Source organism: Lactuca serriola, chromosome 9 (assembly GCF_051521515.1).
Source record: "Lactuca serriola cultivar US96UC23 chromosome 9, Lser_US96UC23_V15, whole genome shotgun sequence".
Lineage (NCBI taxonomy): Eukaryota > Viridiplantae > Streptophyta > Magnoliopsida > Asterales > Asteraceae > Lactuca > Lactuca serriola.
Genome location: NC_136416.1, coordinates 21,128,399 through 21,200,487, shown reverse-complemented (window position 1 = coordinate 21,200,487; position 72,089 = coordinate 21,128,399). Strand labels below are relative to the sequence as shown.

The window sequence follows — 72,089 nt, the reverse complement described above, 5'->3', positions numbered from 1 at the left end:
ACTCCAAAACCGCGAATTCCGGCTTCCAAACGTAAGGGTTTCTTCCCTATCTCATTCTAAACATAGTCTATTGCATTTAAAGGTCAAAAATCATAAGATTTAGTGGATTAAAGGGAGTTTACGGCCTAGAAAGCCTCTTAGGCCGTAAACACCCAAAACTTGGCCAAATGTCCCATTTTCCCTTCCTTTAAGCACAAGTTTTTAGGACCTAAAAGGGAGTTTACGGCCCAAGCTTGTGCTTAGGCCGTAAACACCAAAATTCCATGCTAATGTGCCTCAAAAACTCATCTAAGGCATGTGGGAATTTAGTTATGACCCTAGGAAATGCTTAAGGCCATTAAACAACACATTCTAGACCCTAAAAGAGGAGTTTACGGCCAAGACTATGCTTGGGCCGTAAACACCCAATTTCCTTGGTAAAAATCCCAAAAACCCACCTAAGGCCTTCTAGAATTTAACTAAGATTTAAGGGAGTGGTTTGGACCATTTAACAATCCATTTTGAGGGACAAAATGGAGTTTACGGCCCAAGCACAAGCCTGGACCGTAAAATCCCCCAAGTGACACCAAATGAAGGTTTTAACCCTCCAAATTGGTCCTAGGCATTTACTAGAAATATATGGAGTTGATATAAGGCCTTAAATTGCACTCTTGGAGGAAAACAAGAGTTTACGGCCAAGCCTAGGGGCTTACAGCCGTAAACTCCCAAGGAGTGGCCTTTGGGCCGTAAACTCCAAGGGAGTAAACTCTTGGACTCCCCCGTAAACCCCTCTTGGCCTTGTACTACTCCCGGGAACCCCTTCTAAGCCCTAAGACCCCGAATCAATGCTAGAATGCCTAAATACTTTAATGAAAAGCATAAAATGATTAATATCTTGTAAAATACATATTTCATATGACATTAGGGTCTTAAAAGGTGCACAAGTCTTTATTTGGTACAAAACGCTCAACCGACACTTTCACCCGATTTACCCGATTCACCCGATTTACGCGATTTCAGGTGAGTTCATACCCCTTAAATGAACCTTTTAAATGTTTTATATGTTTTAGGGGGGGGGGGGATACAAGTCAATTATACATGTTTATGGAAATTTATACAAGTCAATTATTCATGTTACGGTAATTAAATCACATGTGATTCACTATCCGTAGTTCAAATCACATGTGATTTACCACTATTTTTTATAAAAAGGATTTTCGTTTTCAAAACTATTTTGGATAAAAGATCAATTTTCTAAATGTTCCCTTTTGACAAGATTTTTATTAAATGAATTCCTTATAAAATGTAACCACACCAATATATTTATATAAGTAAGACTTGAAGGACTTAGGACCGATAGCTCGCCTTATTTCCTGTTCTTGTTTGATTGTGGGCTTAGGGTAGTTGTTATCCGTTCGACTGTCGTTGATTTTTTAGTTATATATCATATATATTAGTGTTGGATATGAGTATTTTCAGTTCATTCGATGTTGAAACCACTAAACTGACAAGAATCATACGCACTAAGTTAACTATAATAGGTATAGTTAAGGCCACTATTACTCGCTATAGCTACTACTCTACACACTATGATACACTCTATTACGATACTATGCACTAACAAGAGAACGCACTCCGAGTTATACAAAAGACTACTACACTATAATACAAAAGAAAGCACTAATCAAGAGATAACACACTAACCCATTATGAGATACTCTATTCGCTACGCACTATGCCCAGAGTCTCCTGACAGGAATACGACGTTATATGTATAGATCTATACGGGGCAGATGCTATTACATCCCGACTGTTAACATCAGTCCGAGCTGCGCAGGCCTAGGGATGCCGCTACTTCACTACACTGTGCACGACCGGGAAGGTCATGGGGTCCGCTAATATACACGCTATTGGTGTCATACAAGGAATACACTATAACCACACTAAAACACTAAACTAAAGACGAAGTTAATATCCCGAAGTAAACAAGTATTTAATACTAAAGAAAGTTTGCACCACTATTAAGGACTTCAGGCATAATCTACTGTATTGCATTACTCATTGGAAATTCACTATCATACTTTTATAATAAATGGTTTTCAAAGATGAAAATGATATGTTTCTTAAAGGTTTTCACTTACAATGTATTTCTAGAAAATATAGGATTTTCTAGGATTTTCTACTACTTATGATTGTAAAGTTGCAGCTTTTCATACTATCGGTTCTAATGCTTTTATACAAAAACTCACACTAAACTCTTATGAACTCACCAGCTTTATGATGATATTCGTTTTCAAAATAACTTGTATCCTCAGGTCAAAGATAGACAGGTACATGTGCAACATTTTGGAGAAGGTGGAGCATACAAGATCCATCTCTTATTTTTGTACTACTTTTGGTGTTTGCTAAACATTAAAAAACACACTTGTAATTAAACTCACTATGTAATTCAATGGTTGTATGTTTCTTGTTTTTACTATTATGCAATTGTGATGATACTGTACATGACGTCCTCCACCCCGAAACGTATTCCGCGTTATCGGTTTTGGGGTGTGACAGTGCGGCCACACACACTATGTATGGCCGCACACACCCTTTTTAGGTCCCAAAATGGTAATAAACTTCCTCTAAGGCTAAAGCACGAACCAAGAACCCTTCCTAGATGTTGCTTAAGGCCTTGAAAACACTTTTGGCACATTTCATTATGAGTGTGCGGCCGCACACCCACTTGGGCCGCACATACGCCTTGACCGCACACCTAGCCACACACCCGTTCTGGCCGCACTCCTGACCACACACCCCTTTGTGTGGCCTTACACCTCCCTTCATACAATCATATGTGATCGTAACACTTGTCCCAAGTGTTTACTAGTCCTGTAGGGTGTCACTTATCATGATTAGTTGTATTATACACTAATTATGTCCATATATGTATCGTTATATGTTAAATAGGGTCCTTTTGTGCTCGAGGTTGCACTTGACACTCAACATCCCTAACGATCTTGCATTCGAATCACACGTCAACGGTGAGTTCATACCCCTACGCTTTTTCCGAGTTTTTCATGTTTTCAGGGGGGAATACAAGCAAAAGTACAAGGAAACTTGTGCTCAAATATATTATTTTGTTTAAGATAATTATATTTTCAATATGTTTTTAAACACGGAAAACAATTTTACCAAACGATTAAGAAATCAACACGTAGAAACAGTTTTCAAAACTAGAACAATGAACTTGTGAATCATGTAGTAAAATGTATTATTTTATAAAGGATTCATGCAAATCATAAACAGGATTTTCTGTATTATTACTTGTAAATTTGTTAGGCTAAGTTTGAGACACGTCCTTGGTAACACTCCTACAGAATCAGAGTGTAGGACTAGCACTTGTGACCAGAGTCTCTTGTAGGGAGAGCATGACTGTTGTGTATAGATCTATACGGGACTGAAAATCCCGCACCTCACTGCTAGCTACAGTCGGACCGGCAGGTTTGCGGGTGACAAAGTCATTAAGGATACAGGCCGTTGCGGGCTATATCCAGTCAGTTTTGGTTATAAAACTCAAAACCTAGATAACAGGAATTTACTTTTGTAATAATGAATCAAGTGAACTAAGCTCAAAGTAATGACCGGTAGATTACTGGAGGGTATTAATAATAATATCTTCAGGACTTAGTTCATCACGGTTTTCTTTTATTTAGTTTTTAAGACTAATATACCTCTCTGGGTGTAACCAGGGTTTTTAAAAGAAAACTGTATGGTAGATACTTTCAAACCTCAATTTAAAACGGATAATCAACCAACCACCTTTAGGGAAAATATAGGATTTTCCCGGGATAGACCGGCTATTCAAAACGGATTGGTTTACAACCTACGGATATTCATATTCATTCCACGACTCATTGGATCGTACATATCTTGTATGAATCTGGAAGTCATGGAAGGAATGGGTTTTCAAACACGCTTTTCATAAGAAAATATAGGATTTTCTTGAGGAACACTTTTCAAAAGGATCAAAGAAACATTTTTCCACCAAAAACCAAATGCTTATGAACTCACCAGCTTTATGCTAATATTCTTTCAAAACTGCTTGTATTCTCAGGGATTTAGTAGACAGGTACTTCCAGGCTTTTGGAGAAGTTGGCGCGTTAGAGTCACGTCTTTAGATTTTACTTTTGTTATGAACAAAACTATCTACTAAAACAATGTAAACCTTTTTCATATATGAATTCAATGTTTGGTTGTGTTTACTATGTTTGCTATGATACAACTTTTGTGATACTACGCATGACGACCTCCGCACCCGAACGTTTCCGCCATTCCGGTTTGGGGGTGTGACAACCTTGTCCAGAACTGCGAATTAGCACAAGAGATGATGGAGATGCTGACTATTGCATATGAAGGAACAACAGAAGTTCAAGCTACAACCATCAACAATCTCAATCGTCGATATGAGCACTTCTTTGCTCAACAAGGTGAATCTCTGACTCAAACCTTTAACCGATTTAAATGTCTAGTCAATGACTTGCTCAGGCTGGGCATCGTCAATCACTCTTCTCAACTGGTCTTGAAGTTCCTTGACTCTCTTGGGAAAAACTAGGAACGTCACGCTGATGTTCCTGAAGAACAACGAGAAGATCAACTTCATGGATCTAAACTCCCTGTTTGGAAATTTGTGAAATTACGAAGAGACCAAAGCCCTTCATTAGGACATAATGAAAGACTCATGCAAAGAGAAATCTGTCGCACTGGTTTCTCGCAAAGAACCACTATCTTCTATCAACGTCTCAGACGTCTCGGATCAGGGTGAGGAGAACGGAGAAGATCTCACTGATGAGCTTGTCGCCAACGCTGCTCTCATCGTCAGGCGCTATGAAGAAAACAAGGCAAACAGGTTTCCTAGACCCCTTCCGAAGAATGGAAACTCAACTAGAAGATTCTCTTCAGAAAAGAAAGGCTCAGATAAATGCTTTAATTATGGTAGTCCTGACCAATTTTCCAGGGACTTCAAGGAAAAGAAAGAAGCCCAGAGCCCAGAGAACTATGAGGAACTGTATAAGAAGTTGATAGCCCACTTGAAGAAGGAAAATATTTCATTTCCAAAAGCCTTCATTGCCAAACAAGAGATCAGAGAGACGTGGGATGAAGATGAGGATACATCTGAGGATAAGAAGATAATTGTCAAAGATCTTATGGCTCTCGTCAATGATAACTCTTATATCACTCAAGCTGATGGGTCTCAAGCTGACATTGATGTCTATCACGATCAAGAACTCAATGTTGATCACATGCGTACTTGGGTTCTGGACAACGAGTGCTCTTGTCATCTTACTGGATTCAAATCTCTACTGTTAGATTTCATGGAAAAAGATGGTCCTATGGTGATCCTTGGCCACAACAACAAAAGAAAAATCTCTGGACTTGGAGTTTTTGAGTGCAAAGAGTTCACACTGAAGGATGTGTTCTACATCAAAAATCTAAAAAGAAATCTTATCTCCATCAATCAGCTTTGTGATGCCGGTTTCAAGGTTCTCCTTGATCGTGATGGAGGAATAATTCTTGACTCTAAAAACAAATTCATGACTACTGCATCCAGGAAAAACAACGTCTTCTTACTCTTGAAGTGATGCCTTTTGATTAATTTCTTCTGAACATATTTTTGTCTTGTATCTTAACCTTTTATTTTGATTACTTTTTACCGAAGGAGTATACATTTTAGCTTTTGTTCTATTCATTGCTACTAAATTTTCAATGTTCTCTCCTATCTCTTCTCTTTATGTGCTTCGATCAACTTATGACATATTGAATGTTACATCTTTCTGATATCAATTAGTTGTTGTTGACTTTGCATCTTCTCATCAACAATGTTCTGCTTCAACCTGAAGTTGATGACCATGTTGATCGTCATAAAGCCTCGTGCTGATGAGACCGGATAAAGGATAATTGTTCCTAATTGATGTTCTATTGGGCACATATCTCTTCTACATTGATTTGCCTTCTTTCCTTGCAACGAGATGAACCAAAGCCAAATAACATAGCACATCTAATTTCCATCGACTATGTTACTTCAGCTTCATCCCATCTGAAATCCAGAGGCATCTTCAGCAGGACAGTGATCCCTCCTTCTCTTCCTTCATGGATCTGTAACACTCATAAAAATCATGCCAAATTTGAACTTTTTCAAAACATTTCAAAACCAATCATCATTACAAAACTTGTTTTCCAAATAGTATTATATCACTTCAAAGCCTTTAGAGGACACAATCATATAGTTCATGAATTCACTTTAGCTGATCTACCTTTTCTGAACCCTTATGATTGGATGTATCTTTTAAACATCGTTGCAAAGAATGTGAAGAAATACGAGTCGATATATGCTCATATGAAAAGATTGATTAAGTGTTACATTTTGTGTAACATCCAGAAATTTACAACCAATTTAAACTTTTTCAAAAACAACCCATATTCATTAAGTTATTACAAAAAGGTTTTCAATTCATTTATTATCAGAGTATCCCAGAACATCAACATAAAACTGAGGAGCGGTACGATCACGCCTTCGCCTTGCCACGATCTCCTGAAGTACCTGAAACAATACACTGAAACTGTAAGCCCGAAAGCTTAGTAAGTTACCCCCAAAATACCAACCACAATACCGTACACATATCATATCATATCATAAACAAAACAACCATTCATATCGAGTCTACAATGTGACTGGTCCGCCTGCACCAGGCCTTCAGTCCACCCGGTCCACTCTCTCTCCGAGTATGCAGTATGACTGGTCCGCCCGCACCGGGCCTTCAGTTCACCTGGTCCACTCTCTGAGTCTACAGTATGACTGGTCCGCCCGCACCGGGCCTTCAGTCTGTCTGGTCCACTCTCCGAGCCTCGGCACGTCTGGTCCGCCCTCTTGGGGCCTTCAGCCTATCCGGACCGCTCGTCGGGCCTTCGGCCTAACCGGTCTGCCCTGGGTATGTTGGCCTACAACACAAAGCAGGACCCGCCTCAACCCAACCCTAGTCCAACAACCATGTGCACATAAACATATAATCATATAACATCTTACAACTAATCAAACCGATCCAGCATATCACATAACATAGCAACATCCTAACCAAGATACCGACCTAACCGGTCACTAGCATATCACATAACATAGCAACATCCTAACCAGGATACCGACCTAACCGGTCACTTAGCATATCATCATCCTACATACCAGGATACCGACCTTAACCATGTCTCTAACGCATACCATCCTAACTACCCGGATGCAAACATAGAAAAGCAATAACATAACAAACAATACCCGAATTTCCCTCCGATAAAGGGCCGACCTTGGTGTCGTAGACCCTGTTAGTATAGTGAGGATAACTCACCAGCAACTGTCGACTAAAGAAATAAGATCACGCTGCTCCAACCACCGACACGAACTCCACCACTGATCAAAACCAGATAACTGAACTCAATAATTACCAAAATACCCCTAGAAGACAAACTGGTCAACTCTTGGTCAAAGTCAAAGTCCTCAGTCAAATTCAACCTCCCTGACTGACTCTACTCGCCGAGTTGACCCGTCGACTCGTCAAGTCCCTATACTCAGAAACTCCCATAACACGACTCAACTCACCGAGTCACCCCCCGACTCACTGCTTCAAGGTTTGACCAGAAAATATTGGGGGTTCTGCGACCAGACTCGCCGAGTCCAAGGCAATCTTCAACAGACTCGCCGAGTTGTTCTTTAACTCGTCGAGTTCATGCACATATTCATACAACTCGTCGAGTGCACCCATGTGACTCGCCGAGTCTCTTCAGTTCTCATTCCAAACAGAGGCTTTTCAAGCCATGCAGGGACTCCAATCCATAGATCCATTCCTCTACAACCTAACCCTCATATAAAGTTGCAAACTTTACGTGAAAGCAAGGAGATATAAGCCCAAAACACTTATAGGGCTAGGGTTCAAGACAAAGGGCTTCACCAATGACTCTTAGACAGGAACTTTAGGACCTTTTGGGCCATCACAAGTCTAGATCTGAAGTAGCAACTTCAGATCTAAGCCTCAAACTCGAGATAGCTCCCAAACAAGCTAATGAATCCCAAATCAACCACCATTCATGAATCAATAATGAAATAGCTTAAGGAGGAGGTTCCTTACCCCTGGAATGTGTTTAAACAGAAGTAGATTCCAGATCTACCCAAGCCCCTTGATGATGGTCTCCAAATCCCCAAGCTTCTTACACCAATTTTCTCTTCCAAGCTCTAATTCTTCATCAATGGAGTCACACACACGAGATGAGTGTTTCTGGATCTCAAATGGGTAGCCAAGAGGCTGAAGGTGGGTTATAATGTGCTTATATAGGGTACAATCCCCAGATTAGGGTTTTTCTCCCTTCAGCACCAACTCCCTTAGTCCACTGCCAACTCGCCGAGTTGGTCACTTAACACGTGACCAGACCCGGGACTCGACTCGCCGAGTTCATCCATCGACTCGCCGAGTCGACCTTCCTTATTTACACAAAGAACCCTGAACTTGCACTTCTGAACTCGGGGTGTTACATTTTGGAGTTCACAAAGAGGGATGTTGAAGTTGCTTCCGTTCTGAAAAGAAAACCAACTTTCAATCCTTTTGATCAACCTGACAAAATTAAGAATCTGAAGGTTGGATCAATTGATAAGGAGTGTTGGAGTATCGTGTACAAGGCGAAGGAAAATGATGTGATTAAGAATTGCATGTTCTTTTTGAGAGACAAACACTTGTATTCTACAACAGCTCTGAATCAGATTTTGGCTAGAGCAGAAGTGAACAAGACAAATTCTGATGCAAATACAAAGTGTGTTTCTGATATGATTCGATGGTATATCTCTATCAGAATGTCTATATTTAATATTATTTCGAAGATTTTTGAAGTTCAAGACAAGAAGCAGTGAACACTACTACATTCTGATTTGACGCAAAGGGGGAGATTGTTAAGTCCGAGTTTATGTTGTGTCAATGTAGTGGTTTTCGAAGTTTGTTATATAATAATTCCGAAATGGGCATGTCTGTTTTCGGAATTGTCATCTCATTTTGTGTCTATAAATAGCATACTAGTTTACCTTTTTCAACACTTCTTTCGTGCATATACAGAATAGTTCCGACTTGTAACGAATTGTTCTAAATGTTATTGAATGAAGATCAAACCCTTTTCAATCACTATTGCTCAAATCATTGATTCATTTCTCATTATGTCTCTTTCAATATAGAATATATCGTTCCAATTATTCTAACAATAGAGAGGCATAGTATGCATGTTTATAACATGGCATGATTGATGTTATTTAATTCAAATGGTTAGTTGATTATACAAAACAATCTATAATGAATAAATTTGTAATTAATATGGTGATTAAATAATGGGGATATATTCAATGAGTTTGAAACCATAGTTAATTATTTTATTTTTGTGTTTCACCTTGCATGTGTTTACTTCCAGTATATTAAGATATTCGAAATACCACAGTCAGTCATACTTTGGGAGTAGCTATTGATTTAAGACTGTCATGAATCGTTTGTAGATTGTCCATATGATTGGACATTGCATATGGATTGCTGCAAAATTCACGAGTACTTAGAAAATGGAGATTTTGAGTATTAGTTAAATTTGCGCTTAGAGATTACTTTATGGATTTAATCACAAGTAATTCTAAGACAATAATATCTTCTATTCTTAAAACATAGATATATAAGTCATGTTTTACGAATCAGTTGTACATTGGTTCACTCCAACACATCTTATAACTAGATGCTATAAAGTGTAATTCCATGTATGATTCGATAAGTAAATTTGTATGATTATATAGTCAAAGTTTATTCGTTTCTTTTGACTTAACAGGAAAAGTGATATCTTTGGGCCCCTTGGTGATTTGATGTTGACATTCATGTGCAGGACCTTGCCCATACTAAATTGATGTGTTCAATTAGTAGTATGATTCCATTCATCATAAATATGAAATCGGGAAATGTAATCTTGGACAATAAGATTGATTTGTATCCATGTCTCGTGTTCATATGATATCTTAAAGAACGAAGGAATAGATGATCACTTATCTTAGTGCCAACATCTAATCAGAGTTTGGCAGTGTCTTTGAAAACACTCTTTATTGGTTATTCGAAGTTGTACTTGCAATTGTAGTTAGCGACTTATCCAAATGGGAGACTGTTGGATTAAGGTGTCTAAGGTCATAACTAAATTAGTATAATATTGATGAATAAAAGTAAAGTCCTTTTTGGGTTGCCCTCATAACCAAGAAATTACTTTGGATTGATTGTAGGAGAGAGATAAATGATTTATTAATATATTATATGATTAATATATTGATTAGAAATAGTAATAATTAATTTAGAATTAATTTTGGAATTAATTATGGGTTAATTAGAATTAATTAAAGGTTGAAGGACTATATTTGTAATTGTTCAAAAGTTGAGCAAAGGAGAGGTTCTAGAACCTTCCTCGTGTGGACGGTTTTAGGAGACCCTCTTAGGGTTTCTGGAAGCCTCCACTTGATTAATTAAGGGACTAGATAACTGCCTTATTTGAAATAATATTATTTTATGTTCAAATTAGGGTTTCTAGAGTTTCCTAATTAGCTATAAATAAGGCCTTATACTTGATAATTTTTGGCCACTTGTTCCTCATACCAGATCCGAAATTCTGCTCCATTCTCCCCTCTCTCCTAATCCTTCTAGGATTCTTGCGTTGTGGGTGTGAACCATTAGAGGCTCACACACAATTGGAGCTTGTTTTCAGAGAGACTTCAGATTTGATCTAGTTGGAATTAAAGGATTTGTTTGCAATAACAAATCAGAGGTATGTAACCCTTTATTATGAATTTTGATTTCTTGTAGGGTTTATTAGTTTTGTTGTTCAATAGTATGTTGTTTCAATAGTGTTATGAAATAGATCTAATAGATGACATGTACCCTTAAGAGTATAAGAATTATTCTGCATTATTACATGCAAAACCCATCAAACCTTTGGTCATGTTACGACTTTCCTATCGATACATAATTAGAATTAATAAAGCAACTAACAAACAAAACAAAGATATTGCAGGATTATTCTAGAAGGACCACAGGGGCCATTCGGGAAAATGGTATGGTATGAGAGAGAGAGAGAGAGAGTCTCGAACAAAAACTATGATGAAGAAGTTCATTACAAATCCAAGGTTGCAAATGGATTTCATAACTTACTCTCGCCCAACAAGAATGTTGTGCTAAAGAGTTAGTCGGTGAGGTAAAGCTAGGTTAGTTTATTATACATTTTGATCTTATAGTATTCAGAAAAGCCCATACCGTTTGTAGTTGTGTGTTGAGTTTGTTTGTGCCGATGGGTCGGGGACGTGCCAGTTCGGACTAGGGATAGGCTTAATTTCCAAATAGGAGGGGATTTGGTTCCCAATACCCACCCGGCCGGCGGGACGTGGCCGGAGATGGTATGAGGTAAGAAACACGGGAACGGTGACACAGATGGACAAGTCTGGCCTCTCTCCACCCCTAATCATAATTAGCGTCACCATTTAATATTCTTATATAATATAAAACTTAATAAAAACCTGCATCATGTGTTACGATTGTTTGTGTGTATTTTCGTTTATAAAACACACAATATTTTTTATAAAGTTCGTTCATTTATTCTGAAAAATTAACATAAACAAACTTTCTACCAGAAGAGTTGTTTAAATGTTCGGTTTGATTTATATACGAAATAAGCTAAATACGAAAAAAAATCATTTTTTTTTGTTTTTTACGTAACCTCTAAACACATGGTTTCATTTATATTTATATATAAAAATATGTCAACCTAAAAATTATTCTTCAATTGTTGTATAACTGAAAAGATTCATTGTGACTTGATTAATAGCAAGTTTCTTAAATTTCCTACCTTTTTTTTTGTCATTTAATTATTCTAGCCTATCTTCGATTTTAAAAAATTTCTACATCTTTTATATTATATACATTTGCATGTCTTTTTTTGCAATTTCATAGCGACAAAAATCTGATATATTGTTTAATAAGTATTTTTTTTCAAACATAAAAATATTTTCCACCAAATGCATGTTGCAAAGGTTAAAGTCAATGTTCTATGGTTGATACCACATGTGATGTTAATACTACTAGTGAATAGCCAAATGATTGTTGCAAAAACAAAAAGCAAAAAACAAAAAACAGAAAATTAACCTAATTTGAAATTAGTCCCTATGTCCTTAACATCAATAATCAATGCACCAGGGTTATTCTCTTCAAAGTCGTAATGAATCCCTTTGTCGTCGAGCATTTTCATAAACTGTAACACAAAACCACATTATAAATTGTAAATACACAAATACTTTAATTAAAATATAATTTCACTTATATTATATGTACCATTGGGTTCAAGACACACTCTCCTGTTGTTTTCCCATAACCTGGTATCAACTTAAGCTTTTGTATACCTTCATCATATCATAAAAATGAATATATTAGGAAAAAAATAAAAATAAAAAAAGCTGAAACAGGCAACAAACTTACTTCTGATTTGAGAAGCAATCCAAAGATGTATGACAAGCATATTGTATGCATCAGGTTGGTGCTGATCATGACAATTAAGTTCAAATACAGTCATACATTCTTTCTGTCTACAATCTCAAACAAAACCAAATAACAGTTTTAATTATTTGTTACCAAAAAAATAAAAATAAACTATGCCTTGAGAATATGGAAACATAGCGTTTATCAAATAAACGTATGCTGTCTTTCTTTTGTTGATTTTGTGCTCCAATTCTAAGTTTCTTTGCAAACTCCGAATATTTGTTATACTCACTCATTCGGTGTTGTGCTTTGGCCTTTCCTCCAGCCAGGTCGTCATATAATTCGGCATTCTCCCACATTTCCTTTGTTTCAGCCCTCACAAGAGTATATTCAAGCTTTTCAGCGTCTATAAAATCTATATCACCAAACAAATTTCCACACCAAGCTAGTGCTTCACACAGTTTTATCCATCCTCCAACCTCTCCTAAGTCTACATTAAAGCTCTTCGTTGGATGATCTGGAGGTCCATTCTGCCCAGCTCCTGGAAATAAAAAAGGTTAAATGTTTATAGGAAAAGCATTTATGATGCTAACATCTTACCTGTTGCTACTGCTTCCAGCACCAGCCATTTCTTCGCTTGAAATGAAAAACCTAATAGAAGAAAAATGAAGAAATAACAATTTAAATTATTTGTTAACAAAAAGCTCAATCTCAGATTAACAGATTAACACCAACTACTAGTACTTACAATTAGTGGCAAAAATATGAACAAGTAAACTTACATTATAAGATTGAAAGCTTTTAGGGCAAACAAGACCTACTTTTAATCATTTGGGCTTATCTATGTTTTTAGCCTACCTAAGTTTTAGGCTTATATTAGTGTTGGGTATGTCTAAGTGTTTGATTTATCTAAGTATCTTCACCAGTTTCAACCTAAACCAACCTTAACTATGTTTCAAACTACTTAACAGATTATGGTTCCTTTGAAATATTATATAGTTACTTCAGAAACATTAGACTAAATTACCATTTTACCCTTACATTCAAAACACAAATTTCACAATATTCATCAAGGTTAACAACAAGTTATAGCAAAAGAAGTTTCTATTATATCACAGAAATAAGGTAATGTGTGCTTGAACAAAATTAATAGAGCCTTCAAGCTCAAATTCACAAATGATAGTTAAGGGAACTAAAAAACAGAAAACACTGGAGCAAATTGCCAATGCAATCTTACTTACCAAAACAACTCTAGGAAAAGCATAAAAAAATTGTTCAACCACAACATGGCATATGTATCTATTAATATTATCCATAACCTTGTTCCCAATTATTAGAATATGGATCCTTATGTATACTTCTAACTTATGTGCTTATTAGAATATGTGCTCACCAATACTAAGGATAATTTGTGTGCTCAAGATTATAATAAGTACATCTACTACTGCTTCATATGAATAGAAGATTAACCTGAAATTAACAGAAGCTAAGGACAGATTAACACTCAGATTTCATCTTGAACACTAAATACTTACTATTTACTAACACCAAACACATAGCAACTACACACATTCGGAAGCTGGGAATGGAGCACCGTTTTAATCTAATGCCAAGCAGAAGGCAAACGAAGAGAGGGAAATCGAACTGTACCTGAGAGAGTGAGAGTTCAACTGCTTATTTCGTGAAAACGAAAAAGCAAGAAGTCGAGAAATATCACGGATCGATCGAATTTCATGGGCGTTTGAGTTGTAGCTCCAGAAAACTTAACATAAACAAAATGAAAAGAAAAGGGCTCTCTTCCTTTCGATTTAGGGGACTGTTAATTAAGTAGGAGTGTTCATTTGGATGGATCGGTTTAATCCGATCCGATCAAGTGAATCCAAATTAATTTCGGTTTTCAAAACGTAGATCCAAATAGTCCAAACTAAATTCAAATCCGATCCGATCCAACCAAATTATAATTCGGTTGGATCGGTTTTTTACAATTCGGTTTTCAAGAATCAAGACATTTCAACTAATATATAACTTTAGTATTAACTTACTCTATAATATAAACTAAAAAATATTGTTTAATTAGTTGTGAACTAAAACTTATAAATAACTATCAAGAAAAATATATTATAGTTTACTACTTTATAGACAAATTTTTTTTGATAAGAAGTACATATTAAAGTATTATAATAGATGAAAAATTTTAATATATTAAAAAAATAATTTAGTAAGTTTATAATTTATTAAAGATATATATTAAAAAGAACAAAATAATAAATTGTAATTCGGTTTTTTTGGACTATTCGGTTTTATTTTATAAACCAAAACCAATCCGAAATCCAAAATAATAATTCGGTTTTGCTAAAAACCAATCCAAAAATCCGAATATCCGAACCAAATAGTCCGATCCAAATTGTCCAATTGGACAATTCGGTTTTATCCAAATAGTGAACAGTCCTATAATTAAGGGATGGCGTGCGACGTCGTTTGGATATGTTTTGTTTCAGCTTGTTCTTTTATCTTTGACAAAACTTCCCTGTAGTTTGCTTAAAATTGTCACTTTGGTTCAAAAAGTTTGGACCGATCGGATATTCAAAAATTTCATTTTGTTGCGAGTTTAGTCCAATTTGGTTTAAACATTTTTATAATGACGTTTTTACCCTTGATATTTTCTTTTTCAGATTTTTTATTAATTTTATTAATTTTTTGATTGAAATAAATAAAACAAAAATAAGAGAAAATAACCCCCCTCCCTCTTTGTCTGTATTGTTTTGTTAGAACTCCAACACTTAACACTACCGTCAACATCACAACCACCACCACCATAGTCGCCGCCGGTTTTAGCGGCTACCGGTTACAGCGGCGGTGTTACTATTTTCACCGCCGGAAGAAGGGAGACGAAGAGAGACATAGAGGAAAAATTAAGCCACCTCCTTAACCACCTGCTGAAAAATTGATTCACCCCAGACACCACCCCTCTTTCTTTCCCTTCTGCTGCTACGAACTTCTCATTCGATCGCAGATCTACGTCGCCAGACGCCACCTAATCGAGTTACATCGCCGCTGGAGCAAAAGAACTGGGCTACGAAGGACAAATCCATCGCGCCGCCGCTTCTTAGGGTTTTAAGATATGTTTCTCTGCTACTAGGGTTTTCAGATCTGGAACAAGCGGTTTCAAATCTGGAACGAGGGTTTACGTCTTCGTCTGTGATAAGAGGTGCTGTCCCCGACATCGTTTAAATATTCGCAAATGGTGTCTGAACATTGTCGTCAGTAAACCTAGCTTCGTCATCTTCATCAACAGCGAGATAGAGAGAGGGGGAGAACGTGAACGTTGTGAAGTGGTGGTTTACATCTTCGTCTGTGATGAGAAGGGCGGAGTTTCGGCAAGAAGGGAGAGTTCTAACGAGAACGTCGGTTTCTTCAGATTAGTGGTGGTCCTCGATGACGTCTAAACTTCGCCTAGTAGTGCTATACGTCGATGACAATGGTGTTTTCCGGTGATAATGGTGGTTTCTGGCGATAACGGTGGTGGTTTCCGATGATAGTAGTGGTGGTTTCCGACGATTGTCGGCGAACCAGTAGAGAGATATTGTGACTCGTATAAAGGATTTGGTGGGGTAGTTTTATTAGGATAGGTTTATATTTTGTTTTGTTTTATTTTAATTAGATAAATAAAAAGAAAAGGAAAAACCAAATAGAGAGGGCAAAAAGGTCATTTTACACACTTCCAATTATGAAACGTACCAAAATCGCAACAAAATGAAAAAATTGGACCTATGGTGTTAGTCCAAACCTTTTTTGACCAAAGTGACAATTTTGACCAAACCACAGGGACTATTTGTGCACTTTAGTCTTTATCTTAAAAAAAAAAGACAAAATTGCAAATTTGGTCCTATGGTATTTCACAAATTGAGACTTTGGTCCAAAATGTTTTGAAGTTGCACCACAGGTCCGAAAAGTTTCATTTGTTGTGACTTTGGTCTAATTTGTTTTAAATTTTTTCAAAATGAAAATTATGCCCTTACCTTTTTCTTTTTTCTTTTTCTTTTTATTTACTTAACTATTTTTTAATTAAAATATAACAAAAAAACAAAATATAAACCCCACCTACCCACATTCCTCTTCCTAGACTATCTCTCACTCTCTCACTCTCTCTCTCTCTTAATATTGTTTGACAGGAAATCACCATGTCGGAAACCACCACATCCACTGCAGGAAACTGCCCGGAAACCACCATTGATGGACACCTCAGTCGCCGGAATGTATCGGCTCACCACGAACAACTCCAGATCTCCTCTGTCACTTTGCTTTACGTCGTCAGATCTGAAAAAAACCCTAAACTTCCTCGTCGCCGTAGATTTAAACCAACGTCGCCGTAGATCTGAACCAACTTCCTCTTTAGGTCGGAAACGTCACCGAATCTACAACCACCCAACCGCCGAATCTCGCTCTCACTTTCACCGATGTAGGGTTTGCAAACCCTAGACCGGAGTTCTCGGTTCAAATATGTTAGCCGCCCTTCTCTGTTTAGATTTGTTCCTCACGCAGAGATATTTGTTCGTTGTCGGAGACATCTGTTCATGGCAGCGTTTGGCTGGTGTTCGTCGGGAGATGGAGCTTTGGAGAAGGTGGCTTAAAACGCCATTCAGATCTTGGAGAAAACCTTAGTTCTAATCTCGTCTAGATCTTGGAGGCGCCGACATCGCCGAAGAAGGAAAAAGAGAGCGGACCAGCAGATCTGTAAACGTGTGCAAACCCTTGCTTTGATATGAGGTAACGACGTCTTCATCTGCTTCGATATGAGGTGGCGACGTAGATCTGATAAACGGGGTGATCGTCTGATACCACCATGAAACCACCACCGCCGTCGGCTAGAAATCGAGTTGGAGAAGGATGAGGGTTTTTAGAAAAATCTTTTGTTCATTTTTGAGCTTGCAGATTGAAAAAATGAGTGTTTTGTGGTGTCCAGCGGCAGTGGTGGTGTCCGGAGACGATGTTCCCATATCTGATTAAGCGGAAGAGGGTATAAGATGTTATATAAGGAGTGAGCAGGTGGTTAGGGGTGGGGTGTTTCTTTTTGTCTTTTTTTTTAATTAGAAAAATGGTAAAATAATTTTAAAAAAGGGTTAATGCCCTAAAAGCCATTATTATATACTCTTGTTTTGATTTAACCCCGATATTCTTTTTTGTTACTTATTTTCCACCGTTACAGAGAAGACTTTTCATTTATTAACCATTACCCGGTTACCAACCGGTAATCAAGTCCTTTCCGGTTGCCAAATTCTCACTTGATTACTAATTCTTGGGAAGGTGTGAAGTAGCCACCACCTTGATCAAAACGACTGTTATCCTTATACCATCATCGTCAAAAGAGGGTTTTGGAAGAGGGTTTCGAAGGATTTATAGGGTTTGAAGTAGCAGTGTACAAGTTAGGGTTGGTATGATGGTAGAATCATTACGGAGAAGAAAGAGTAAGGCAGCAAAGACGACAAAGAAGACAAGCAAGTCTAAGATCAGATACGTACGTGACAAAGACTCTGATGATGATCTTCTTGATTTAGGAATGTTGGATGTTATTAACTTCAACCCAACAAGTAACTTGTGTGCTGACCCTTTTCTAAACATTTTATTTGGTGATAAAATGTTGAAGAACAGTCATTTTAAAGGGAATGATGAAGCTGATGTTGAAGATATCCACCAGATAGAGTATGAGCATGAACATGTTGAAGAATATGACCTGGAAGTGGGTGTCGAGTTCAGGGTGCACGATCCTACCGTCAAGTGGAACAAAATGAAGCCTATTGTTGGTGAGTTATACGAGTCTCCTACTCAGTTAAGGTTTGCACTAATTAACTACATTGTAGCTAATGGATACCAACTTTGGTTCATGAAGAGTGATAAAAGCAGGGTAATTGTTAGGTGTGGGAAAAAAGATGCAAAAAAACCATGCCCTTTTAGGATCCATGCTTCATGGAAGTACAACGAACATACTTTTCGGATAAAATATATGGTTGAAACACGTCTTTGTGCAAGGAATTATTGTAACGCCCGGGTTTCAGGGCTAAGCATTTTTGTCAATGTAATAGTCTAGGTCAACTCTTGTAACTCTTTTTGAAGTAATAAAGATGAAATATTTGAGTATTATGTGAATTATATGTGTTTATTATTTAATTATAAATGTATAATTAATAAAGAATAAAAAATGAGCGTCAAAAATTAAAGTGTGAGATAATCCCGATATCTCTACATAAAGTTGTAGAATATGTCTCAAGGTTTCCGTGCATATAAGGAACGCCGAAATCCGAGTTATAACGAAGAAGTTATGACCCGTCGAAGTTTCACAACAGAACCGGCACGATACCGGGAAGCGTGAATAGTGAATTTACGATAGAGCGAGATTTAGCCTTAGTGATCTAAACGAAAGTCGTAGAATATGTTAAACTAAGAACATCGATAAAAAGAACGCCCAAATCTGGCTTCGTATGAAGAAGTTATGAGATTTTAAACAGACCAATCATGTCCCGGCTTGTTAAAAATATAACTTTAAAAATAAAGTCAAAATTAGCCGACGGAGTCTAAACGAAAGTTGTAGAGTACGTCTTCACCTACGCGTGGATATAAAGAACGTCAAAAACGGAGTTCGTATGAACGAGTTACAAATTATAATAGCATATTTACGTATTAAAATAAAGTATAAATCATGTATACGTACACATATATATACATATGTATATATCATTAGAAAGGTATCGACGATGCGGTCATTATAAGACTAATGTTGAGTTCTTTCAACATTAGTTTAGTACAAATATCTTGGTTTAACATATACTAAAACTTTGGTTCAGATCACTAAGGCTAAAAAGTACTCCATCGTAAATTCACTATTTACGTCTCTCGGTGCCGTGCCGGTTTTACCATAAAACTTCGACGGGCCATAACTTCTTCGTTATAACTCAGATTTCGGCGTTCTTTATATCCCCGGAATCCTTGTTTCGACCACTAAAAATTTATGTAAAAATATCGGGCTTATCTCACACTTTAATTTTGACGCTTATTTTTATCTTTTATTTATTAAATATTTATGAATACATAATAAGCATAAAAATTCACATAATTCACATAATACTCAAATATTTCATCTTTATTACTTCAAAAAGAGTTACAATAGTTGACCTAGACTATTAAATTGTCTAAAAATGCTTAGCCCAGAAACCCGGGCGTTACAATTCTCTCCCCCTTAGGATGATTCCGTCCCGGAATCATGCATCAGCAAACAGATGTGGATAGCGACTCATCATGTCATCCTCTATTTCCCAAGTGAGGTTCATCCCATTCGAATGTTTCCTTCGGACTAGCACTAAGTCGACCATCTTGCGTCGTAACTTCTTAGTCTTACGGTCAACAATTGCCTCAAGCTCTTCGATCAGCCTTTTATTCTCATCCATCCTTAACTCTGAGATTGGAATTATGTCAGGAACTTCTCCCGTGAATTTCCTCAAATAACACACATGGAAGGTGTTATATATACCATCGAGTTCTTCGGGAAATTCCAGCTTGTAAGCTTGGTTCCCAATCTTCTGAAGAACTTTGAACGGTCCAATAAACCTTGGACTCAACTTCCCTCGTTTCCCGAATCTTATAAGTCCCTTCCACGGTGAGACTTTAAGCAAAACGGAATCCCCAACTTCAAAAGTCATTGGTCGTCTTTTCTTGTCAGTGTAGCTCTTTTGACAATCCTGAGTTGCTAACATCCTTTCCCTAATCACTTTCAACTTCTCAGCAGTCTCGTGGACTATCTCGGGGCCCATCAACTGCTTTTCTCCGGCTTCAAGCCAACAAGACGGCGTACGACACTTCTGTCCATACAAGGCTTGATAAGGTGTCATCTTGATACTCGAGTGGAAACTGTTGTTGTAGGAAAATTCTACCAGAGGTAAGTGCTCGTCCCAATTCCCTTGGAACTCGAGGATACATGCTCTCAGCATATCTTCCAGTGTTTGAATCGTTCTTTCGCTCTGACCATCAGTCTGTGGATGGTAAGCCGTACTCAAACATAATTTCATACCCAATTCCTCTTGTAGACTCCTCCAAAACCTCGACGTGAAACGACTATCACGATCTGATACAATCGTAAGAGGAACACCGTGAAGTCTTACAATTTCCTTCACGTAAGCATTTGCGAGCTTATCCATTGACCACTTCTCGTTGGCTGCTATGAAGTGTGCACTCTTGGTGAAACGATCCATGACTACCCAAATCATGTCGTGTCTGTTCTTCGTCCTGGGTAGTTTAGTCATAAAATCCATGGTGATGTCTTCCCATTTATCCATAGGTACAGGTAAAGGTTCTAAACTCCCATACAGTTTCTGATGTTGTGCCTTAACTCTCGCACATGTTACACACTCGGCCACATACTTCGCAACATCGATCTTCATCGTTGGCCACCAGTAGTAGGGTTTTAGGTCCCTATACATCTTAGTGCTACCGGGATGAATCGAGTACATGGTCTTGTGTGCTTCTTCCATCAGAAGATCTCTTATTACTCCCGTCTTAGGTACCCAAATCCGATCTTGGAATACCTTCAGTCCTTGACTGTTTGTACCGAACACTAATGTTTTCTCCAAACGTTCTTCTTTTCGGTCATTCTTCTCTAAAGCTTCTTCTTGAGCTTTCCTGATACTTTCCACAATCATCGAGACGACTTCAATTCTTAACGCCCTTGGCCTTTTCCTTTCAAGATTGACTTTCCGACTGAGAGCATCTGCGACAACACTGGCTTTACCTGGGTGGTAAAGTATCTCACAATCGTAGTCCTTGAGTAGTTCTAGCCAGCGTCGTTGCCACATGTTCAACTCCTTCTGATTAAAGAGATATTGGAGACTCTTATGATCAGTGAACAACCTGCACTTCGTGCTGTAGAGATAATGCCTCCATATCTTTAGAGCAAATACTACCGCCGCCAACTCTAAATCATGAGTGGGGTAGTTCTTTTCGTGCTCTTTCAATTGTCGATATGCGTATACTATCACCTTTTCTCTTTGGGTCAGAACACAACCCAACCCGACTCCAGATGCGTCACTGTAAACCGCAAAGTCTTCAACTCCATCGGGTAGAGAAAGTATTGGTGCTTCACATAACTTCTTCTTTAGCTTCTCGAATGCCTCATCGTGTTTCTCACTCCACGTATACGTAGCTCTTTTGTGAGTCAAAGCTGTCAATGGAGCAGCTATCGAAGAAAAGCCTTGGATAAATCGCCGGTAATATCCGGCTAATCCTAGAAAGCTTCGAATTTCCGTGGGACTCTTTGGACGTTCCCACTTCATTACAGCTTCGATTTTTGTTGGGTCAACTGTAACGCCCGGGTTCCAGGGCTAAGCATTTTTGTCAATGTAATAGTCTAGGTCAACTCTTGTAACTCTTTTTGAAGTAATAAAGATGAAATATTTGAGTATTATGTGAATTATATGTGTTTATTATTTAATTATAAATGTATAATTAATAAAGAATAAAAATGAGCGTCAAAATTAAAGTGTGAGATTATCTTGATATCTCTACATAAAGTTGTAGAATATGTCTCAAGGTTTCCGTGCATATAAGAAACGCCGAAATCCGAGTTATAACGAAAAAGTTATGACCCGTCGAAGTTTCACGACAGAACCGGCACGATACCGGGAAGCGTGAATAATGAATTTACGATAGAGCGAGATTTAGCCTTAGTGATCTAAACGAAAGTCGTAGAATATGTTAAACTAAGAACATCGATAAAAAGAACGCCCAAATCTGACTTCGTATGAAGAAGTTATGAGATTTGAAACAGACCAATCCTGTCCCGGCTTGTTAAAAATATAACTTTAAAAATAAAGTCAAAATTAGCCGACAGAGTCTAAACGAAAGTTGTAGAGTACGTCTTCACCTACGCGTGGATATAAAGAACGTCAAAAACGGAGTTCGTATGAACGAGTTACAAATTATAATAGCATATTTACGTATTAAAATAAAGTATAAATCATGTATACGTACACATATATATACATATGTATATATCATTAGAAAGGTATCGACGATGCGGTCATTATAAGACTAATGTTGAGTTCTTTCGACATTAGTTTAGTACAAATATCATTAAATCCATTTATAATAGTATTATAGAGGGGTGTTTAGTTGTTTATATAACTAAAAGGTCATTAAATAATTATGGAGGGTAGTTTTTGAAAATTCAATTAGTATAAATAAGAGCCTTGGGCTCTCATATTTCTTGCACCATTCTCTTGATTCAAGAGTCTTTCTCTCCTTATCCCCCGAGCATTTCGGTCCCTCGTGATTCGACTTCTCTTTCTGTAGCTTAGTATAGTAAGGTGAGCGCTGAAGCGCTGCACGAATCTTTCTTAGAAAGATTCAGCGACGAAGTTCTGCCCCTGCAGAGCCCGACTCCTAGCTAAACCCCCTTGTAAGTAAGTTATGCTTACCTTATTTTAATATAGCTTATATTTAAAATTAGTATTGTTATTATGAACTTATAATAAATATTTGAGTTATTATTATAACTTATATAAGTGTCGTTATAATATTTTTTTTAACTACTCGCGGTACGGGGAATCTGGTTTAAAGGGCCGCATAGGGTTGTTGGATTTCAGAAGTGCTATATGCCAAAATGGTCCCGCCCTCCGGTGTTTTATGTCTGGCCCCTGTCTGTACATAGTGGTTGGAAAATATTTTTTAACGCTTATATAATAATAATAATAATAATAATAATACTAAGACTAATAGTTGGTCACGGTAAATATTAGACTAAAATTTAGCGATAATAATGCTAGGTTTCGTCGAAGGAAAATAGAATCGTTAGAAGCAAGCGCTGCCCGATTTTGGAATCATCACCTTAACAAATGAGTGCATAGTTACTTTCAACTTACACATAGATATGAAGTATTTTATATAAATTACGTGCTATGTGTGCATATTATCTGAATACTTGCTATCTATGCTAGATGAACGTTGTTATACATGTTTTCAATTATTTAAACTGTATATGTATTTTATATCTACGAAAATGTTGGGGTAAAACATGGGTAGATGCAATAGGTGATGTGTGATAAAATGATGAGAGGCCTCGATGTTGATGTTGTTGATTCTGTCATCTAGTGGAGTATGGATGACGACCACGGACTCTTCTAGACAGTCCAGTGGAACACTAGCAGGCTCGCAACCTGTAGGTGTTTGTGAACGATATGTTCACCGGTGTACTCCATCCCCCACATGGTTGCCTTTAAGACATTTATTGCTGAGGAATCCCCTTAGCAGTAGTGTCCGTCCCGATGATGATCCTTAGGCTAGGTCCCTTATGATAGGTGTTTAGGGACGTAAAGTGAGGATAACGGGAACGGGTAATCGGGTTATTGTTGATCGATGAAATTAATAAACTTATTTATTGTGGGTTGAAAACCCTATGTGCTCACCAGGCTCCCAAGCCTGACCCACTCAGTTTTATGTATTACAGGTAGTGGCGCATGAGCATAGGTGTGATGTTTTGGACGAGGGATTACAGATATAGGCCTGTAGATATGAAATAATGTAGTAAGGCTTATATTGTACTGTTTATGCTTTTGATCTGTACGAACATGACATCCCGAGTCTTTTAATGAAATACATTTCTATGGAAATGCTTTTGATAAATCTTTATCATATTTTTGTTTTGGGACAAATTCCGCAACACTTTCATTTAAAATGTAACTCTGATTTTTAAACAAAGCATAAACAAACCGGTCTTTTCTGGCCGTGATTTTGGGGATGTCACAATTATAATTTTGGACATTTGGTTAGTTGTAATAGGTTAGAAAAACGCTACAATAAGGACATAATTAGGAAGCCCAAAATGACATTGCCTGAGATGATGGATGATGTCCTTACAAAATACTTTGTTAAAGTGTCAAAGGGGCAATGTCATAGAGTTGGGGTAAGGGCAAGGGAAATGATAGAAGGTAAGCTAGAGGAACTATGCTAAGGTATGGGATTATGCCAATGAAATCCTTAGATCTAACCCTATAAGCACATGCAAAGCAGGAGTGACAGTAAATCCAGATGGCAAGAACTATTTTCAATGTTTTTATGTATGTTTTAAGGTATTGAAAGATGGATAGAATAGTGGGTGCAGACGTGTGATTGGATTAGATGGATGTTTCCTAAAGGGACAAATCAAAGGGAAGATTTTGACTGCTATTGGAAGAGATGCTAACAATCACGTCTATCCAATTGCATGGGTTGTAGTAAGCGTAGAGAACAAATACAATTAGACTTGGTTTTTACAGCTTTTGGCTGATGACTTGGGTGTTGATACTGGAAGGGTTCTAGTTGTCATTTCAGATCAACACAAGGTAAACGTGAATACATTACAAAATTTTTAATGTATTCATTTATATTGAGTAAACTATATTAATGCTTAATGTTATCTTTATTGTTTCAAGGACTTCTAGAATCTTTGAAAGTTATCCTTCCACATGTTGAACATAGGCAGTGTGCACGACACATTTATGCCAACTTTAGGAAAAGGCATACATGTTTAGAGTTAAAGAACTTGTTCCGGGCTGCTGCAAGTAGTTCACATGAAGGGGATTTTATGGCTAACATGGAAGAAATTAAGAAGATCACCACGAATGGATATGATTGGTTGATGGCTAAAAATCCACCATCATGGTGTAGATCATTTTTGTACAAGGGTATGCATGTAAGGCTGTGGAGAATAGCATTTCTGAGACCTTCAACTCCATGATCATAGATATTAGTAAAAACCCACTACTAACAATGTTAGACGACATCAGAATCTATGTCATGGCTAGGTTTTACTTTTTGGATGATAAAGCTTCTACATGGAGAACTGAATCTTGTCCAAGTATCATAGAGAAAATGAAGGAGTTTGGAAAAGAAATGAGGTAAATACCATGTTGTAAATACCATTAAGTTATGCTTTATAGTTAACTATATAATGTGCTTTGTACTAAACTTTAAATTGTTATTTTAAAATTTTATTTCTAGGAACTGGAATGTAACACCCGTTCCTCGAGGTATTATTTAAATTATATATGTTAATAATCGTTTTGGACTAACACTTGGACAATGGACCCATTTGGAATGGACTTAGAAAATGGGCCAAGAAGATGGGTTGCCCATGAGTCGTATGCCGGGTGTAACCTGGCGTATTGCGGGGCGTAGTGCTCATTAGATTCGAAGGACTCGGGGATGTATGCCTAACGTACCAAGAGGTACACCCAGCATACGCGGACAGATGCCAAACCCTAATTTTAGGGTTTAGGACCTATAAATACCCCATTATAGCCTCCCCTTTGGCCTCCTCACCTGTCCATCACCCTCAGAGAAACCCTAATTCGTTTATACTCCTTTTCTTGTGTGTGTTCGACATTTGGAGCTTATTTTAGTAAAGAAGGACTTGGAAGAAGAAAGGAAAGGTTGGAGAAGAAGCACTTGAGTATCTTGAGCTCAAGGATCTGGAACAAGTTCTTCATTTGGAACTCAAAGGATGTATAAACCTGAAGGGTTATGGGCATTCTAACACTCCTAAGTGTACATGCAACCCTAGAAAAACCTTGGATCTATGTTTGTCTAAAATACATGCAAAATACTTTTTCCAAGGTTTATAATCCTATCTAGCATACATGGGGAACTTTAATCATAAAAGATGGCTAGAATTGCATACCTTGTTGTTGATTTGATTCCTTGAAAACCTTGAGAGCCTAGCACCCCAAGTGTGATGCCTCAGATGTTTCACACAACACCAAATGCTATTGGAATAAACTTTGAGAGAATGTAGAACACTTCTAATTCGGTTTGCCCTCTTGTCTCACTAGTGTCGCCGATTTTAGTGGATGTCATGTTCTTTTTATAGTGTGTTGCATTAGGGTTACACCATATAAACCCTAATGTAACATGGCTCTTCATTTCCATGACCCATGGGTTTGTAATTCCCATGGAGCATCCTATGGACCCTAGCCCAACTTGATAATCCATGGAGCATCTAGCCCACTATACAAGTATGGATGATTTACACAATCAAGCCATATATTTAATTAGTCTCCTTTTGATCACTTAATTAATATTAGATTAATTCTTGATCAATACTAATTAAATAATACTATTCTTATATTAGAACTTATAATATATTAATAAACCACAAATGTTATTTCTCTCATTTAGTCTATCCAAATGCATGGTGCCATGCAACCCAAATGGACCATGTTGGGTCGGGTCAAGTACATACCAGAAATAGTTATGGACTTAGACACCTTATCCAACAAAAGCTCCAATATTTCCTTCTAGAATCATAGATCTAGGGTTTTGAAGATTTGGACCTTTTAGGTACAAAGTTTGGATCTTGGCCATGCAACTTTGATTTTGAGCTTAGGGTTGCAACCCTTGAAGCTCAATGGGTTCCTTTAGCTGTAAAGTTGCAAACTTTGAGGCTTTTATGAAGCCATGCAAGATATCTAGCCATTTCCATGGAAGTTCATTGTCATTTTTAGTGTTGGGCTCATTTGGTGGGTTGCAAGCCACCAAGTGATTAGCTTTAAGGGTTAGGACGAAGCATGGGACTCAGATCTGTAGTTTAGACGTAATGTCTTAAGGGATTAAGCAGTTTTGGAGAAAAGTGCTTAACAAGAGAGTACATTGGGCGTACGCACATCGTACAAGCCTTTTCAGCAGTACGCATAGCGTACAGAGAGGTACGCTCACCGTACGCTCAGTCAGTGGACTTTTGTTATTGGGCCTTGGTTTGGGCCAAGTCTTGGACATAGTAGTAATAGGCCGTGAAGGGCCTTCAGTAGTCACTTAAGGGCCCAAGGATTTGTGGGATTGAAAGGAAAGCCCATTTGAAGAGTTGGGCCCAATTTAGAAAATTGGGCCATTTGGGGACTTAATGGGCCTTAGTGAGGACAAGAAAGGATTGGACTTAGGTCATGGCCCAATTTAGATCAAAGGGGTAAAATAGTCATTTTACCCATAGAAGAATATTCAGTTTTTGACTAAGTGTTTATTTGGTCATTATAGCCAGGGAGTAGTTGGAGCAGCAGACAGTGTCACCTTTGCACGAGTTTTCAGTAGCTAGATTGAGAGGTGAATTTTCCTCCAGTAGGAACAGGTCTATGACTACAATGCCGACCCGTTTAGCTGATAGTAGTTTCGGGCTTCGGTCCAATGTCGGGGTTAGCCCGATGCAGTTTATATGCTCCGGACTTCGGTCCGATGTCGGGGCGGTCCCGAGAAGTAGGTATGTATGCTTGATGTCTTTGTGATTCATGCATGTTTATGATATGTGTTATATGTTCTGGACTTCGGTCCGATGTTGGGCAAATCTGATGCAGTATATGTGATTATGTTATATGTTTATGTTTAGTTTGTACCGGACTTCGGTCCGATGTCGGGCGGGGCCCGATGTAGTGGGAGGGGCCCAAGTTATTATGGACTTCGGTCCAATGCTGGGCGGGGCCCAATTTATGCCGGACTTCGGTCCGATGCCCGGCGGGGCCCAGTATGTTTTATTGTATGGTATGTGGTAGTTTGGGGGAGATCACTAAGCTTCGTGCTTACAGTTTTAGTTTTAGTTTTAGGTACTTCTTTCGGTAGCAAGGGGAAGAGCTCGGGGTGATCGTATGGCACACACCACAGTATTTTAGCCTAGGATTGTTTGAGACTCTGATATTTTATCATTTGTTTTTGATATAGTATTTGATATGAGATTTTGAGATACATGACACTTGGTTTTCTTATTGATTATGGATGATTATAGTTTTTATAATATTCTCAAAACGAAATTTTTGGCTTGTATTTTTGGGATGTTTCAAGTTGGTATCAGAGCCTTGGTTTGAGGGATTCGGGCACGCTTTTGGGTGTGTCTGAACTCAAACTAAGGAAGTGGTATAAAATTTTCAAAAGAAAATCATTTTACAAAAAGGATTTGGAAGATAGAAAAGAATTTTGAAAAGAGAAAAAGGGTGTGGTTCATGCAATCAGCCGAGCTCAAGTAAGTAGTCCCAAATTACCCATACAAGTTTATGTTATGATATGTTTATCCGCTTTATGAGAACAACATGCTAGATTAGGACTAAGGATCTAGGAAGGATGCCTTATGTGCCTGTTATATGTGTACCATCTTTATGAACTGCACGCTAGTACAGATTAGTCAGTATGATAGCCAGAGTAGTATATACTTGATTATGTGTACTCAATGCCCGCATGTTGCTTTCTCTTATGCTTACAACAATTAAATTAACTAAAATTTTAATTTTGTGAAGGCCACGACGTCGAGAAGGATGCTCCACGACGTGGCCATTTCCGGAGAAACACGCATCATTTTTGTTCATCATGACGTGGTGGAGACTTGGCCACGATGTGGCGACCTCCAGGTTATAAACCCTAATTTTTCGGGTTTTGAGCCTTATTTAAGGGATATGATGGCTAGGGTTTGCACACCCTCAGCCTCCATCACCTCCCTTTCAACCTCAAACGAACCCTAGCCTCCGTAATTGATTAGCTTTTGTGGTGTTTTGGTGCCTTGAAGAAGAAGAAGGTGTCCTTGGTGCTTTGTCCTTGCAAGCAAGTCTCCCCTCATAATTTTGTGCTATTTCTAAACTTTATAAATCATCAAGATCTTACCTTTCTCATAATATATTGCTAGATCTAGGTTTCTATCCACTTTTCTCCATGTTTGGGTTGAGTTGAGTGCATGGATTCCATAAAGTTAGCAACTTTATGGATCATTGAGGTCCATTGATGGACATATGTTTCAGATCTGAAGTTTGTTGGTATATTGAGCTCCATGCATGAGATCATGGTGTTATTTCTCCATTTTTTACGTTGTTTGAGTGCTTGACTTGCATTAGACATGCATGACTGAAAAGCATCGATTTTTATGTTATTTTAGACGATAGGAGGCTTTATGGAGTGTATAAATGGGTGGCTTAATGGATTAAAATCTTAATCCATTAGGCTGTGAAAGCCCAGTTCCCACGGTGTGGCAGTATGCTCTCCACGACGTGGCGACTGGTGGTTGCCTAATTATTTTGTCGAGAAGCTGCCACGGTGTGGCATATGGATGGCTACGACATGGAGGTCTGCTGAAGTTGACTTTGACCGTTGACTTTTTGACAATTGTTAACTTTTGGTCAACTTGAGGATTTTTAGGGTGTAGACTAAGATGGTACTTCTATATTGTTATTTATGTGTCTTGTAGTACCGATCCTCACTGTGTGAGAGTTGTTGTGCTTAGCTACTACCTGCGAGGTGAGTCTTCTCACTGTATTATAGATACCATAGTTGTTATGCATGCTAGACTAGCCGAGTCTTATGTATTGATTGTTGTTATATGTGTATTGAGTCATCATGGACTCTGAATCGATACAAACTCGGGGTTGATGCAAAATAGGGGTTGTTACTGACCCGTTACTATTATGTACTGATATATATGATGTATGTGATATTTTGGGGAAACTTACTAAGCTTTGCACTTACACTTGTTGATTTAAATGTGCTTCAGGAACTATTGAGGACCGTGGGAAGGCAAAGGCATGACTGTACATACCCTTTGGCAGTTTCTGAGATTCTGCAACATGATACTCTGATTTTTGGGATGATTGTATTGGTACATATGTTTTGATTGACTTGCGTTTTTATGGAATATGACACTTTTTTATCGAAACTAAAAATGAAAAGTTTTGTTGTGAAAATGGGACGTTACAAGTTGGTATCAGAGCCCTGGTTTAAGAGAACTGGATGAACATTCATGTGATTCTAGACTCAAACTAAGGATCAGAAAAAATTTATAAAAACTTTTTATAAAGAAAAATCAAATGGTAAAGGAAGGAAGAGAAGGTGCAACGTGTACAGTCAGTCGGAGCTCGAGAAGTGATCTTCCAAAATATTATTACTTGTTTTATATGTTGTATTTGAGTTTTTGTTATATGACTTGGTAATGATGCATGCTAGTAATAGGATAAGGATCCCTCAGGAATTGCATGATAGAGTTGCCTGATTTTGTGATGCATTATAGCCTAGGAGATTGCTTGTGTTGCCTTTCTTGATTTGAACTTGAAACTGTTAATTGCAATGTGTATACTATGTAGTTGTACATAATTAGGGTTTTATACCCTTGAAATACATGGTTTAATCTTACCTCATGTTCCTTTTTTGGTTGTGGACTTGGGGTAGAATCATGTATTCGACCATCTATCGGATCATGGCTTATGTATGATTGGCATATGCAGAGAAATTAGCGATTTTAGTGGAGGCTTATAGCAGTATAGGTTGGGGATGAGAAAAACCCTAGGACAAGGACGTAGGAGTTTAGTTACAGTTCTGTGGTGCATATATGTGTAACACCCTGTTTCGGATCATGCAGTAATTCGGGGCTCGTGGACCGTAATTTGATTATGTGAAGGGTTTGGGCCTTTGAGGAAGATAAGTATGGCCTTATTGAAGGATGATATTTTTGTTTATGTAAATTAAACCTGAGGACTGTGTGTCAGAACCAAGGGTGAATTATGGAAGGATTGGTGCCAGACTGCTTGCAAGGATCATGCTTCTAATTGTGACATATGTTGAGCCAAAAGTAGCAAGATAAAAGTGTAGAGCGCTTCAATACCTTTCTATGGATATAAAGATCACCGAAAACGAAGTTGAAACGAAGAAATTATGGTCGTTTTAAGCTAGAAAGGATTTAGATAAAAAGTCGTGGCCACGGCGTGGGGATCAGAGCCCACAGTGTGTGGATCAGTCAGGACCAAGCCCATGATTTTTAGGGTTTTCAACGTATATAAGCATAAGGTTCTACTTTTTGAGCATTCTATCAGCCTCCATCACCTCTAAAAACCCTTGGGAGAAACCCTAGCCTCCATATTGATAGTTTGAGCTTCTCCCCTATCCCCTCTTTTCATTTTGAGTGTTTTTAGTGGCTTTAGAAGGATACATTCGTACAAGATTGACCCTTGAAGCTTGGAAATTGAAGATCTCAACTTTCATCTCCCTTTTGGACCTTTGTAAGTGTCCAAGTTTCTTGCTTTATGCTTCTATGATGTTAGATCTAAAGTTTTGTCCCTTATTCTTCATGTTGTGAAAGATAGAATGGATGGATTCCATAAATTTGGCAACTTTATGGATCCTTGAGGTCATATTAGCGACATATGTTTCAGATCTAGTATTCCTTGGTGTATTTGAACTTATGCACAAGTTTGAGCTCTTTTCTTCCATGGTTTTTACCCATTTTGGGATGAGACATGCATTAGACATGCATGTCCATAAATCACTGATTTTTATGATGCATTTGGAGTATAAAGGCCTTCTATAATGTTTGGTAGGGTGACTTGGTGATTAAGAGCTTAATGGGTGAGCTCATGTATTTTGATGACATTAAGGACTTAGGGTTAGAGGTTTTATCTTGGTGGGATGTCTTAATGGATAAAGTTGGAAACTTTATCCATCAAGACCTTGGGAAGAACCATATTTGAGCTTTGGGGATCTTGGCTTTAGGAAAAGATCGTTTTAGCCCATTGTGGGATGTTTTGACTAGTCACCACGGCATGGAAAGGAAGGTCATGACGTGGCGACTAGGAAAATCGCTACTGACCTGTTTCTGGATGCCCACGATGTGGCCAAGGAAGGCCACAACGTGGCGAGCTCCTGTTGGTAATTTTTGGACTTTGACTATGACCATTGACTTTTGGCATGGGTTGACTTTTGGGACCAATTGATTGGGTCCTAGGCTTAGACTAAGGTTGGACCTTGTATGATTTGATAGGTGAGTTGTAGCATCGGTGCGGGGCTGTGAGTTGTGGTTTAGTTGACTTCGTGAATCAGGTGAGTTCTTTCTCACTGTACTTGTGAGTCAAATGCACCATTGCCAACCCACTAGATTATGTATCATGGTTTATAGGATGTTGTTATGATGTAGAGATCTGTTAGATCTAGGGATGAGCATATGGACCGGGGAACCGGCACCGGAACCGGAACCCGATGGAACCGGTCGGGCCGGGACCGGGACGTTATTTTTGTTGATTTTTGGAACCGGGAACCGGTAGGAACCGGAACCGATATAACCGGAACCGGTAGAACCGGCAAAAATCGGTAGAATCGGTAAAAACCGGAACCGTATGATGCTATTTTTCGAGTGCCGGTTCCAACATTTGAAGACACGACAAGAACCGGTAGGAACCGGGAACCGGTAGAACCGCCGGGCCGGTTCAGTTCTTGATTTTGGTCGAAGCCGGTTCCTGGTTCCGGCCGGTTCAGTCCTTTTGCTCATCCCTAGTTAGAAGTATGATATCCATGGGACATCATCTTCATTAGGAAAGCTTGTTTCAAGAGATTTGGGAAGATCATAAATGTCTAAACCAGACATCCTTTGGGAGATATTCAAGATAGTTGATCTTAAGTCCTTAATATGACACCCAATATGAAATATTAAGGCTAGGACTCAACAAACTATTTTATAACTTAGAAGAGGGATGACGTAATCCAAGCTATAAAATATTTGAAGGTAGGTGAATGACGATTCACCAATTTCCACCATGAAAAACGAAATAATAATTAGGTTTTTTTAATTGGTTTTGAAACTCCTAGATCTTTGAGATTCATTGAACTGTTCAATGGCATGTTTCAATCTCGAGTGTGCCCTTCAGGTTTTGTGACTGGGATGCCGAGGATCACAAAACAAGGTGTGAAGTAACCATGCAAATTACTTGGTACCCTTAAGTGTTTACTCCTCAATCGATGTGCCGGTTAACCACACACGCTCCATCGATACTATGATAAACATCAAGTTACCCTTTGCCTACCTTGTTAAATATGAGTTAGTGTGCCGGTTAACCACACACGCTCCACTAACCGACTTAAACAAAGTGCAAAGTGTAATTTCATGGATTAGCACCTTATTCACATTTTCCTAAGTAACTAAGATTGGGCATTATTAAGATTTTAGTTACTTAGTATTTATCATTAATACTTTTAATGAAGGGAGAATTCTAGTCCTGTCAAACCCGTTCGGCTAACGACCCTCCACCAGTCAAGCAAGCGGTGGGTGAGAGTGGACACCCATTAAGTTACCATTTTATAGGCAACAACCTTATACCCACCTTATAGACCGGCTTCGTGAATGAGGCGTACTAGCGGTAAGACTGACTTTACTCTTATACATATATATATTATTAACTTATAATATTATAAAGTATAAGGGTTGAATTTTAACTTTTAAAATTCTAAGGGCTAACTTGGAATTAAAGTATTCATAAGAGAAAACTTTACAAATTCCAAAACTTGAGGGCATGTTTTGAAACTATTCAAAACTAATTAATTCCATAACTTATGTGTTTAAAGTAGTTTTAATCCAAAAACTCTTCAAGTTTCATAACTTGAGGACAAGTTATGGAAGACTTTAAACTAATAAAAGAATTAATTTTTCTTTATTTTATAACTTATGGAATTAATTAAGGTTACACTTTTTTTAATTTATTATTTAATGAAGAGACTCTTGGTCCTACATAACTTGAGGACAAATTATGGAGTCATAACACCATTTAATTAGAACTAGACTCTTCATTTTTTGTAACCTTTGCCAACTTTTATGAGTTTTATGAAACTTAAATGTGACTTTTCATATAACTTGAGGACAAGTTACAAAAACACATTTTAGAATCAACTCTTAGATTAATTTGGATTCAAAACAACTATTTCACTCAACTTTTCTATTAATCTAAGCAACTCATAAGAACAAGATAATTCAAATCAAACTTTTTCATGTAATTAGTCTAAACCTTAAACTAATACAAAACATGAATCTATTGACAATTATCTTTGAAATTGGATTAGCATGAACATTACCACATCAAAAACAAGTTTATAAGTTCAAAAACAACTTAGGGTAATGTTCATAGTCCATTTCTAGCCAAAAACCCCGAAAATATGTTGTTTGGGGCCCCTACTCGGCGAGTAGGATGATTTTACTCGTGGACTCGGCGAGTTCATCAGTAGACTCGGCGAGTCCAGTGCCCAGAAAGCCAAAAAATCGAGTTTTTCAGCATTTTTCAGCAATTTGCATCAAGTATAATTGAAAACAAGCCTAGGCTCTGATACCACTGTTGGGTTTTGAGCATTCAAACACTCCTAAGTGTACATGCAACCCTAAATACCTTGGATCTATGTTTTCTCTATTATACATACAAATATGAACATCCAAGGTATTATCCTAATCTATTATATAAAATAATGAATATAACAAGATAGAATACATACCTCTTTCATGTAGAAAGCCTTCATGAAGCTTGAGTGCCTAGTGCCCCAAGTGTGACACCTCAAATGGTTCACACAACACCAAATACACTTGGAATAACTTGAGAGAAAATTACACTTCATGAAAATCGGCTAGCCTTTCATTACTCACACTAGTGGCCGATTTTTGTCAAGAATAAGATCTTTATATAGTGTTACAATTAGGGTAAACCCTAATTGTCATGACTTTCCATTTCCTTGGATCCATGGTTCAAATACACCATGGAGCATCCATGGACCATCCTATGGGTTTTAGCCCAACTTGATTATCCATGGAGCATTAGCCCACTATACAAGTATGGATGATTTACACAATCAACCCATATATTTAATTAGTCTTCTTTTGATCACTTAATTAATCCTAGATTAATTCTTGATCAATACTAATGAAATAATCTTATTATTCTTATTATTAATATACTAGAACTTATAATATATTAATAACCATAAGTGTCTTATTTCTCTCATTATAGTCTATCCAAGTGCATGATGCCATGCAACCCAAATGGACCATGCCGGGTCGGGTCAAGTCTTACCAATTATAGTTATGGACTTAGACATTAATCCAACAATTAATACCTTTAGGAACAAATGGTTGATCGGTTTGGTTGAATTAAAAATGAAATTTTTATCCATGGTTTTTGGGACGTTAAAATATGTGTGTGTAGATGCACCTAGGATATTTTAGCTAAAGTGACTTAGGACCTGGGAGGAATTCTGAATCAACTACGGATAGGTGTGTAAGGTAGTATGAGCTCGTACTACTGAAAGTACAAGATATGTATGAGGTTCGGGAGGAACAAGAGGCTATTAAGGAACTTGTAGGGGTGTGTATAGTGTACGTGTACACTTTAGTCTGGTTTTGACATTTTCCTTATATGTTTCAGTATGGTGGTGGTTACCCGAGGTTCATGCTATAGTGATCCGGAGAGATCGAGTACCAGTAATGATGAGATCCGTATGATCATTGCCACAAAGGTGGCTGCAATGATCAAGGAGGTATCCTAGAGATTTTTGGGTCTAATAAGACCATGCCGATTGAGTTATTTGACGAGCGTTATGTTGCCGTCACTGAGGCTGCCACTGTTGCAACTACCGCAGTCATCGCAACTGCGAAACCACATGAAGGAGATTCAATGTAGTATTTGAAGTTCAACAACATGAAGCCCCCGGAGTTCGACGGGGTCAAGGATTACACCTTATTTGTTTAGGAGCAAAAGATTAGTGGAAGTTTGCTACTCAGTCTTATTCTCCTGCAGAGCGGGCCACCTTGACTTGGGAACAATTTTTTAAGATGTTCCGTGATGAGTATGTACCGTTGGTGGAGAGGGAGCGACTAGCTCAGGAGTACCTGTCACTCAAGTAGACGACATAGTCAGTTACCGAGATCACTAGGATGTTCCATGAGAGAGCGTTGTTTTGTCCAAAGTACGCATCATCGGTGTTACGTCCCGATTTCTATAACAAAAATTTTCATTTCTTATTTATCTAAAATATTTATTTACATTAGATAATAATTACATTATATGGAAACATGATTGCGAATATGTATGTGTACAGTCGAGCCTCGTCCTTCTTACTATTGCTGAGGTTCTTGAAAAATATTTAACAACTCGGTAAGTACTAGGCTTAGTGAGTTCCCCCAATATACCATATCCTACAATACATATACAATATATACACATAATATCCTTCAACATAAAGCTGGTTCTCCCCTTGGCCTTCAACATAAAGTTGGTTCTCCCCTTGGCCTTCAACATAAAGTTGGTCCGCCCCTTTTGCCTTTAGCATATAGCTAGCCCTCAACTTGGCCTTTAGCATAAAGCTAGTTCGCCTGAGTCTATTGGCCTTCAGCATGAAGCCGGTCCATCCTCAACTCCCCACATAATATATTAACAAATATAGCAAACTACATTCCATAACTACATGCAACTAACTAATTTAGTCTAATTACCTAAGTGTTTACTACATGGAAACTATATCCTAACATCTAGATGATACATACTAGAGTATACAGTATAGTGAGATAAACTCACCTGGACAATTACTCAGAAGATTGACAATAATCTGGGCGATCCAACTGACGATAACGCACTCCACAAGTATTAACCTATAATATTTTAACCTATTAATCCTTAGGGAAAACTGGTGTGGAAATCTAGATCCTTCACTAATCCCATTGAATACCGAGAGTTTTATCAAATAAGGATCAGCCATGCAGGACAGTTGGGAGGCAGGATCATTCAGCATATAGCTTTTCTGAAATCCAACAACCAAGCCAACATAACCATTCTAGACACCTCTCCCGTAAGTAGATTAGTCAATATTATAACCAGAATTACTTATAAATATTATTTATAGGTCCATAATAACAATTATGACTATAAATATAAGTTACACTTGAATTACGATAAATGCAACTTAACATATAGAGATTTTGACGAAAATCGGGAATTGTGCCGGCAGAATTCTAACTCGAGAGCGGGCTGGAAGGATTCTACTGCATTTGGGTCGATCCATTTTGTCATGGGCTTCTGTGGTGACATCCTTATTGAGATTGCTATCAGTTTAGTTGAGCTCCAACACCAGAGGTTTCAAGCGTACATCGATTTGTGTTCACCGCCGTCTTCTATCGATTTGAGTTCACCGCTCCAACGATCATCCCCATTATATTCTATTGCACAATAGAAATCCTAATCACTATTATGTATCAATTCACCGCCATCTTCTATCGATTTGTTTTCACCGCTCCAACGGCCATCACCATTTTATTCTATTGCACAATAGAAATCCTAATCGCTATTATGTATCAATTTTGAGAGTATTTATTGCTTCTATGGTCGCCGCTACCGCTTACCACATATGAGTCCCTCCACCGCCATTACCTCTCATGGTTACACGGTTCCTTATTGATACGAACCCATGAAGTGATACCCACGATCTGATGATACATTGGACTAATTCTCATGTTTGCTTTTTCCATTATGCATATTTTCCACATTTCCCTTTTCCTAGGAATATCATGCTAGCTCTTTCCTTCCAGTTACTCTGTACGATTACAATTCATAGTTAGTTGCAATCCTTTCTCTTCTCCACCATCTCGATCTATCACCGTCTCTCTCACCTAATTACAGGTCTCAAATTGACATACTATCCATGTTCATTATAACATCGTCGATAGTTTCTCTCTCTCAAATACGTCTCCGAATCAACGAGGAAGTCAGTCGGGCCACGGAGACATGGTGGAAAAACTGGAGGATCGTTGAAGGCGATGGTGCAGCCTCATCCAGAGATAGGAATGATGAGTAAGACTTAGCTTTTCACAGCCAAAAGTCCTTTTTGGAAAAAAAAGAAGCAAAAAATGTTTGACAAAACTAGTTTTAAAAGCTATTTTTGGAGTTTTGATACAAAAAAAATGAACTTTTTGGAAAATCAGAAAACATGAGTTTTCGTAACTTTTACAAAAAATGTGCTGAGAAAAGTAAGCCAAAAACGCTAATACCTGCATCGACTTGGTAAACCCTTTCATCTTTCTGTACAATCGGCCCACATAAACTAAAATTTCTTAGAAAATCTTCTTGCTCTTAAACTTTGGTTATGATTTATTTCATGAACGTGAGAGAATTCAGGGGATGCTTCGTGATGGTGGTCTAAAGAAACATCAGGGGATGCAAACCTGATTATAATGGTACTGCCTCCATCTCTATAATTATCGATACCACCAGTTTTCTCATCGTTCTTTCGTAATTCAATCGAAAATTTTGAATTCATTCGCCTAAACCAAGGATTTGGGAGGAATTTATGGATAGCGGACTCCATTCTATAGGGAGGGCTTGCCAACGACGATATCTAAAGTGGAAAAACAACGTTGGAGATAATCATCAAAAAATTCTTCGTTTAGACCTTCAATTCTATTTGGTTTCTTCTATTGTCTCACTTGGCTTCACATCGCCGGAAGGTATCCACTCTGATTAGTATTGTTATGCGTTTGATAAATTTACCATTTGTGATTTGATAAATCAGTACGATTTCTGTGCAAGTGTGTATATGTGTGCATTTATGACTGGACCTCCATGTTATCTGCGATTTGATGATTGCGCTGAACTGAAACTACATAACTCTAGGATTTTCTGACATGTTCTTTTTGTTTGCTTCTGAATTTTTAGATGATCATATTATTTCCTGAAGGTGTGTTATAACCGTGAGTGCAATTTTACCTTTGTTCACTAAAATTTGAATTTAGGGCTTGCTGAGTGGATTCTGCTTTCATAAGTGCACTGTTATCTTTTCAGTAATTTGATGATTGATATGAACTGAAACTACAGAATTTTATGATTTGTAGACAAGTTCCTTCAGTTTAATTATGATCTGATCATCTTATTTTCTGAAGGTTTGTATGCAATATTGCATTTGTCTGCTGAAATAATAATTTAGGGCTTTAATGATTGGTGTGAATTTATATAAATTACTTCAGGATAGTTTTGGTAGATGTGTTTTCATTTTCCATCTCTTAAATCAAAGATTACTAATTACGTAATAATTAGTAATTGACAATGGATATGAGAAATGTTCATGTTTGATCTTACCAGGTTGTGGAAGGATGCTGAGAACAGAACATTATTGTCTAATTTTCTCATTAAGAATTATTCTCATGTATGTTTTTATAACTTGTGACTCTTGATAATTCATCATGAACTCGCACAAATTATTAAAAAAGATACCTTCTATCCTTTTTTTTACTATGTTCGTATGTTTTATCAATAATGGCAGAGACCAAAGATTCCTACTGTTGAAGAAAAGCTAATGGTCCTAGGATGCAAGTAAATTTTGGGTCTTCCTATTTCTCTTTTGCATTATGTTCTAGGATTAATTTGATGAGTTAACTGTCTTATGGGCACAATTGTCTTTTTCAAGGATTTAGAGAGAAGAATTGTGGAAATTGAGATGGAAATAACACTAGCAAAAGTCAAGGTTTTCTTAGCAACCAATTGAAATCATCTTCTAACAAAAGGTTTCTTGATGTGATTGGCATTTACACTGGATTTGGTGACAAATTAAGAAGAAATTATTTGAGAGGATCATGGATGCCTAAAAGTCAGTTTATGACAAAATAATATTTTAAATTTCTTTCTATTGTTACTCTATGTTTAACTTAATACCTATAAAAATACAATCTTTATATTATAATAATGAAAAATTAACTTACAAAGCCACTTGAATTTGACATGTGATTCTTTAAAGAAGCTTGAAGAAAGAGGAATAGTCACACGTTTGACGTTTTATCACTGGCAGAAGGTTTTCCTACGTGTTGATGAGTTTTTAAATTAGATTTTAGAATGGTGTACTGCAATTTATAGTTGATTACCTGAGATGCTTTTATATGCTCTAAAAAAACTTGTGCCCCGTAAACATATGGAATACAAAAGGGATAAATGTCACTGTAGCACATCAAATTTTCATCAATTATCCGATTTGGTCACTAAAGTTATTTTTTTGTACAATAGACCATTAAACTCGTTTTTTACCTGTTAAATAGGGGAATTATCCAGATTTTACCCGGTTTCACCGGTTACACTAAGCCTATGTGGCTTTATTGTTCTTTTTTTAATATGTGGCTTTTTCCCCTCTTTAAAACCCTAAATTTAAAAAAAAAAAACCTACCCTTTACCCAAGAAGAGCAGTACGTCTTCTTCCCGGTTCCCCACCACAAAATCAATCGGTGATTGTGGTTGCTTCTGCATCCCGATTGTGCTTCTTCTGTGTTCGTAGCCTTTACCCCATGTCTCCTTCTATCAATCGATCAAAGGTCTCAGTCAATGAACAACACCCCCTTTTCTTCGTTCCCAACCGACGATGTCAGGTACTCTCCTTCATTACATCTTCTTGCACAATTCTGCGTATGTGCAAGAATCCTCAGCAACAAGGAATCAAATTCCATTTTTCTTCTTCTCGGTATTGAAATTTAGAGGTTGATAATGGCCATGGTGACTGGTATAGAGAAATAAGGATGGTCTGTTGGTGAATGGTAGGTTGTAATGGAGAGACAAGGATGGTGGGTTTATATACAGGTAAGTGGCAGGGGATTATTTTGCATGTTTCTCTGAAATCATTTGGTTTTAGACCAATCTTTCTTAAACATACAAACACTAAGAACACTTGGTGTTCATCGTGTTCATCAGTGAAAGAAAAGGTGAAAATGAAAGACATGAATAACTTCTCTCACCGATGATCTACCGATTTAGGGCTTGGATTAGCGGGACGATGGCAACAGTGTGAGATTGACGATGGTGGTGTTAGAAGGTTGATGAAAATGGTGGTGGGAGATTGACGAAATCGGAATTTAGGGCATGTATTTGTGTATTTGTTCAAGAACATAGATTGAAGAAATCAGAATTTAGGGCCTGTATTTGAATGATTGGTTTCCGATTTGGGATTTGGTCATTCCGACTGCTGGCCTAATTATCATCTGGCGAAGCTACAATCGTCTCCTCAAACCAACCCCAATCACAACACAATCTCCCTGTAACCTCCACCTCCTCCACCACCAACCCTCTCCGGCGACTTAACCTCCTCTACCATTAACCCTTGAATTCCAGTTCTTCGGCTTCGATCTCCTTGGCGAGACGGTATTGGAGGAGCACGATCTTACTTGAGGTTGTAGAGGTCGATGGCGGAGTAGCATATCTAGCTAGCCACCAAATCAATATTCGTTCTTAGTTTTCTTGTTGTATTTGATCTGTGTAATTGAATTAATTGAGGAACCACCAAAATTGATTTTAGTTTCATGAACATGGTCTTGGTTATGTGGGTAAAAAAATAACACTCGTGGTGGTGGTTCTTTAAATTTTAAAAAGTTAAAATTATATTGTTATTTATCTAAGTGGATTATATGACGTGGCTCACAAAGAATAAAGATAAACTAATTATAAGTGTCACATCAGCCTTGTAACCCGGTAACCTGTTAAATTTGAGCAAAATGGTTTAATTGATAGGTAAAACATGACTTTAATGGCCTCAAGTGCAAAAAAATAACTTTAGTGACCAAATCGGATAATTGACGAAAGTTTGATGTGCTACAGTGACATTATCCCAATACAAAAACAATTTGTACATCAAATAAAACAAACACCCACAAACACCTCTACTCCATTCTACCCTAGTTGTTCACCACGGGTTGATTTTTATTTTGCATATATTTTAAGTAGGGCGAGTATAGGGGTGGACATTTAGACTCGTAACCTGGAACGGGACCATGACTTGGGCCGGTACCATGTTGTCGGGCCGGTTCTTGGTTTTTGAATTCTTAAATTTCCGGTTTGGTTTTTTGACAGCTTCGGTTTGGCCGGTTCCAAGTATTGGACTGGCAATTGAAACATATGCAATGAATGTTGTACCGTCAAACACAATGAATGTACCATATGCTTCATCGACTTGTACCATATGCATGAAATGTTATACCGGTCCAAGAATTGGAAAAATTGGTATCGTCACCGGTAGGCCACAATTGGTCCGGTCCACGGTCGGTAGAATCCTTCCAAACCAGTCTGGTTCAGTTCAAATGCTCACTCTTAGGTGAGCATTATTCTGTTTCCGCTTCTTAATGTAAAAAAAAATTGTTTTTCTATTAAGGTGCAACATTTGAAAAAAATTAGTGTCACTATTATTTTTTGACGCCATTACTATCAGAAATTTCTACGTCCACCACTAATTATATCATAATATTGTTGAAAAATATAACTATTTCTTGATTAAAAACTCATATTCCAATGTACTAGGAATGTGCAAGATAACCGAAACCAAAAAACCAAACCGTTTGAAAAACCAACGGTTTGGTTTTTGCTATTTATAAAAACCGATTTTTTTCGGTTTGGATTGGTTTTTTAAAATATAAAAACCGAAAAAACCGAACCGAACCAAACTACCAAATATATGTTTTAGTCTACTTCGACGATGGATTTGACTATGATGTTTTTCATGAAAATTATGATGTTTTTCAAAGAACTATGACGATGTTTTTTATCAACAAACTCTTCGACTTTCATGCAATAAAGTATTTATAATATTGAGATTATTTTTATATTAGGCTTGAATAAAATACTCATAAGCACGTTACATGTATATAAATTTAACGTATGTTGTGTAATACTTATATAAAATGTCTCATATTCGTTGAGGTTATAAGTAAAGTAAAAAAAGAAAGAAAAGTATAACAAATATGCACAACTTGCAAGGTTGTCTAATTATATATCAGTGAGTCATTCTAACATGTGAAAGAGGTTTCGATATAAATTAAAAGGTATTTCTAATATTTCGTAAACATGTATGAGGAGTATTTGTTGATGCCTACAAAAAATTGTTTTTATGTTATTTGTTAACGGAAAAAACCGAAAACTGAATTAAAAAACCAAAAAACCGATCGAAAACAGAAAAACCGAAACCGAAAAAAACCGACAGTTTGGTTTCTCTAAAATAAAAAACCGAAACTATTGGTTCGGTTTCGATTTTAATAAAAAACTAAACAAAACCAAACCATGCTCATGTACTAGTATTAAAACTCGTTACAATACTTTTATGTGGAATAGTATAAAAATGAACAAGAATATTATTCAGCCGGTCGCCGGTGCAAGATATTTTATATATGGGTTGACACGTGTCACGACAACAGGAGGAGTCGAGGGCCGTTCACGAATAAAACTTGGTTCTAGAAATTTCCACTTTTGGTGGGCCAACGCTAATACCAAGCATTACCAACCCTTTCCAAATTTAAATCTTCATTTTCATTTGCATTTGAGTTTCATTTCGGAGGGAAAAATAAGATGGAAATTTAGAAGAAAAGGCGCTTTTGAGTTCGTCTTTTTTGACTCCGCAAATTCTTCTGTAGAAAAGCATTCCCGCGAATTCATCTTCTTTTCTAACCGCTGACCGAAGAATCAAGGTATGTTCTGTGTGAATCTATGTTAAGTGTCTGTGAATTTGATATTTTAGTGCGTTTGTTTCAATAACCATGGATAATCATCAATTTGCAAAGAAAATAGACTGATTTTGTTTGGCGTGGACTTAGATATAGGTTAATTTCAGTTCTGCATCACTATCCACTTACTTTGTTTAGTTTCTGATTGATAGAGGAAAATTTCCGATAAAATATACTGAACTTGTTTCGTTCATGATTGATAGATGTTAACTTCAATTCTACATCGTTTATGCAGATACGTTGTTTATGCTTAGGGTTCTGATGCTTGAATATTTGCGTTTGTCCTAATTTTACTCTGTTATTTTGTAGGAAGCGAGTGTTTGATCGCGAAACAGTCGTAAGCAAAAAATATGTGCACTGGCGATGTGGTTGTGGACTATGCTGAAGGTCAGAAGCAAGATAGAGTCGTTAGTAATATTTCAATTTTGCTAGAATTAGCGGCTGCGGATGATTTAGATGGATTTAGGTCAGTGGTTGAACAAGATGGTTTCGATGTCAACGATTCTGGTTTATGGTATGGTAGATCGATAGGTTCGAAGAAGATGAGGCTAGAGGAAAGAACACCGCTTATGATTGCCTCCATGTTTGGTAGCAAACAGGTTCTGAAGTTCATTCTTGGATTAAATCGTGTTGATGTTAACAAAGCTTGTGGCTCCGATAGGGCAACTGCTTTACACATGGCTGTTGCTGGTGGATCCAAGTCATCCGTTGAAGTGGTCAAGCTTTTGATCAACGCTTCTGCTGATATCAGTTGTCTCGATGTTCACGGGAATCTACCTGTTGACTTAATCCCTCTGGTCTTCGGTTCTTCTTTCAGTTCAAAAAAGAAATTCTTGGAGCTTCTGTTAAACGGTGAAGAACTTACAGACGATGATCATATCGAAGAACACAAGTTTTCCGCTATTTTGATTTCATCAAAAGAATCGCCCGAGAAGAAAGAGTATCCAATCGACCTCTCTCTCCCTGACATGAAAAACGGGATATACAACACAGACGAGTTCCGAATGTATACTTTCAAAATCAAACCATGTTCAAGAGCTTACTCTCACGATTGGACAGAATGCCCTTTTGTTCATCCAGGGGAGAACGCTAGAAGACGGGATCCACGTAAGTATCACTACAGTTGTGTCCCATGTCCAGAGTTTCGTAAAGGATCTTGCAGACAAGGAGATGCTTGTGAATACGCTCATGGAATCTTCGAATGTTGGCTTCATCCTGCTCAATATAGAACCCGTTTGTGTAAAGATGAAATAGGATGCAATAGAAAGGTATGTTTTTTTGCTCACAAACCAGAAGAGCTTCGCCCATTACACCCTTCAACAGGTTCTGCTGTACTTTCGCCTAGATCTTTATCTTTCTCTTCTGATATTTCATCAATAAGTCCTTTCTCTCTTTCTTCCCCATCAATCATGATACCTCCTAGCTCAAACTCCCCAGTTTCTACCCCAATATGGTCAAACCAGTCGTCCCCTACCATGAAGGGTGTCAGTAGCAGGTTTAGTAGGGCTACAAGTAGTCGTGATTTGGATCTTGAATCTGAGTTAATTAGAGCGGATATTTATCGTCAGCAACAACTGATCGATAATTTTAGCAACCCTAGTTTTGGTAGCGATTATTTTGAAGAGATTGAAGCGAGAATTAATCCATTACACCAGAACATGAACTATTCTTCTGGGCTTCCATCATCACCACTGAGAATGTCGTCTCAGATTATGAATTCAAGATCTGCTGCGTTTGCAAAGAGGAGTCAGAGTTTTATTGACCGTGGAACAGCCAACCGCCAGTTGGGGGTTCCGACAATGGCGGCTTCGAAGCTTTCAGATTGGGGGTCTCCTGATGGGAAGTTGAATTGGGGTATTCAAAAAGATGAGCTTAATAAGTTAAGAAAATCTGCTTCTTTTGGGGTACGTGGCAGTGGCAATAATGTTACATCGGAAGAAGATCAATATTTTTCGCCATGGGTGGAAGATCAGCTGGTTGCTTGATCACATCAACTTCCACTTGGTTACTTTATATGACTATTTAACGTGATTTATCGTTTAATTCAGTGAATTTAACTTCTAAATCTCTACTTATTAAATGCCGGAAAAATGAAGAGAAGAGGACTAAAGATACACATGATAATCATGTCGATTTGTTTCGAGGAGATTCAGAAGGTTGAAAGCATCCATCTGATTATATATCAATATATTCTTTATAAGTTCAGGTTCATTTTTTTTTAATGTATTACGATTTACGTATTATTGTCATTGGTTTTATATATCACCAAAGTTCATTTTCAGGTATAAATAAGTTACAGGAGTTATTTATAGAGCCTTGACCTCGTAATTTTTTATGTTGTTAATGTGAACACGTCTATGTATTTACAATTCATATGGTCAATGTACTATTAATAGTTTAATACGCACTTTGATTTCATAACTTAATTGGCTATATACATATGGCCATTTGATGATTTTAGCCTATTGATTTGGTTTGTTCGAAGTACCCGAGTAGGTTGAGCCCAATTACCTTAGATAACGGGCTAAAAAGGTGAAGTTTTTGCCTTTTTGATACAAAGTTTAAATGGATTGGCAATGAAAGAGTTGATTATATATATACTAGTTTATAACCCGTGGAAACCTCGGTTACAAAATTAATTAAATTATTTTAAATAAGTTATTAATTAAAAGATATTTTTTTAGTTATATAAAATTATAATAGTTAATTTAAATAAATATATAAATATTATATCATGTATAATTTGTATCAATTTTATTTTAATTTTATTCTAATGTTATTAATTTAATTTAATTATAGTGAGAAATTTAAAATTTGAAATTTGAAATGGAGAATTAATAGATTGACAAGTAGTATGTATTAATTATGAGGCCTAATATGATGACACATGACAAAAGATGAATAAAATATGTATTAACTAGGCGAATCCCCGCGTGTTGCACGAGAATAGAATTATATAGTTAAAATAATAACTTTTACCAAATTATTATTTAATATTTCTACTTTGAAACAAAATGTTAGTAGTAAAGCAAACATATATTTAACATATTAGTTTTATTAGACATTATAGTTTTAATTTTTAAGTCATTGTGATATATACAATTATTTGATAATTTTATAAACTGTTTAAAATTGTGTAAATTATATATCAAATGAATGATAATATAACGGGTAACAAAACATATGAACAAAAATATGAACTGCAACTTTTAATAACATAAAAATAGAAAAACATCTATTATAACCTTTATATAAAAAAAAGATATATATATATATATATATATATATATATATATATATATATATATATATATATACAACGAATAATAAAAAATATGAAAAATAAACACTATAACTTTTAATAACATAAAAACACTAAAACATCTATTATAGCATTTATATTAATTCTTCATATTTAAATCACAAATCTCTTCAAATACATTAATATTTTTAATGACCAAAACTTTACAACCTTAAAGAAAGAAAAATAAAAAGTTATTAGTGATTACTAATTAATAATCATAAGTTAAAAACTCTTGAGTTGTAACTAATAAATATACATAAATTAGAAAACTCTTGAGTTGTAGTGTGAATTTCAAATGAATGCGGTACTTGGAAATGTATTATTATTATTATTATTATTATTATTATTATTATTATTATTATATTCTTCTAAATAATTGGTTTTGATGCATCATTTTAATCCATTCAATTATTAAACATAAAGATATTTAATTATAAATTTACAACATACATACGTGCATATACATGATAATTACATATCAAATGTTCAAAATTATGTTATCTTTTAAATATTGTCTTTTAAATATGTTGTGTAGGATAACCCAACAAAAAAATAATAGAAAATAAACATAATCAAAATAGAAAAACTACAATAAAATAAATAAGAGCATCGGGTGGTTGAATATATAAATAAAAATGTTACATAAACATACATTTAAATCAAAAGAAAAAACTAACATTTGTCAACTTTGCTCAAACAAAAAAAACCTATATCCATTTTATGAATCTTCTTTTTTCATTTAACATCATTCAACTATAGATACTTGATAATAATTATTCGCTAACCTGCAATTAAAATATTTTTCTTGAAAAAGAAGAAGCAGAAAGATATTCCAAGCAAAACATTGATGTTTGAAGAGTCACATTCAAGATTGAGTAATACACACAAATCACATATAAAGATCAAATGAGAAACTGAATATAAAGAAATAATTGAAAAGCTTCATTTGTTTTGGTTGAAAAAAAATCATATTACAATTACCATCGATGCGACATAACCCATTTCTTCAAATCAATATATTTGGATCATGAATGCTTCAACTATGTGAAAACTTTTGAATCACAATATCTTCAAATCCTTTTTACATGTAAGATTTTATATAACACAAAAGTCACAAAAGATTGGCCTTTTTATAGTAAACTTTTCACTAAATGCTAATTAACCAAAATATAAGTTATAAAACTTTTAAGTGTTAAATCATAATTAAAAAGACTTTTGAGTTGCGTTAGTTAAAAAAGGAGGTTTCAAGTGAATGTGGTTTGAGAAAGTTAAATAAAGGGGTTTCAAATGCATGACATTAAAGAAAAAATGCTAGCTTTATAAGTATGTATGATTATGAGGCCTAATAGGATGACACATGTCAAAAGAAGATTAAAACTATTCTTTTATTAGAATAGGGATATATATATATATATATATATATATATATATATATATATAGGTAAAGGTTCAAATGAGAACCAAAAAAGGTTAAGACCCGTAAGAACCTCGAATTTTCGATGTTTATAAAGGGTTTAGGGTTTAGGGTTTAGCGTTTAGCGTTTAGGGTGTTTATAAAGGGTTTAGGGCTTAGGGTTACCCTAAACCCTTTATAAACATCTAAAGTTAGAGGTTCTTACGGTTCTTAACCTTTTTTGGTTCTCATTTGAACCACTCCCTATATATATATATATATATATATATATATATATATATATATATATATATATATATATATATAGTGTTGGGTATAGTTAAAATAGGTGTGAACATTTGGACCGGATCGACTCTTAGACCGGACCGGTTTTTGAAAATATTATGGACCATAGACCGGATGGACGAGGCTTATCGGGTCAGGTCCAGATCTGGGTTTTCCGGTACTTGGATCGGTTGGACCAGTACAATTTTATATGTATATAGTACAACTTGTTAAAACACGTTTATAAGTTTGATACGGTACAACTCGTAAAAATAAATATATTTCTGTTTTTTGTATCTGTTGGACCGATCAAACTTTGATTGTTTATACTATTTGTTTGCACTTTGAATCAAATAAGTTATGACTTTATCATATCATATTTTAGCTTTGATATATCCCAACTTTGAACGATTATAATTTATTAAATATAACATCAAAAACGACAAAATTGTAGTCTAAAGTCACTTACAAACTCTAAATTACAAGTTAGAAAAAAATAGCATGTTAATCCAACTTAAAAAGAATGAGATATGTTTGTTTAAAGATTTTCACAAAATACAAAAGTTCAAAATAATTGTTGAAAAACTGAAATTTTTTAGATTTGATATTTCAACTTTAAAAGATTGTAATTCATTGAATATAACATCAAAAATGACAAAATTATAGTCTAAAATTATATACAAAACTCTAAATTACACGTTGGAAAAATCTGTATGTTTATCCGACTTAAAAAGAATGAGATATGTTTGTTTAAAGTTATTCACAGAATACAAAAGTTTAAAATAATAGCTGAAAAGCCGAAATATTTAAGCTTTGATATATCAACTTTAAAAAATTGTAATTCAATGAATTCAACACCAAAAATGAAAATTATACTCTAAAATTATGTACAAATTCTAAGTTTACATGTTGGAAAAAACTACATGTCAATCCGAATTAAAACAGATAATATATTTTTGTTCAAAGATTTTCACATAATACAAAAGTTTAAAATAATAGCTGATAACCTGAAATATTTTAGCTTTGTTATCCCAACTTTAAGAGATTTCAATTCATTGAATATAACACACAAAAAATCAATAAAATTATAGTCTACAATCATGTACAAACTCTAAATTATACGTTGGAAAAAAATCGAATGTCAATCCAAATTAAAACGAATGAGATATACTTGTTTAATTTTTTATTTTATTTTATTTTATTTATTTTTTTTTTAAATCAGGTCCAAAACCGGTCGGACTGAATCAGTAAAAAAACCGGACTGTTTTGATCAATTCCTAGAATCGAGAATCGACCCAAGGGTACAAAAAATGTCTAGGTCTAATCTACCGGTCCAAATGCTCACCCCTAAATTAAAATACTATTCTTATAATATAAGGAATTTTATTTTATTTTTTTAAAAAAATAAGCAGTTCTTCATATCATAGATATATCTTTAGTATTTTTACCTTCTTGTTATTGTTTTGATTTTTTTTTCCTTGCAAGGACAAGGATGAATATATGTTAAGTACGAAGAATTTTAGTTATGTTGTATAATAAGATAGATAAATCATACTTCACAAGTGAGCAAGAACATCTGCATCAATGATTTTAACCGTCAATTAAGTTAAATTGTATTTAAGGCTAATCCTAAGTTCAATGATATCTAAACCTTAAACCATAAACCCTGAACCATTTCAATATTTGACCCTTGTAGATATTTTCTAACATGCGAATGTTCAACCCCACAATCATTCATTTCAGTACCTCGCTAAAACAATTCTTGCCTTATTATCTAACAAGGTTGTGTCGATTAACTACTAGTGTATGATTGTTTCCTTAGGGAATCCATTCAAATCGGTGATACACAACGACGGATGCAAGACATAATGTCAGTGCATCACAAATGATTTTAGGGGTAGTATGTCGGAATATATACATTATGCTAAAAGTTTCCCAAAAAATTTACATTGCTGCTAATTTTGAGGGGTTGCATCGACTACTCTAAGAACCCCCTATGTTCGCCCCTGGTGATACAATCATTTCCTACTCGACCGTTTTGAGAAGCCAATGATGAAAGAAGGTCTTGCAAGGTTACTTGTTGTGGGTGCATTGGTTTTAAGGTCGAGTTTTGTAATTTTGATATGCATGCATACAAACACAATCAATTTGGAAATCATGTGTGAAATTTTAGACAGTTACAAATGACTACATATTGGTCATCTGCTAGTCATTTCATGTGGCAATGGTTTGGGCATTGTGTAACAGAAGAACACGAAATTCACAACCACATGTTTGTCACCTTTTGACACTTCAAGTGGTGATGTTCAACTATTTGACCACTTGTCAGCCACCTCGAGATGGCGACCAAGTATTGATTTTCACCTAATGAGTTTTCTTTACATACATGATTTTAGTCTTTTCAGGGCTAATTTTCATATTTTCTCTTTGACGTTTTTTGAAGACAGATTTGTTTTTATTTTTTTGGTCAAGTGTAAGTGATTTGTAACAACATTTGATTTTTGGTCAATAATATAGCTCGTCGATTTTCCTTGTGGATGCACACAATCACCCCAATTGTAGAACCACATTAAATGCTTATGTCTCGTGGCATTGTATGCTAGATCTGAAAGTGCGATTCTCAGTTACTACTTAATTTTAAGATTATTAACTCCATGATTTGTTTTCTTGTGTTTGTGAAGAAGATAAGAATGATGCGGGTTTATGGAAAGGGCTAGGATGGCGTGGTGCTTTGGGTATTGTCACTAATACCAAGTTTACCAACTACCGTGTGAAATCTACCAAATTTGTCCAACTAAGGCTAAATGGTGTGGTGATTGTTTTGTCAATAGTAAAAGTGTGACATATAGATGCCACAAAGGATTTTACCATTTTTGACACAACTTGCTTATGAAAAGGGTGTGGTGATATTTTTACCTTTGAAATAAAAAAAAAAACTTAAATTTGCAATGACTAATTAGGAAACAAAAAAATGTTTACCATTAAGATTTACCATTGGTGAAGGTTCACCGTTGGAAAAAAAAAAGTTGGGGTGTGGACGTGTGGTATTTATTCACTGTGGACAAAATTGCCACATAAGGCCTAAACCTTCTAAATTAACTACTTCTAAAACAAAGTCCCTAAAACGTCTAAATTAACTAGTTAACACGGACTTTGGGATTTTGACGCAATTAAAAGGTTTATGCATGTAAAACTTAAAGTTTTCATTAAATTTCGCAAATATAAAACTACCAATCACTTTCATTTTTAAAAATTGAACAGATGTCAGGAAGACATAATTTATTACAAGAAATCATGACATTACAAAACATTTGGTACATACTATGTTGGAATTTTATATATAAAGGAATTGCAAGTTGGCAATTTCCCTTGTATCCCACATTGGTGGGGAGAAGAAATTTTTGAGGGTTTATAAGTCTATTCCCTTGGTAAGCTTTCAAAGGCTTTAGTGGATCAAAGGAATGAGCCAAGCCTACATGCGCGCCTAGCCTAGCACTATTCTAGAAGGATCAGGAGACGGTTTGCTTGGAGAGCAAGTTGTCGCCCTAGGGTTTTTGCGGCTGGCCTATGGGGGCCCGTTTGATGCCTTATTGGGTTACAATACCTATAAATACACTCCCTAGGAGCCGCATTGAAACACACGAAAATCTGAAAGCTCTCTCCCTCTCTCTGCGTTTTTTCTAGTTTTTGAGTAGTCGCTTTGTGTTTGTCGATTTCCAGTGCTGTTGGAATATCGATCAACCTGCATTAAATCCTGGGGTTTTACTCTGTTGCTTACAGCCAGTAGAAGCGACGTAAAAACCTTTAAGGATATGAATCTGATCCGTGCAGTTGCTTCAAGATCAAGTCAGCAATCAACATGTCGGTTTTATTTTTCTGTCTTGTGTTTAATTCATCCAATAACAGGACAGTCTTATTCTACCTTTCTTATAACCAGATCTAATCGAGAAGGATAGATCTGGTTTCTGGACGAAACTTGGTAAATATAATAATAATGATTGAATTTATTATTCGCAACTAATCGACATATAATTCACAATATTATTTGTCGGTTTCCTTGCGCGTCTTTTAGTTTGATTTACAACAATCTTAAAGGTTTTTTTTGTGACAAATCAACAAACTAATGGACACTCCTGCTAGCCTCCACTTCATGAACCAAGAGTTTGCCAAACTTGACCAATTCGATGGTTAAAACTACACTCGTTGGGCAGAAAAGGTCAAGTTCATGCTTCATGTCTTGAAGCTCTCCTTTGTGTTGGACCCAAAACTGGCACCAATTCCAGAAAATCCAATTCCCAAGGAGGGGGAATCTGTGGACCCAGCGGTCATTGCAGAACTGGAAAAGCAAAGGATTCTGCATAGAGAATCCGAGGAATTGTGTGTGGGTCACATCATGAATTCCCTATCTGATCGGCTCTATGATCTTTACTCGCCGGTCAAAGATCCAAAAGAGCTATGGAATGCGTTGGAACTTAAGTACAAGGCACATGAGGAAGGTACTAACAAGTACCTTGTGTCCAAGTACCTTGAATTTCAAATGGTTGATGACAAATCGATTATGGAGCAAGTGCATGAACTCCAAGTCATGGTCAACAAGTTGAACGCACTCACCATCTCTCTTCCAGAACTCTTTCAGGTTGGTGCGATCATCGCAAAACTACCACCCTTATGGAAAGATTTCTCTAAGAGAATGATGCACAAGTCTGAGGACTACTCCTTGGATGATCTGATGAAACACCTCCGCATTGAGGAGGAAACTCGCATCAGGGACAAGCGAGGTAAAGTTGGACAAAGTGTGCATCAAGTGTCAGCTGGGAGTTCTAGCCACAAAGGCAAATCTAGGGGACAGAACAAGAAGAACTTTGGACCCAAGAAACAAAGCTTCAAGAAACCGGGTCATCAGAATCCTAACTCAAAGCCAAAAAGGGTCGGTCCTTGCCACGTCTGCGGAGAGATTGGGCACTATGCGAGAGAATGCAAACATCGCAAATCAGTATCGGTTGCACACGCAGTCGAGAAGGTGACTGACATGGTGGCCAGTGTGAACCTTGGAGAGATTTTCATGATCTCCTCTCTTACTCGAGCAATCTGTGCTCGAGGTTGGTTCGTGGACACTGGAGCCACTGTGCATGTTTGTGAGCATAGAGAAAGCTTTAGCACCTACCACCCCATGTGACAAGGGACGGTTGTCGTCTGTGCTGATGGCCACAGAGCTGAAGTTCTAGGAAAGGGTGATGTTCGGTTGAAGTTCACACGTGGTGAATGGGTGACTCTTCGAGATGTTCTTCATGTTCCTACCATCTCGAAGGGTTTGGTTTCTGCGGACAAGTTTGACAAGGGTGGGTTCAAGATGGTGCTTGAGAGAGGCAAAATTGTGATCACTAAAGGCAGAAGACTGTTGGATTAATGTCTAAGTCCATAACTATATTTGGTATGTACTTGACCCGACCCGACATGGTCCATTTGGGTTGCACTTCATCGACACAATTTATATGGATAATCTTTTGAGAATAATATGTTTATGATTAATATTAATATATTATAAGTTCTAATATATTAATATGGAATCATATTATTTAATTAGTATTGATCAAGAATTAATTTATAATTAATTAAGTGATCAAAAGGAACTAATTAAATATGGACTCTTATATATGGAATGGGCCAAGTTCATTTAGGTTGGGCTAAGCTTTCATGGATAGTCCATGGAGTGTTTAACCCATGGATCCTAGGAAATGAAAGGTCATGGGTATTAGGGTTTAACCCTAATCCTCCACACTATATAAAGATGTCCTTGGTTGGTGAAATTGGCACTAGTGTGGTACACTAAGAAGGGCTAGCCAATTTCACTAGAGAGAACCAAGTATCCATATTCTCTAAAGTCTTCCAAGGTGTTTTGGTGATTTGTGATTCCATTTGAGGCTTCCACACTATTGGGGCTAAGCTCTTAAAGCTTGAAGACATCTTTCTACATCAAAGAGGTATGTATTCTATCTTGTTGTATTTATTGTTTTGTATGCTAGATTAGGATAATACCTTGGAATGTTCTTATTTGCATGTATAATAGAGAAAACATAGATCCAAGGTATTTAGGGTTGCATGTACACTTAGGAGTGTTAGAATGCTCAAAATCCTACAAAGACATGTTGGGAGGGCGAACAATACTTCGGGAATGTATCGCTTGTGTGTTAGTGATGAGGGTAATGTAAGTGGTCCTAGTGTTGAGTGTGGTGTTTCTAGTGTGTCGAGTGTTGGTAATGATGTAATTGATGGATTGGTTGCTAATGTGAATGAAGTGAACTTTTCTGGTTATATTGTTTGTTCAATTTCTTTATGGCATAAACGTTTAGCTCACACTAATATTAAAAACATTGAAAAAAATGCAAACTAAAGGTATGTTAAAATATGACACAAAAGATTTTGAAAAATGTGAAACATGTGTAAAATCAAAGTTCACTAAGAAACCATTTCCATCAGTTAAGAGAAACACATCTTTACTTGAGTTGATTCATTCTGATATATGTGAGTTAAATGGAATCCTTACTCGAGGAGGAAAAAGGTATTTCATCACATTTTGTGATGACTTCAGTAGATATCTACATGTTTATTTGCTGAGATCAAAAGATGAAGCTTTTGATGCATTTAAACGATATAAGGCTGAGGTCGAAAATCAACTTGAAAGACACATCAAAATTCTTCGCTCGGACAGAGGCGGAGAATATCTCAACCAAGAGTTTGACACATTCTGCGAAGAGAATGGAATCAAACATGAGAGAACATCACCATACACCCCTCAACAGAATGGTTTGGCTGAAAGAAAGAACCGAACTCTTTGTGAGAAGGTCAAATGTATGTTGAACCAATCGGGTCAACCAAACAATCTGTGGGGGGAAGCACTATTAACTTCTTGTTATGTTCATAACAGGATCACTAGTCGTGTGATTCCTACAAGCCCTTATGAGTTGTGGAAAGGTAGAAAGCCTAACCTAGACTATTTGAAAGTGTGGGGGTGTGTTGCTTATTATCGGACTCCCGATCCTAAGCGAACCAAATTGGGAGCACGAGCTAATAAGAGTATATTTATTGGATATGCTCAAAATTAGAAGGCTTACCGATTACTAGATATTGATTCTGGTGTTGTTGTGGAATCCAGAGATGTGGAATTCTTTGAGGACAAGTTTTCTAAGGATGAAGAAAACTCTAGTCATACAACACCTACAAGTACCTCTCGAGAAATACTCCCACCTCCTCCCATTATGGAGGAACCAAGGAGAAGTACTAGGGCTAGAATTGAGAAAACCTTTGGAGATGATTTCTATTCTTATTTGGTCGAAGGAACACAAAAGAAAGTGACGAGAGAGGTCATCTTTTCAATTAATTTGGATGATGATCCTAAGACCTTTACTGAAGCCATGACGTCTCGGGATGCTCCTCTGTGGAAGGAAGCTATCAATGACGAAATGGATTCAATTATGGGTAATGGAACTTGGGAGTTAGCTGATCTACCCAAGGGGAGAAGACCCATAGGATCCAAATGGATATTCAAGAAGAAATATCATCCTGATGGATCCATATCTGCTTATAAAGCAAGGTTGGTTGCAAAGGGCTATAGGCAGCGAGAAGGGATCAATTATTTTGATACCTATGCCCCAGTTGCTAGAATTAGTTCAATTAGAACTCTCATAGCAATATCAGCTTTGAAAGGATTGTACATTCATCAAATGGATGTGAAGACAACCTTTATGAATGGTTATCTCAAAGAGGAGATTTACCTGGAGCAACCTGAAGGTTTCGTAATACCTGGACAAGAAAACAAAGTTTGTAGACTTGTTAAGTCTTTGTACGGGTTGAAACAAGCTCCTAAACAGTGGCATGAGAGATTTGACACCACTGTGACTGCCTTTGGTTTTTAGCACAATAGTGCTGACAGATGTATTTACTCTAAACATACATCTGATTACATAGTAGTTATATGTCTTTATGTTGATGATATGTTGATCATTGGCACTCACCTAGAAGGTATTCTTGAGACGAAGAAATACCTATCCTCGAACTTTAAGATGAAAGATCTTGGAGAAGTAGATACTATTCTTGGTATCAAGGTGAAGAGGACAGGTGGTCAGATTTCTCTGAGTCAATCTCATTACATAGAGAAAATTCTGACAAAGTTTCAACGTTTGAACATTAAGGAATTCAACACTCCTTTTGATTCAAGTGTGAAACTTAAGGTGAATTCTAGTCTAGCTGTGGCTCAACTGGAATATGTTAGTGCAGTTGGGAGCATGATGTATGCTACTCACTGCATGCGACCTGACATCGCATTCGCTGTAAGCAAATTTAGTCAGTATACAGTTAATCCAAGGACGGAGCACTGGAAGGCAGTGGGTAGAGTACTAGGATACCTGAAAAGGATAAGTACTTTTGAATTGACATATTCGTCATCTAATGGAATACTTGAAGGTTATTCTGATGCCAGCTGGATTGATCACACCAGTGATTCAAAATCCACAAGTGGTTGGATTTATACTCTAGCTGGTGGTGCTATTTCTTGGGCGAGCAAGAAACAGACATGCATAGCTCATTCAACGATGGAAGCAGAGCTAATTGCCTTAGCAGCAGCAGGCAAAGAGGCAGAGTGGATTCGAGATCTACTTATGGATATACGTTTGTGGGATATTCTGATGCCATCAATACCCATGTACTGTGACAGTGAGGCCACACTGTCTAAAGTATATAATGCGGTATATAATGGGAAGTCAAGACATGTAGGTCTGCGACACAATTTTGTGAGACAACTAATTGAAAGTGGTACCATCAAGGTTGTCTATGTCAAGACAAGTAGGAACTTGGCAGATCCGTTTACCAAACCTCTGACGAGAGATTTGGTTACATCTACCAAGAGAGTCATGGGTCTAAAACCACAATAGAATCGTTTAGTGATGGAAACCCAACTTGACATTAGTGCTCCTAATTTTCAAGTTTAAAGGGTAACAAAGAAATCACTAACGATAGAAGGTACTATCATTCATGATAGATCCATGTGAGGTAGGATAGTACGTCGTTGCCGAGAATGAGGTTGAGTTATGACTCTTAACATAGTTTTGGAGACATCTAAGCAACAAAGATGTTGTAAAACTTTGCCTATATGATCTAGAGGTGGTGCCGCCTCAAGTGAAGATTAGTGGTTTATCTTCTAAAGGGTCATGAAAAGGATTTATAGCGCATGGCCATAATAGCGCTCAGGGAGAACACAAATATGACTTGTGATGTGTGGGGGTAAACCGGAGAGGTCATTTAGGTTCATGGTTTAAACCTACAAGGATACCATTGAATCAGTCTCTTCTTGTTTGTTCTCATTAAACTAGGGTTTAATCTTCGTGACACCCGAGTGACATCATCTGTTTGAGTGAAAGGAAACTTACCAACTTGGTGGGGGATTGTTGGAATTTTATATATAAAGGAATTGCACGTTGGCAATTTCCCTTGTATCCCACATTGGTGGGGAGAAGAAACTTTTGAAGGTTTATAAGCCTATTCCCTTGGTAAGCCTTCAAAGGCTTTAGTGGATCAAAGGAATGGGCCAAGCCCACGCGTGCGCCTAGTCTAGCCTAGCACTAGCCGACGCCGCGAGTGCGCGAAATGGCGCGATTTAGGCGCACGACGCATCGGTTGCTGGGAGCTGAGGAGCTTTTATTTTTGACGAGTTCGGGTCAAGCCGGTTTGACCGATCCGGTCAAATGGTTGACCGCCGTTGACTTCGCATTGACTTCGTGGAGGCCAAGTCAGGGTATTCTAGAAGGATCAGGAGACGGCTTGCTTGGAGAGCAAGCTGTCGCCCTAGGGTTTCTGGGGCCGGCCTATGGGGGCCCGTTTGATGCCTTATTGGGTTACAATACCTATAAATACAGCTCCCTAGGAGCCGCATTGAAACACACGAAAATCTGAAAGCTCTCTCCCTCTCTCTGCGTTTTTTCTAGTTTCCGAGTAGTCGCTTTGTGTTTGTCGATTTCCAGTGCTGTTGGAATATCGATCAAGCTGCATTAAATCCTGGGGTTTTACTCTGTTGCTTACAGCCAGTAGAAGCGAAGTAAAAACCTTTAAGGACATGAATCTGATCCGTGCAGTTGCTTCAAGATCAAGTCAGCAATCAACAGGTCGGTTTTATTTTTCTGTCTTGTGTTTAATTCATCCAATAACAGGACAATCTTCTTCTACCTTTCTTATAACCAGATCTAATCGAGAAGGATAAATCTGGTTTCTGGACGAAACTTGGTAAATATAATAATAATAATTGAATTTATTATTCGCAACTAATCGACATATAATTCACAATATTATTTGTCGGTTTCCTTGCGCGTCTTTTAGTTTGATTTACAACATACTACATAATACATACGGATGGATTCAAATAATCGGGGTTTTAAGGAATCAAAGTTTTTTTATTTTATTTTATTAATACTTTAATTTTATCGATTAACATAAATAGATCAGTTATTTATTTGTTTATTTATTTATTTATTTTTTGATATATGGGTTACTTGATTTACTTCAATAAAATTCGCATTATAGGCTGGACATTTACCCTTAATAATATTGTAAAGGCTAATTATTTGATTCTATTCTGTTAATCCATACAATAATCACTATAGAAAAGGGAGTCAAGTGCGCCATAAATATCAAAACACCCTGTGGATAAAAACGTAAACTTAAATTGTTTTATATTTAAAACTGCGAGAAAATTTTACTAAAACAGGAAAAGCCAGCGAGGAGCTGGAAAGAGTACAAACACAGAAAAAGAAAGAACAACAGACAGGACAACCACACTACACTTCTTCAAGAGTGGGCTATTTGGGAGTAACACCACCCATTAAATTAGTTGAAAACTACAATTATAATAATAAGTAAAGACTCAAAATATGTATACTAACTCCAGAACCATTTGATCAAAAAATTCCAAATCGAAATCAACATTTGCACCCTCTTTCAACACCCCATTTGACTTCTTCTTTGATCCATCATGTTCTAATAATTTCCTCCTAGAATCCGATCTTGAATCTCCTTTACCTGAAATTGTTCATATAAATCATCATCAACAAACGTTTTATTCGAATTCATGATCTGGGAATTCAACAAAATCAAGAACAGAAACCGTGATTTAATTTCCAGAGTCAAATTCTGTGAATTGGGAGAAATTCATGATCACTCCTCACCTTTACATCCTGCTTCGAGACCAAGGATGAAGAATTTCCTTTTTTCAAGCTCTAAAACCATTGGTGTTTTACTGATGGATTGGCTTCTGGAGTTGGAATTTCTGTGATCTTGTTGACGATGAACTGAAGTAATCCTTTGTGGGATTGACTCCAGTCCCATTAGCTTCGCCACGATTCCTGGATTATATGAAGTGCAACGAAGCTCTGTTGATTCCTTGATGCGGTGGTGCTGTGTGGCAGCAAGACCACGGAAGCAGGACAGGCGGCGTAGAACTCCGGGAAGACAGCAGCCGGTGGCATGTTTGAAATTGGATAATTGGGCTTCAGATCGAAAGAATTTCATGGTGGTTTGATGATTACAATTGAATTCAGAGTAGTAATGATTTGAAAACTGAAAGGAAAAGAGATGTAAAGAAGAATACCAGAAAAGGGAACAGAGAAAAGAAGTGTGGCGGGATATTCATTTGAATGTTGAGGGAAAGTACTTTAGTTTATGTTTTTACGATCCTCTATATTGTATATTGAAAAAAATATTTATTCAATTATGGTGTTATATTATATCGCGTTAATTTGTTTTAACTTTAAAAAATGTAATTTTTTTGAAAACGACATGTAAGACTATAAGGATTTATGTAATTATGTTATGAGACTATGGGTATGTGTATAATAAAATAATAGCTTCGTTACCTAATATAGAAATTGATTTTTGTAATTAATCAAGCATTTTACCAATATAAAAATTGATCTTTGTTATGTCGAGGCTTTTATCTTATGAGTTTATAAGACATGACGCTAAATATTGATTTTAAAAGTATGTTCCCAATTTTTTTTTACTGAAAAAGTGCCTTTTCTTTTTTGTGCAACAATAACATAAAATATCAATATCAATACATGTAATATTTTGATTCCACTCACGTTAACCGAGTCTCTTAAACATGATTATGAGACTTTTACGTACTTAACAAAGTATTTGCATATTAATCATTTGAAAATTATTAACAATAGTTGAGATTTTTTTTTTCTTATAACTAATAGTGTAATTGGATATTTATACTAGCTAAAGGGGTAACATCATTCATGGGAGTCTGCCATATCAAAAGAGCAATGAATGTGATGTACATACATGAAATGGGACCTCATTTACATTTACTCATGTAGTCAGTCATAATTCTCTTTTTCTCACTTATAGTAACAAAATAATTGCAAAAAGTATGAAACTTTGATCTCCCAATTATAAGTTATAAGGACCAAAATTATAATTAATGCAAATTAAAAACTACAAGAACCAAAACTGTAATCAAATAGGGAACATTATATGTTTTTTTAGACTTTTAGAAAACTACTGAGAAGAAAATTCAAATGAAACTACAAAATTTGGAAGTTGGGACAACTATAGGGAGGGAGATTGCTATTCATGTCGACATGACATGGTTAAAAATAAATGCCCTTCTGAGACATAAACATATATGCTAAAACAACATGGCAATTTATAGATCATCTTTTCTTAAACCCATATTTTTTTCGTTCATAAAACAGATCTGTTTTTGCACTACCTAAATTCACAATTTTTGGGCACCCATCTCGATCTTTCTCCTGTTGTGTGCACTCTTTGCAATAGTATGCATCAGAAATGCCTACACCTCCACATATAACACATCGACCCTGAAAGGAACCATAGTTGCACTCATCACACACACGTACAAGTGTGCAAGGACGCACATAAGAATCACATATCACACACTTTCCATCACATTTTTCACAAAGCCTTCCAATTGCAATTCCTGGCTGCTTTCGGCACATGATCAAATCAGGATGATGCTTCGCCATTCTTTCCTTTCCCTTGCAACTTTTTTTTTTTTTTTTAAAAAACTTACCACAACCTGCATTCAACAATAGTATCATTTTTTATTATTATTAGGATTCAACTTAATAACTACAATTCCAACAACAATAACAGAGACTAACACTAAATGGGTTGTCTTATATGTCTCTTGTTGGAAACTTCTGATTGGGTTCTATATCATGTGATATGCCTCTTATTGGTCCATTAAGAAGCTGGGTCAGACTCAATTAATAACTATCAACTAAATGATTTGCGATTTGCTTTTTGATAAATACAACCTAAAGGATTTGCAATCAAACATCATTTCCTCACCAAACGAATCACAGGCACATCTTCACAACTGCAAAAGAGTGGATATTTTATTCAATCACATAAAAATTCAACAAATTCCTACAATTTCGTCAAAAACTGCTTAATCTTTCCCAACCTCAACATGAAAAAAATCATAAAATATGGAACCCTAGCAGAATATCCATCCATAAAAAATAATACACACGAAGAACTCAAAAACATTTTACGCCAACTAAAGATTCATACAACCATCTTTAAGAGCACACACGCATAAATAAAAATAAAGACAGAAACCCGTAAGCTTATTAAACGAAAATCTAACCTGAAGACACCTGAGACGCCCACGAAGAAACCCACCAGAAAGATGCACAACGAGTCGATGCATCGATTAAAACTGGATTCCTCTACAACCTTATAGAAGCAAGCAAACCGACATAAGGCCCAGATTCTAACAAGCCCAAGGTATCTAAATATCAAAAACAAGATATTTCATACTAGTATTTATATGTATGTATTATTCACTAAAATGAAATGATAGGAAGGCATATAAATCTAATAATTTTGTTTTTAATTTCTATCGTAAAATAATTATGCATTTCGCCAAAAATATCCCATGAATACATGATGTAACATTTTTCGGTGAAAATAATATTGTTAAGACATTTACCTAATTTAGATTTCAGATTATGGCTAGAAAACTTTCCTATGTTGGTAATTTTTGTCCCTGAACTTTCGTATATTAACACTTTCCATCCCTACTTCCTACAATCGTCAAATTTGGACAATAACATTTTCCATCCATTACGACGAGCCAAAGCTCGGACCTGTTCCATTTTGGTGCTGGGCTTTTTAGAAAGGTCGGTTAGCCCAATGGCCCATAGCCCGAGACAATAAATTTGTCATCCTTTAGTTCAGGATTCCATCCATTTTCCATATAATAAAGTACTAAAAACAATGTCTTTAAGAAACGAAGTTTTACAAAGCTACAAATACATTACATCAAATGTTACGAGAGTCTATAAACAACGATACATTCGAGTTATTATCACACAATTAAAACCAAACCACAACCTAACAATACAGCAACATATCATAAAAGCCATGGTGCTAACTCGTAATAACTTTACTTAATTATACAACAATTTTTATCCCCGAATCACAACCCCAGGAGCCTGGATATCCATCGTCCTTGGCACATCATCAATCAAACTTGTCGCCAAATTCCCTGCAGCAATAGAAGCCACCTTCTGCTGCTTATACGCATCGTTATGAACCCCTAATGCAGCCCTTCCTGATGGGTCAAGATTCTTTGACCACGATGCATCCCACTCGATTGCTTTCTCAGTACTACAAGCTATACTCGCTCCACCTGGAACAGTCAACTTTGCAGAATTCTGGAAAAAGGAAACGTGTAAAGATTCAGATTAAGTACTTGAATTATTGCATGATGTACAACTCATAAGAACTAAGAACAAAGAACTTGCCTGAGGGAAAAATCGCTCGAAGATCATTCTGTAGTAGTAGGCTTCTTTTGTGACTGGAGTGTTGAAAGGGAAGATATGTGCAGCGTTAAGCATCATTTTGTCTGTTACGTGGAGTTCAGCATGAGCTTTGAGTCCATCGATCCAGCTGTATCCGACTCCATCACTGAACTGTTCTTTCTGTCTGTATAAAATATGCTGTAGGTAGGAGATGATCCATAACGTGTTAAAAGGAGAAACTTGATTATGGTTTGAAAGTCGAAATAGAGTTCATTTTTTATTTTTATAAAAAGATTGATTTAGAAGACCTTTGGCAAATACGGGTGATCTTCATCGTCGAAAGCCCGTCTAAGAATCCATTTTTCAATCCGTTTTTCATCCATGTTGATCTGCAAATAAGTTCATGAAGCTTGTTGGTATCGTAAACTTTCAATTATAGGGGAAAAAAAAAGCTCTGTTCTTTACCATTTTCGCTTCAGGGTCTATGCTCATGGCAACGTTGATGAATTCTTTATCTAAAAATGGGACTCGAGCTTCCAAACCCCAAGCGGATGTTGACTTGTTTGCTCTCAAACAATCGTATTGGTGAAGTGCTTTTATCTGCGTTATGTAAATAAAGATTCCGGCGAACTTAATTAACGACCTAATTAGGAATAAAAAAAAGAGTTTTAGGGTCAACGATGAAGATACCTTGCGACAGGTTTCACGATGTAGCTCTTCCTTGTTGGGTGCCTTGTGAAAGTACAAATACCCGCCAAAAATCTCGTCGGAGCCTTCACCGGAGATAACCATTTTCACCCCCAATGACTTGATCTTCCGTGACATCAGGAACATAGGTGTGCTAGCTCTGATTGTTGTCACATCGTATGTTTCGATATGGTAAATTACATCTTCAATTGCATCAATACCATCCTGTACAGTGAAGGTAAACTCGTGATGAACAGTTCCCAAATAATCAGCTACTTCTCTTGCTGCCTTGAGATCCGGTGAACCCTGTTTTATAGGTCAAAAAATGGATTCAGAAGAGTTCCAATCACAAGTTCATGTTTCCAAATGGAAAGAAAAGCTTTATGTTAGTATGTTACCTCTAAGCCGACACAGAAGGAATGAAGCTGAGCTCCCCACTGCTTAGCAGCTTTTGTAGTGGATAAATGACGGGCGGTGATAGCTGCGACCAACGACGAGTCTAGCCCACCGGAGAGGAGAACTCCGAAGGGTACATCGGTCATTAATCTCTTGATCACGGCCTACAGTTGACGTTTTCGTTTTCTCAACACTTGATCGTGATATAAGTATAAAATTATAGTATATGAAAAACATTAAAGAAAGAAATCTCACGTCTTCGAATGCATGCCTGAGAACGAGAGGATCATATGGCGTAGAAGGAATAGCTTCGGAGAACCATGGTGGGTTGTACCACCGCCGGTATCCGCCGGTTTTGCTAGAGTACATGTGGCCCGGCGGAAACACCTCAAAGTGCTCGCAGTCGTCGTTCAAACCTTTTAGTTCAGACGAAATCCAAACAGAACCTGAACAAGAACAAGAACAGGAGGACTACTGTTACTAATTTACTCTATTATAATCAATGAAAAAAAACAGTATGATCGAAAGCATTTGATAATCACCATCGAGTCCCCAACCAATGTAGAGCGAGGTGATCCCGATAGCATCACGAGCAGCTATGTAAGTGTTATCGCGTGTATCAAGTAACACGAACGAAAACATTCCGTCCAACATATCGATGAAGTTTTCGCCATGTTCTTCGTACTACAAAACGTCAACAACCTCGATTACATTCAAATCCATAATCTCAACAATAAATTTTATAACACAATTCGTAATTACTTACTAAATGGGCAATAACGTCACAATCACTCCCCGTTTTGAACTTGTGACCGGTCAAGCTTTCTCGGAGCTGCTCGTGGTTGTATATCTCACCGTTAACCTGCATTTCCGATCGAAATTAGAGCTAAAATTGAAGGGTTTGATAATCTAACAAACTGATTCATGGATCATTTAAATGTCACTCTACCCACCGTTACAACGATCGTTTCGTCTTCGTTATAGAGGGGTTGATCACCGGAAGCAGGATCGATGATGGCGAGACGTTGATGCGCCAGATAACAATCACCGTGCTGATATAACCCACTCCAATCTGGGCCACGGTGCTTCAATCTGTACAAAATTCACATATATAAATATATAAACAACGTTGAGAAGATTATTTGGTAATCGTTTTAATCTCCTATGAGAATTTTGGTTTTTAAATAAATATAAAATTAAGTATGGGAAACATGAACATGCCTGCGAGAGAGCTCGAGGACACGGACCCTTTTGGCCTGAGAGTCATCGGAGCAACCCAAGACGGCTAGTATTCCACACATGGCTACCGTACAAGTAACGATGCACAAATTACAAGCTTTGACGGCGGGAGAAAATTAAGGAGGTGAAGAGCGAAGAAGAAGATGAGGAAAATGTGGAGGATGAGAGTGAATGAATTGGTAAGTTATGACGGTTTCATTCGCCGCTAATTTATAGACGGTTCCGGCGACTCCTTCATTCGTCCTTTTTCTTCAAAAATATCTTTATTTTATTTTATTTTATTTTTTAAGCGGCGACGTTTCTCACCGTTTTGGTCGTTTTTATTGTATATTTTCGCTATGCATTGCGTTTAGAAGTACGTCACTAATTAGATAATTAGATTATTGACATATAGATGCTTATATCATCATTATCTCCGATGGTAAAGCATATGCGATTTAAAGTTATCGTTGCTCGTCGTTTCATTGATTTTTTTGATGTTGAATTATTTTACACTAGGTGTGAGACCCATGTATTATATGAGTTTAATTAAAAAAATTAATATGAAATTTTAATAATTTGAATAGTTTGAATTTATAAGAAAAATAAAAAAAATTTTGAATTATTAAAATTAATGAGACTTTAATGTATTGAATACATTACATATATAAACCATTTCTAATAAATACTTTACATATATATTACCTTACATATTGAATGTGGAATTTTAATTTAATAAAATGAAAAATATAATAAAATGACAAGTGGAAAATAGAAAATTTAAAAATTCTAGAAAATGCCATGTGTCCAAATGAATGAGAAGATGACATGTGGCAAAAAAACCTTCATTTATTATAGTAGATCTCCAAGGATAAATTTAATTAGATCATCATTATTTATCTAAAAGATTTTATAAATTTTTTTATTTATTTAATATTATATATTATATATGGTCTGTATTAAATTTTATTCTAATTTGTAAATATATAAACATTTGTATCATTTCATATAAATAATAATTATGTATTAAAGAAATAAAAATTATTTAAAAGTAAAAGAAAATTAAAAAGTTAAAATAAAATATTATTAAAAAAAATAAGTTAGATAAGCAAAATATTATATTATATTATATTAACTAATCAATATAATAAGATATTGACCAATCAATAGATACTAAATAATTAATAAAAAATAATAATGTAAAGTAATAATTATTGGTTAGATTCAATAAAAAGACTTGCGTTTGATATGCTTTTAGAATAAAATATACAGCGTATATAATTTTTTTTTTATAAACAACAATTATGTTATTAATATGCAATAAATAATATATAAAATTGTAATTACTTTTGAATCATATTTTAACATAAACAATTTATTAGAAACACATCATTTAAGTGTTACATTCAATTGCATTTGAATAAAACTATATATGACTTTTGAATGGGTCATGCTTTTTTCATAGAGTTTTCCTTTATCCATGAAGAAAATTTTATAATGACAACTCTATAATTAATTTAATTGAAAAAATAATAAAAAGAGAGAAAGATCTCAAGTTCCAAATGGCAAACGAAGAAAGAAGACGAACGACAAAAACAACAGTTCCTTCTTCCTCCTTCGCAGATGCTTCTTCAGTCGGTGCTGCTTCTTCGCTCTTCAACGATTGTTTCTTCATCCAACTTTCAAATGGAGTGAACTTATATACACCTATGTTGCTTCATCCTCCTCATCCAGCACCTCTCCGTGACCTAGAATAAATGTAACCATTATTAGTCATAATTTTTTTAGAATGATTGTAATAATTATTTATAGTCTTTTTCTTTACCGATGAATGTAAATAGTGATTCTTAAAAAATAAAATCCGTATTCTTTAGAAAATGTTATTATTGATAATATGTTGTATAATTCTTTAAGAATGTTTAATATAAAAAATATATTAAATGAAATAATATTCTGCAAGAATAAAACCGCCAATATTGTTTATTAGTTTATTGTTGACTTTTTTGTCATTCTGACAGAATAAAATTGATTATTATTAAAAGAAATATTAAAATTTGAATTAGAATTAATTTAAAAAATTCAGATTTTTTAAAAATAAGGGAATTAATGATCCCTTAAAATCTGAAAATTTCTTTTTTTAAAATAGATTAATTGACCAAAATACCATTTTGCTGAAATTTATGTGATTATAGGATACATGCTACCCTATTGTAATATCATAGACCATCAGATCATGATTGTTGATTCTATTAATCCGGTGGTCCAAATCTGTGCATTCAGACACACAATAGTTACTATAAACAATATAACATAATCTTCTCTCTCTCTCTCTCTCTCTCTATATATATATATATATATATATATATATATATATATATATATATATATATATATATATATATATATATATATACTTTTTTTTAAGTTAATTGAAATGTCAATTTTACATTTAGAAAAATAAACCTTCTTTGACTATTTAGAAATAAAAATAGTATTTGAATATTTTTAAACTTATTTGATATTTTGATTATATTCAGATTTAACATCATTTTTAAATTAAAATATTAAATATGTTATATTGATAGTGTAAAAAGTCTATCATTAACAAGATAATATTTACATTCAATAACATATTTAACTTGATAAATTAAATATATTGTGTTGAAAGTGGAGAAGTAAGGTGGGTTTTAAATATATATGATATAAGAATATGGATTTTTTATAAGACAGTAGACAAATGTTCACGTTTTGTTCAAGTTATAATATTGACAAACATATTTCGTTGAAAATAATTATGTTATTAACATTAACTATGAATTTTCATCCTTATTTGATATATAAAACTATAACCATTTTGAACAATATGATAAGATTTATTTATATTAAAATTAAATTACTTAATAACCTCTATGTGCAACCTGTATATGAATAAAATTAAATATAATTCTTGATTTGATATTACTTTCAAATATTGTTATGATTTATTAATTTAAAACTTATTTACTTGTCTATATTTTAATTTAAATCATGATGTTTATATAAGATATCAACCATTGCTTTTAAGATAATGTAACATAACTTAGAATTTTATGTTACTATTACAACACTCATCTTCCAGAATGGATCAGGTGAGGGCTTGGTGGGATCTGAGATCATATTTTTTTTTGGGAAAAATAGGTGTCACGACGTGGTGATTGGAGCACCACGACATGGCGTATTTTGTGCATGATCGCGCGTTTAGCTGGTCGCCACGATGTGGCAACGGAAGGTCACGACGTGGCGGCCCAAACCCTTTATTTTTAGGGTTTCCTCCATATTTAAACACTTCATATCAAGGATTGTGGTATCCTTTTTAGCCTCCAACCCTTTCAAATGAAACCCTATCCTCTTTGGAGCGATTCTTGTTGTATTAATGGTGATTCATGACATTTGAAAGTTTAGCTTGCATTTTGGAAGAAGGAGGGGTGTGCTCGCTAATTGGAAGAATGCATCACTTCAGAGCTTACACCTCATGCATCTTGTGGAGCTTTGGAAGATATAAATCCTCCACCTTTTTGGTTCTTCCTTCATAGATATAAGATTTATTGCATTTCTTGGCTTATATTTGAGTTTGGGTTGGTTTGATGAGATAAAGTTTGCAACTTCATAGCCTATCTTGGTTCTTTGGTCACTATATCTTTTGGATCTGAAGTTTGATTGTGTTTTGAACTTCATTCATGAGTTTTTTTTTTTTTTTTTTTTTTTTTTTTTTTTTTTTTTTTGTCTTTTTTCCCCATTTGACCTAAATTGAGATCTAGACTTGCATTGGACATACATGCCCATAAAGCTATAATTTTTATGATGGAATAGAAATGAGAAGTCCTTCTGGAAGTTATGGATTTGTGGCTTTGGTTATTAAGAGTTCTATGGTTGAGTCCATGCCTTAAGTTGTCTTTAGGAATCTAGGTTTAAGAGATTTAGACTCTTTGGGATGTCTTAATGGGTAAAGTTGGAAACTTTACCCATCAATACCTTGGGAAGGACTAGATCTTAGCATTGGAGCTCTTGAGGTTGAAGAAAAACATCTTAATCCATTATGCTGTTGAGACCCAGTTCCCACGACATGGCAAAGGGAGGCCATGACGTGGCGACTGGGGGGTACCCTATTATTTAGTCGTTTTTCTCCCATGTCGTGGCTAATGGGCGGCCACGATGTGGCGATCTACTGAAGAAGACTTTTGTAACATATATTTTTCTAGGTATTTGCTTTTGGATCCTTAAGTTATGAATTGTTTGCAAGAAGGGTCCCTAATGGAAATTCCGTGACTTTTGGGTGCTGCCTGAGTACGTTGGGTGTACACGTTGGTATGTTGGGCGTATTGTGACACACGCCAGTACATTGTGTGTACTCTGGCATGCTTGACGTACATGGTTATACCAAAACCCTAATATTTATGGTTTGTGCACTATTTAAGCACTATTATATCCCCAAGACCTTTCCCTTTATCAACCTCCATCCCAAGATCAGACCTCCTTACAAACCCTTGTCCATTTTGAGTTTTTGAAGTGAGTTGTATGATTCCTTGTTTGTGAAGAAGGACCTTCAAGGAGTAGGCTTTGCTCTCAAGACTTTGGATCCAACATCTTCTCTTCATTTTGCACCATTTGGAGGTATACAGGTCCAAACTTGGCTTATGTTTTTTTAGATCTTAGTTAAGCCTTGATTTTCATCCTTTTTGTCCTAAAACCAAGAGCTTGGTGAGTAGGAGGTACTCCAAAGTCTTTAAGGTGTTCTTTCAGACGACTTGTAACACCGTAAATTTTCAAACAAAATTTTCATTTTAAAATCACATAATTCTCATTAACACATTTCACGAAAATCCCAAAGTATCAAATTATTGAAAACTCATATCCATTATAAAAATCCAGGATCCTCAAACATAACTCCATCTCGTGTGTACAATCAAGCCGACGCCTTCCCGCGATTCTGAGAAGTACCTGAAACACATATCATATAACACGGTAAGCACAAAGCTTAGTGAGTTCCCCAATATACCACACATATCTCATTGGCATCTCATGGCTGTACTCAAATAAGACCCTCCGGTCAATGTGTCTCAGTGGGACTCTTTGGTGCTACAACTCGGGTGGACCCTCTGGTCCTAACTCAGTAAGTTCAGAATAATACACAACATAAATCACAAAGACAATATGCAGGATATCACAATACTCAATATAAGCACATAATACCCTATGGTCACACATAAATTACCACTCTAGGTAAGTATAGTGAGAAGACTCACCTCGAATAATGAACAACTCCTATAGATGCTACTATTACACACCGACCTCTAACACTGAACTAAAACCCACAATTACCCAATTAATATCTAAGACCAAACCTCACTCATTAGGTCTAAAGACAACTCACTACCTGGCCCACAATTTACTCAAGCTCATTGGGCCCACCAAGGCCCAATACTAAATGGGCTCTCCCAAGGCCCAAATCCTAAACTTAAGTCCCAATGGCAAGACCAGCACAAGGCCCAAAACATACACAATATTTCTCTGATCAAAATCTCTTGCACAACAAGCCCAAAATCCAGGCCCAACACTTGAGGCCCAATATGAGATTTAGCCCAAAAAAGCCCACAACTAGATTATGCGGGGCGTACCTCCCTTGGTATGCTCAGCGTACACAAGCGTCCACATAAATCCTGATCGGGGACATTGGATCAGTACGTGGGGCGTAATAGGATTACGCGAGGCGTACGTCCCAGACTTGCTCTTCCCACTCTCTTGGTCTTAATCCGTTAAGACCATAACTCTACTCTCAGATCTAGACCTCCTGAAGGCTCATACTCCGTAAAGTTTGTGACTTTAAGCCTTTGCATGGCTGAGGAAGTCCCAAACACAAAAACTCTTACTCTTTACTTCAAAAAAATGCTCATATCTCATGCATGGGGTGTTTTTAACAACCAAGACCTCATTTTTATGAAGACACTCCATTAGTAACACTTAATGGGACAAATATTAAGCTCTGGAGTTCAACAACTCATAAAGCTTCAAGCTTTGGGACCAAAACCCTAAAATGGACCATAGTATGCTCAAATCAAAAAGGATGAGAAAGCTTTGAGCTTTATACCTTCAAATGATGCTCCAACCACAGATAATCTCAAATCCAAGGCTT

General features: G+C 36.3%; 6 protein-coding genes and 1 long non-coding RNA gene across 10 annotated transcripts; 3 read left to right on the top strand and 4 right to left on the bottom strand.

Moving 5' to 3' along the window:
* Positions 1–12,086: 12,086 nt before the first annotated feature.
* On the bottom strand, positions 12,087–14,684 carry LOC145073798 (SMR domain-containing protein At5g58720-like). Its single transcript, XM_079020295.1, has 5 exons — positions 14,178–14,684; positions 13,128–13,178; positions 12,528–13,068; positions 12,384–12,451; positions 12,087–12,303 (listed from the first exon to the last, which is right to left on the bottom strand). The coding sequence occupies exons 3-5, from the start codon at positions 12,619–12,621 to the stop codon at positions 12,193–12,195; spliced, it is 273 nt and encodes a 90-aa protein (XP_078876421.1). The 5' UTR covers positions 12,622–13,068; positions 13,128–13,178; positions 14,178–14,684; the 3' UTR covers positions 12,087–12,192.
* Positions 14,685–38,327: 23,643 nt separating this feature from the next.
* On the top strand, positions 38,328–40,304 carry LOC145076995 (uncharacterized). Its single transcript, XR_013692903.1, has 4 exons — positions 38,328–38,799; positions 39,431–39,494; positions 39,612–39,661; positions 39,756–40,304. It is a non-coding gene; the product is annotated as an uncharacterized LOC145076995 (long non-coding RNA).
* Positions 40,305–43,622: 3,318 nt separating this feature from the next.
* Positions 43,623–46,215, top strand: LOC145073141 (zinc finger CCCH domain-containing protein 66-like). The gene is made up of 2 exons (XM_079019702.1): positions 43,623–43,776; positions 44,122–46,215. Exon 2 carries the CDS (start codon positions 44,163–44,165, stop codon positions 45,795–45,797), a length of 1,635 nt encoding a protein of 544 aa, XP_078875828.1. The 5' UTR covers positions 43,623–43,776; positions 44,122–44,162; the 3' UTR covers positions 45,798–46,215.
* Positions 46,216–53,019: 6,804 nt separating this feature from the next.
* LOC145075423 (uncharacterized) lies at positions 53,020–53,970 on the top strand. The gene has a single exon (XM_079021676.1). It carries the CDS (start codon positions 53,020–53,022, stop codon positions 53,968–53,970), a length of 951 nt encoding a protein of 316 aa, XP_078877802.1.
* A 5,517-nt stretch (positions 53,971–59,487) lies between these two features.
* On the bottom strand, positions 59,488–60,482 carry LOC145073801 (uncharacterized). Its single transcript, XM_079020298.1, has 2 exons — positions 60,005–60,482; positions 59,488–59,858 (listed from the first exon to the last, which is right to left on the bottom strand). The coding sequence occupies exons 1-2, from the start codon at positions 60,345–60,347 to the stop codon at positions 59,704–59,706; spliced, it is 498 nt and encodes a 165-aa protein (XP_078876424.1). The 5' UTR covers positions 60,348–60,482; the 3' UTR covers positions 59,488–59,703.
* A 799-nt stretch (positions 60,483–61,281) lies between these two features.
* LOC145075246 (PHF5-like protein) lies at positions 61,282–62,603 on the bottom strand. 4 transcript variants are annotated; one of them, XM_079021549.1, is made up of 3 exons: positions 62,461–62,592; positions 62,160–62,187; positions 61,282–61,884 (listed from the first exon to the last, which is right to left on the bottom strand). In XM_079021549.1, exon 3 carries the CDS (start codon positions 61,829–61,831, stop codon positions 61,499–61,501), a length of 333 nt encoding a protein of 110 aa, XP_078877675.1. In that variant the 5' UTR covers positions 61,832–61,884; positions 62,160–62,187; positions 62,461–62,592; the 3' UTR covers positions 61,282–61,498. The 4 variants fall into 4 exon arrangements, with proteins under 4 accessions (XP_078877675.1, XP_078877674.1, XP_078877672.1 ...); XM_079021548.1 differs by having other exon boundaries at positions 62,126–62,187; positions 62,461–62,591; XM_079021546.1 differs by having other exon boundaries at positions 61,970–62,187; positions 62,461–62,590.
* A 478-nt stretch (positions 62,604–63,081) lies between these two features.
* On the bottom strand, positions 63,082–66,131 carry LOC145075245 (asparagine synthetase [glutamine-hydrolyzing]). The gene is made up of 11 exons (XM_079021545.1): positions 65,924–66,131; positions 65,656–65,794; positions 65,469–65,564; positions 65,245–65,386; positions 64,958–65,148; positions 64,705–64,866; positions 64,310–64,612; positions 64,085–64,219; positions 63,928–64,008; positions 63,623–63,817; positions 63,082–63,532 (listed from the first exon to the last, which is right to left on the bottom strand). The coding sequence occupies exons 1-11, from the start codon at positions 66,001–66,003 to the stop codon at positions 63,284–63,286; spliced, it is 1,773 nt and encodes a 590-aa protein (XP_078877671.1). The 5' UTR covers positions 66,004–66,131; the 3' UTR covers positions 63,082–63,283.
* Positions 66,132–72,089: the final 5,958 nt, after the last annotated feature.

Bases quoted from the DNA above. Each gene is read 5' to 3' on its own strand.
- LOC145073798 (XM_079020295.1), bottom strand. From the start codon at position 12,621: ATGACTGTATTTGAACTTAATTGTCATGATCAGCACCAACCTGATGCA. The intron at 12,452-12,527 runs GTAAGTTTGTTG...GATATGATGAAG, and splicing joins GATTGCTTCTCAAATCAGAA to GTATACAAAAGCTTAAGTTG. The intron at 12,304-12,383 runs GTACATATAATA...TTTGTGTTACAG, and splicing joins AGTGTGTCTTGAACCCAATG to TTTATGAAAATGCTCGACGA.
- LOC145075423 (XM_079021676.1), top strand. From the start codon at position 53,020: ATGCTTCATGTCTTGAAGCTCTCCTTTGTGTTGGACCCAAAACTGGCA.
- LOC145073141 (XM_079019702.1), top strand. From the start codon at position 44,163: ATGTGCACTGGCGATGTGGTTGTGGACTATGCTGAAGGTCAGAAGCAA.
- LOC145075245 (XM_079021545.1), bottom strand. From the start codon at position 66,003: ATGTGTGGAATACTAGCCGTCTTGGGTTGCTCCGATGACTCTCAGGCC. The intron at 65,387-65,468 runs GTAAGTAATTAC...GACGTTTTGTAG, and splicing joins GTGACGTTATTGCCCATTTA to TACGAAGAACATGGCGAAAA. The intron at 64,867-64,957 runs GTGAGATTTCTT...CGTCAACTGTAG, and splicing joins TCAGGCATGCATTCGAAGAC to GCCGTGATCAAGAGATTAAT.
- LOC145075246 (XM_079021547.1), bottom strand. From the start codon at position 61,831: ATGGCGAAGCATCATCCTGATTTGATCATGTGCCGAAAGCAGCCAGGA.
- LOC145073801 (XM_079020298.1), bottom strand. From the start codon at position 60,347: ATGAAATTCTTTCGATCTGAAGCCCAATTATCCAATTTCAAACATGCC. The intron at 59,859-60,004 runs GTGAGGAGTGAT...GAACAATTTCAG, and splicing joins TCTCGAAGCAGGATGTAAAG to GTAAAGGAGATTCAAGATCG.